Source organism: Lathyrus oleraceus, chromosome 2, assembly GCF_024323335.1.
Source record: "Lathyrus oleraceus cultivar Zhongwan6 chromosome 2, CAAS_Psat_ZW6_1.0, whole genome shotgun sequence".
NCBI lineage: Eukaryota > Viridiplantae > Streptophyta > Magnoliopsida > Fabales > Fabaceae > Lathyrus > Lathyrus oleraceus.
In genome coordinates this window covers 485612925-485685013 of record NC_066580.1, presented here as the reverse complement: position 1 = coordinate 485685013, position 72089 = coordinate 485612925, and the positions used below count along the sequence as shown (strand labels likewise).

Sequence of the window (72089 nt, the reverse complement as noted above, 5' to 3'; positions counted from 1 at the left end):
ACATCCATATTCTTAGTTTTGAATATTTAAAAGGTTTATCTTTTAGGTGGAAAAGGAAAGCAAAGCATAGATCTCTGTCAAACATTGAATGAAATAGCATACCATATCTTTCTTATTGTCATTGCCGCACTTCTTAATCTTGACTTCAGTTTTCCACCCAACTGGTATACCTTCCAGTGCAGACTTTTCAACCACATCCTAAAATAACATTCCATAACAACGAAAACTACATATTCTAAAACAATTTTATTAAGATGACTAGTTACTTCCATGTTTTAATCATTTTCAAAGTAGTATTTACAGATTCATTCTATAATCAATACTATGAATCATTTATGTCATGAACATTAGATCTAGTAGATAACAAGATCCAGAGGAAATTAGAGACATAGTTGATTCCGCAACTAGCTATAATACACCCAATTATCATTTAATAACCAAGTTTCAAAATACTAGGGACGATAATTGAAACTGATATGTTGGTTTCTTTAACAACACAAGTTATTCAAAAAGACCAATTTATTAAGGCAACAAAGAGATTTATACTACACCTTCAACTAAACTATTAAAAGTAAGCTTACCTTGTATTCCTTTCAATACTTTTCTGTTAGAAAATAAGAAAATATCTTCTAACATCCTTGATTGTGTCCCTTTCAATACTTTTCTGTTAGAAAATAAGAAAATATCTTATTACATCCTTTCAATACTTGTCATTTATTTTCATCAATTCTATACCCTCATAGATCACAAAACATATTCAATCATGCAAATAATCAATTCTGCACATCCGACAAACAGATCATAACATGAGAAGTAAAAGCTTGCAGGTTGATGAAAAGTAAAAGCTTTCACAACTTACAATTAGGATAGGATAGCTAGCCATTACAGCGGATTATGGAGGAAAAACCCGCAATATCAGCCGATATTTACCATTGCGGCGATCCCAAAAAACGTCATGAATATCCGCCATAGGGGCCATGGCGCCGCTATTTGATAACACTGACAATAGCATAGATATTTTGAGGAGAATGTGAAGAATTATAAAAGAGATATGTTGTTGCTCAATAGATTATCAAGTTTTAAGTAAAATTGGAGGACATTCAGGAAAGGAAAAGGATCATTCTTACAATTTAATTAGAAACCATACCAGTTTGCAAATAGAAAGAGAGTAAACCTTAAAAATAATCGATAAAGCAAAATTCATAAAACATAATCAAATGGCTTCTTAATTTTTCATATACTTGATAATAACTATGGAGTCTACAGTTGAGAAGCCACTTGGCATACATGCTGGAAATCCAAATGACCATAGTCATATGGCTCTCGGGAGAAAACAAGAAAACAACTAACTATTAAATCCTCCCGTTGAAAGAAGGTTTTCCTTATAAATTCCTATCTGACAACCATATATCACTCCCTTGACACCAATCTTTGTAGTTACCAAGGTGCTTAAATCAAGCCAGACTAGTTCATTGTTTTCTTGTTTGAAGCAAATGTCACCCTTCTTCCCTACTCCAATGGGGTACTCAATGGAAGGTATGGGCCCAACAATAAATAATTTGATCCATGATTCCTTCACACCGAGTTCAGCCAAAATTGAAATATGAAAAGTAGTAGCTTTTAAGCAATTTGAGATCAAAGCAATAGACTCATTTAACACCACTAGGTGTCTCTTTATAAATATCAAATCACAGCTTTCATCTATGTCTAGTATAGGTGTCATAAACAACACCTCGTTGCTCATGTCAAATGACACCAAGCAACCTTCAATCTGATATAAATCTCTAGTACCCAACCAATGACAAACTCCATCCAAGTAGACTCCGATCCGCGGTTGAGCATAAGTAAAATCACGAATATCAAGCATATCGATCTCGAGTATCCTCCAAGAGTTACTTCTAAGACTATATATCTCCAACAAGGGTTCATACGATTTATCTTCCAATGGCATATCTTCATCTTCGTCGGTTACAGGAAAAAATGATATATATCGAATCAATTTATAGTCATCTCTCATGTGATCATAACCAAATCCCTGAAAATCAAAATATGGACTCCGATATGGTGGTACATGCTCATCGGGACTAGAAGGAATAACCATAAAATCCGAGGTAGCCGGATTCCATAATACAGCTCGGAAGGTATTTACCAGTCCTCTACGAGTATCTTGCCCCATGCAGAAAAAACCATTAATACAAACCGAACTTAAAATATAAAGGAAAGTGTCATCCTCTTGACATGGAGGTGGCAAATCAAATTTGATTCTATTCTCAAACTTCTCATTGGAGAGCAAATAGAACGCAACATATGTAAGAGGCGAATCAGCCGCACTTAGGAAGAGAAATGTATCACCATAATCAGAACGCTTATTAGATGTAAAATGATTGCGTAGCATGTTCATAAAACGAGGGTTTTCAAACAAGAGCGACCATGATTTGCTTACACATTCAAAACGCTTCAAGGATTTAAGAGGTAATTTTGATAGAATGGAAAAGGCGAGATCATCAGGAATATGAACATTGCTTCTTACCTTTATCCCTTCAATCGCATCGCTCGCCGCTGGAGATTTCTCCATCTTCGACTCAAACGAACCGTGTTTTGGTTCCAATTGAGAGCTCAGACGCGATGGCCAAAAAGTTAGAGTTTTATTTTGGGTTTTATGTTTTTTCAATTTATTTAGTTTTGGAAATTCGGAAATGTCCCTTAGATTTTTTGAAATACTTTGGATACATCATGTATCACTTTATGACGCATTAAATAAATATTACTCCAGAGGAAAACAAAATTTTATTTTTGAGTATTTTGAATAAATATATGGATATTTGAGCGCAAAGTGGATATTCTAGAGATGCATTTAAGGAATTTTAAGGTGAAAATTTGTAATTTTTGTCAACTTTACATGTCAGATATTTTCGGAGATGTATTTACGGAATAAATTTATAAAATACTCACCTGCATAATCACATATTCATACTTGTTTTCTATTCCAAACCTTTTCAAAAACCCATCCATTCTTGATTAATATTTTCACTCCAAATCTTAATTTTTGTGTTTCATCACATCGATTGGAGCAAAAGAAGCTGAAATTTCATATAAAGATCATTTATATCAAGCCTCATTGCTCACATTAATCTTGTTTTTAGTCTAAAAAATCTTCGTTTAATCTGAAGATGCATCTTCGGATTTTGTGTGAACTCTTCCGGAGATGCATCTCTATAGGCTGTCTGTTCTCATTTTTTCAACTCTGTTTACAATAATAGTAGTTTTTGAGTTTTTTATTATAACTGTTTTCATTAGATATGATGCACCACGATATTTTTCTCAAACATGTTCTTTCTCTGGATGACAAATGTGTTGTTGTTAAGGAGGTAGATGTTGACAACCAATTTAAAAATGAGCAAGAGTTTGAATTTCGTGATCACATCCTTCCTTGAGTCGTACGGAGGCCTCAAAATTGTGATTTAGTGTGGGAATTGGAAGGTCCGATAATGGTTCAGATAGAAGAGGTGCATTTGTGACAATGACATGAGAAAGAAGTGAGAAATATAGACACCCTCTCTGAAATTTTAAACAAGATGATACTAGTTCAAGAAAATGTGAGTGTCTCATTAAGTTGCATAGTTATATATTGGCAAATAATAAATGGAAATTTAATATCATATGTGGTTTACATAACCATGATTTGTGTGAAAAGTTTGTCGGTAATGCATTTGTGTGTCACCTCATGTCAGAAGAGAAGAAATGTGTTTCAGACATGACATTCAATGTGGTTCAACCGAAAAACATACTTCCAACTTTGGAACGTAAAAGACACGAAAATATCTCAAATATTAAGCAAGTGTACAATATTCGGTACCAAAATAACAAGGTGTTAAGGGGGATAAAAGTTAAATGTAACAACTATTGAAACTTTTGGATGATAATATTTATGTTTCAAGGTACCGAACGTGCAAGGATGGATTAATAGTTAGAGATATATTTTAGACTCGTCCTCATTCCATCAAGTTGTTCAACATGTTTCCTATTATGTTCACCATTGATTCATTGTATAAGATCAACAAGTACAGACTTCCACTATTGGAGATGGTTGGTGTCACCTCTACTGAGAAGACCTATTATGTCGGGTTTGAATTTGTAGAGAGCGAAAAAGAGGAGAATGTTACTTGGATTTTAGAGGTGTGTCGAGCAATGTTGAAGGACCAAGAAGAGATGTTGAAAGTAATTGTTACCGATCACGATACAACTTTGATGAATTCGATTGCAAAGATACTTCCTACTTCTTATGCATTACTTTGTAGGCATCACATAACAAAGAATGTGATAAGTCGGATTAAACTCGTGGTAGAGACGAAACAGTTAAAGGTTGTAGATGGAAAAATGGTGAAGGCATGTGTGATAGTGGAAAAAAATAAATGATGCATGAAATATTCTAGTAAAATGTTCTAATAAAGAGTTATATTTAGAGTTTTTAGAGATAAAAAAGGGATCAATGGAACTTTTGAAGATGGAATACGTAGAGTTAGAGTTTTTAGAGATAAAAAGGGATTAGTGGAGCTTTTAAAGATGAAGTACATAAAGTTAGAGTTTTGGAGAAAAATATGTTAGGGTTTGAAGAGAGAAGAACACAAACCACCAACCTTTACCGTAAGGGAGAAACTACTTTTATATTGGTGTAATTGATGAAAGACAGTGAGGACTCCTTAACCCTCTTTAGGTTTTTCTCCAATTTTCTCCATTGAGGATGTTTATGCGTTCTTAATAGAAACTTGTGATAGTCATGTTATAATTGTTGTGGAATATATGAAGTTCGTGCATGATTTGATTACAAGATTTTGTGGTTGTAGAAATTACATAAATCACATGGACAAGTGGTGTAATTTCTTTAAGTGGTTAGGGGATGAATTTGTTGATGAAAGGGATTTGAAGCTTGAAAGACAAAATAAGAAAATTAACAAATTGAAGAATGAGGTTATCCACACAAAATGATGGTTGCAAATGTCCATAGTGGTTGGGATGTTGAGCTTAGGGTTGAACCTTGGGCCTGTTACAAAGTATTTCAATTAGGATTAGGGTAATTTAGTTTTTTGTTTTCACAATATGGATGTAATCTTCTGTTTATTTAATGAAGAATGTTAGTGTATGTTTTAACAAAGTGTTGTGTTTGTATAATATTCATCTGTTTTAACACTAATACATAACTGGTATAAAAGTTGAAACAAAATATAACCTGTTATAATGCATATCTACAATATTCCAAAAAATGATACAAAAAGGAATTATAAGCCATTGTCATTAAGACATTATAAAGAATATCAATAACATTACAAAAAGTCATTACAAGTCATTGTCAATAAGGCATTATAAGGTACTAAAATAACATCCATTATAAGCTATTGTCAATAAGTCATTATAAGATACTAAAATAAAATTAAAAAAAGAAAGAATTATAAACCATTGTCAATAAGGTATTATAAGGCATTGAAATAACATTACAAAAATCCATTATAAGGCATAACAAACATCACAACAAACATCAAGATTGACTTGAAACAAGCTTCACACCCTTTTAAAGCTTTTTTTTTCTTTTTAGGTGGTGGCTGAATTGAAAATGTTGGTTGTGGTGGCTAACTTGAAACTATTGGTTATGGTCACTGACTTGAAACTGTTGGTTATGGTGGCTGACTTGAAATTATTGCTTGTGGTTCCTGAGTTGAGGCTCCTTCTGCTACCTGTGTTAGAGGTACCACTGGTTGTGGCAGTTTACATATGGCCTTGTTGTGACCTTCCTTTTGGCAAGGACTACACTTGATTCCATGCTTTACACTTTTCAAGTGTGTCTCATCCCTCACCATTTCTTCAGCTTCTATATTCCTTTTTTTCTTGAGTCTTCCAGGTTATCTCTTTATTGGTGGTGGTTGGAGATCAACAACATTTGATTTACTTCACAAAGTTTCCCTATTAACTAGATAAATAACTGGTGAATAATAAGCTTCATAGAGATCCTTCTTATAACAGTCAGGTATAAAATTATCAATTTATAAATGTTGATCCTTCATGCATGATATTGGATGACAGCATGACAATCCTGTCAGGATCCACATTTTACATGAGCATTCTTTCTTGGAAAGATTGACAACATATATTTCTCCATTTAGTGATATATGCCTAACCTAGTAGTCATATTCGCCTACACGCCTGTAATATTCAACATCCAGTATAGGCATTTAACAGAATAAAATGACAACAAATTAATCATTACCTCACAATCCAATAGCTTGTTTTCTCTGATTTCCTTTCCATCATCTTTTTTATGTTTGGTAGTATTGTGTTTTCATATTTTCCAATATTTTGCCTATTTGATTCCCATCTTTGCATTATATACACTCTAATTTCTTCAAGCATTGTCACAATTGTCTTGGCTCTAGCAGCTACAAAAATAGAGTTGAATGCCTCAGATATATTATTCACCAAAGTATCACAGCCTGTACTTGTCCTGAACCTTGATTTTCTCTAGAATCTTGGTGGAATTTTGATGAGATGTTTGAATACCTCTTAATTGGCTCCCTTGATTTCAAGCACTATTTTCTCCCAAGCATTCACATGACTTGCAGTTGCAGCCCTCCACATCAATTCTTTCAGTTTTAGGCCAGAGAACTTCTTTCTGAAATTGCTATATAAATGCCTGACACAAAACCTCTAGTCAACATTACCAAGTAACTCCTCAATAACTGGTAACGAACTCTGCAATTAAAATTTTTTAAGGTGTTAAAAAATTTGGTGATATATATGAAATAAGTAATATTCAAAGTTAGAGGTATAAGTTTTGTTAACCTTTTGTTGATCACTTATGCAGTTATAGGTTTTGCACAACCAGACTCCTCCCAAATCAGCTGACAATAATTCTAAAAACCAACTCCATGAATCTTCAGTCTCACCCTCAACAACTGCATATACAATTGGAAGCATTTGGTAATTTGGATCTCTCCCAATGAAAACTAGTATTTGTCCACCATAGTATCCTTTTAAGAAGCACTCATCCAATCCTATAATAGGTCTGCATTTGAAAAAACTTTCCTTGTAAGCTTTGAGGCATATATGCATCCTTTGGAAGTGAGGATTCATTTGCCTCTCAGGGTGTTCATTATTTTCCTCTTCTCCTTGAAATGGTTGACTTGTAACTTTAACAGTTGATCCTAGATTTGTCCTTAACAGTTGATGGTCATAATCATGACTTTCTTCTATATTGCTCCCTACATGAACCATCCATAATATCAAGCTTTTTTACAGACCAAACAAAAGAAAACAAATATTATCAAAATATTTTATCTCATCACCAAGCTCATGCTAAAATCTGCAGTATTATCATTTTATAATTACTATTATTTAATAATAATAATATTATTAGTAATATTATTATTTATCAATCATATTATTACCATTAGTAATATTATTATTACTATTATTATTTATTAGTCATATTATTATTAGCATTATTATTATCATTATTATTATTTGTAGTAGTAGTATTGTTATTATTATTATTATTTAATAATATTATTATTGGTAAAATTATTATTTATTAATCATATTATTATTACTATTATTATTTATTAGTCATATTATTATTATTATTATTATTATTATTATTATTATTATTATTATTATTATTATTATTATTATTATGATAAGAATATTTATCAAGTGATCTCTTCACTTACCTTATACTACCTTGTTTTTTTTTTAATTTTGCAATCCGACCTTATGACCAACTAATTTAAGAGGACTAATCTCATTGTCCACTAGCAGGGTTCTATTTAAAGTCAGAGTAAAGCTTCGTATAGATTGACCCACACAAGGATTGATTGCACATATCAATATTTTACCATCTTAATTGCATTGGTTGTGTGTTCACCTTAATTACAAATATTAACCAAACACTTGAGCTCGGGTGGTAAACGAGCTCTTATTAAGGAACGAATATTCGAGAAATATCAAGTTTGATTCCTGGTGAGAAGGATGTTTGACCAGGCTTATGACCTCAATAGAACTATGGATTATTTGGGGCTCTTTTTCGAGGAACTAGAGGGTGAAAAAAAATTGTCAAAATAAAAAATTTAAATAAAGTAATTTGAAGATATATGAATTTAAAAAACAAATTTAAATTAAAAAAATACTCTTAAATTAAAGATAATGTGATTTTTAAAAACAAATTTACTTATATTTATTTATTAAAATATAAATAAATGTAACATGTTGGTTCAGGATTTATTTATATTTAATAAAAATAAAATATTTATAGAAACAATTGAAAGAAATTAAATTGAAGATAATATGATTTCAAAAAATTATTTTGAAAAAAAGAATGCACTTTTAAGGATAAGAACGGTTGAGAATAATTAAAATATTAACACAAAGAAATATCGTTTTAGCTGTGAAAAACCTCTAATACTAAATTGTGATCAATAGAGGCAAATTTTCACAATATGTAGAGAAAATGGATATATTGGAGAATGAGAAACTTCAAGAGTAAGGAATATTTAGTTTGCCAAATAAATAAAAAATTGTTTGTTTTTTCCGGCTCTTTCTATTTTAAATTGTATAAATGTCATTGTACACCTTCTTCTATATATTTCTCTTAATGACATATATCTCTCATTCTACTATTTTTCTCATATGATTTAATATTTTTTGGAGGTCTTATTTATTAACAAATTTATCTAAATTAAATTAAATTTTTGTAAGAGACGACACTCCAACCACATATAGAAACATAACATTTATAAGATAAATGTAATAAATGTAAATTTTGAAATGAAATAATATTACTTGTTAATATGCATTCTATTCTTCCTATTAACAACTCTTTTCATATTTTGAAATGGTAAAAAAATGTTTACATAAAATATATATATTTTAAAAATCCTACTCTATTTATAGAATATATCCCAATTAAGAACCTATAAAATAGTCATTTATCTTTTATTTGACAATAAAAAATCATTGATCATACATATCAGGCATAATTAGTCCTTAGGTCCCTTAACTTTAAGTGAAGTTTCGTGTTGGTCCCCAAACTAAAAAATATTACGTATTGGTGCCTTAACTTCTCTTCCGTTAAAGTATTTGATCCTTTTCGTTAGTTAGGGTGAGAAAATGTTAAGTATGGCTGAGGTGGCATGTCAGGTATGCAACCACTGAAGTTAAGACTCAACTAATGTGTTATAAACCATTTAGGGTTCACTTTTTCCCGAATATTCATCTTCCTCCTTCGTTTTTCATTGCTCATACATCCATCTTCCATCTTCCAATGTGCATTCGTATGTTCATAAATCCATCGTGCATTCATATGTTCATACATCCATCTTCCATTTTCCATCGTGCATTCGTATTCCTCCATCTTCCATCAGTGCTTCAATGTCTAAGAATGCAAGCAGTGCCTCAATCACATGTTTTGGTACATCTGGATCCGTGTTTCGTAGAAATAAGATGATTGAGTGTTTATGCCAAGATGATAGTGCTCTTCGTACTATTACTAATGTGAACAATGTTAACTATGGGAGAAAATTGTGTGGTTGTAGAAATTACATAAATCATATAGACAAGCAGTGTAATTTCTTAAAGTGGTTAAGGGATGAATTTGTTGATGAAAAGGATTTAAAGCTTGAAAGACAAAAGAAGAAAATTCACAAATTGAAGAATAAGGTTATCCACACTAAAGGATGGTTAAAAATATCCATTGTGGTTGGGATGTTGAGCTTCGGGTTGAACATTGTGTTTGTAACAAAGTGTTTCAATTAGGATTCGGGTAATTTAGTGTTTTGTTTTCACAATATGAATTCAATCTTCTGTTTATTTAATGAAGAGTGTTAATGTTTGTTTTAACAATGTGTTGTATTTTTACATTATTCATCTGTTTTAACACTGGTACATAACTGATATAAAAGCTGGAACAAAATATAACTTGTTATAGTGCATATGTATAACATTCCAAAAAGTGATACAAAAAGGCATTATAAGCCATTGTCATTAAACTATTATAATTAATATCAATAACATTACAAAAAGGAAATACAAGTCATTTTCATAAAGTCATTTTACGACACTAAAATAACATTTAAAAAAACCATTATAAGTCATTGTGAATAACCCATTATAAGGCATTAAAATAACATTAGAAAATGGCATTATAAGACATTGTCAATAAGCCATTATAATGCACTAAAATAATATTACAAAAAGCCATTATAAGGCATAACAAGCATCACAATAAACATCAAGGTTGACTTGAAACAGACTTCCCACCCTTTTAAAGTTTTTTTTTTCTTTTTGAGTGGTGGCTGACTTGAAACTGTTGGTTGTGGTGGCTGACTTGAAACTATTGCTTGTGGTTCCTGAGTTGGAGGTACTACTGGTTGTGGTAGTTTACATGTGGCGTTGATGTGACCTTCCTTTTGGAAACGACTATACTTGATTCCATGGTTTTCCCTTTTCAAGTGTGTCTCATCCATCACCATTTCTCCAGCTTCTCTATTCCTTTTTTTCTTGGGTCTTCCAGGTTGTCTCTTTATTGGTGGTGGCTGGAGGTCAATAGCATTTGATTTAGTCTACAATGCTTCCCCATTAACTGGATAAATAACTGGTGAATAACAAGCTTCATAGAGATCCTTCTTATAACAGTCAGGTACAAAATTATCAATTTATAAATGTTGATCCTTCATGCATGACAGTATGGTAGCTTTGTTAGCATCCACATTCTACATGAGCATTCTTTCTTGGAAAAATTGACAACATATTTTTCTCCATTTAGTGATATAGGTCTATCCTCATAGTCATATTCACATGTACGCATGTAATATTTAACATCCAGCATATGCATTTAACAGAGTAAAAGGACAACAAATTAATCATTACCTCACAATCCAATGGTTTGTTTTCTGTGATTTCCTTTCCATCCTTTTTTTTTTATGTTTGGTAGTATTGTGTCTTCATATTTGCCAATCTTTTTCCTATTTGATTTCCATCTTTGCACTATACACACTCTAATTTCTTCCAGCATTGTCACAATTGACTTGACTCTAGCAGTTACAAACATAAAGTTGAATGCCTCAAACATATTATTCACCAAAGTATCACAACCTGTACTTGTCCTATACCTTGATTTGCTCTATAATCTTGGTGGAATTTTTATGAGATGTTTGAATGCCTCTTCATTGACTCCCTTGATTTCAAACATTATTTTCTCCGAAGCATTCACATGACTTGCTGTTGCAGCCCTCAATATAAATTCCTTCAGTTTTAGGCCAAAGAACTTCTTCCTGAAGTTGTTATTTAAATGCATGACACAAAACCCCTGGTCAACATTACCAAGTAACTCCTCAATAGCTAGTAACAAACCCTGCAATCAGAAATTTTCAAGGTGTTAAAACATTTGGTGATATATATGAAATAAGTAATATTAAAAGTTAGAGGTATAGGTTTTGTTAACCTTTTGTTGATCACTTATGAAGGTATATGTTTTGTACAATCTGACTCCTCCCAAATCAACTGTCAATAACTATTAAAACCAACTCCATGAATCTTTAGTCTCACCCTCAACAACTGCATATGCAATTGGAAGCATTTGGTCATTTGGATCTCTTCCAATGGCAACTAGTATTTGTCCAATATAGTATTCCTTTAAGAAACATCCATCAAATCCTATAATAGGTCTGCATTTGAAAAAACATTCCTTGTAAGCTTTTTGAGGCATATATACATCCTTTGGAAGTGAAGATTCATTTGTGTCTCAGGGTGTTCACTATTTCCCTCTCCTCCTTGAAATGGTTGACTTATAATTTTAACAGTTGATCATGGATTTATCTTTAATAGTTGATCATGGATTTATCTTTAACAGTTGATGGTTATAATCATGAATTCTTCTATATTGCTCCCTACATGAACCATCCACAATATCAATTTTTTTTTTACAAAGCAAACAAAAGAAAACAAATATTATCAAAATGTTTATCTCATCACCAAGCTCATGCTAAAATCTGCAATATTATTACTTTATAATTACTATTATTTAATAATAATATTAGTAGTAGTAAAATTATTATTTATCAATCATATTATTATCATTAGTAATATTATTATTACTATTATTATTTATTAGTCATATTATTATTAGCATTATTGTTATTATTATTATTATTATTATTATTATTTGTAGTAGTATCATTATTATTATTATTTGTAGTAGTATCATTATTATTATTATTATTATTATTATTATTATTATTATTGGTAAAATTATTATTTATCAATCATATTATTACTATTAGTAATATTATTATTACTATTATTATTTATTAGTCATATCATATTATTATTATTATTATTATTATTATTATTATTATTATTATTATTATTATTATAATAAGAATATTTATTAAGTGATCTCTTCACTTACCTTATCCTACCTTGTTTTTTTTTTATATTTGGAATTCAACCTTGGGACCAACTAATTCAAGAAGACTAATCTCATTGTCCACTAAGGTTGAATTAATTCAACCTTGATTTCACGTATCAATATTCTACCATGTTAATTACATTGGTTGTGTGTTCACCTTAATGACAAATATTAGCCAAGCACATGAGCTCTTATTAAGAAACGAAGATTTGGGAAATATAGAGTTTGATTCCTAGTGGAAACGATGTTTGACCAGACTTATGACCTTTTAGACCGAACTATGGATTACTAAGGCCTCTTTCTCTATGAACTAGAGGGTGAAAACCAAAAAAAAAATTGTCAAAAAAAAAACTTAAAATAAAATAATTTGAAGATATATGAATTTAAAAAAAATGTTTAAATTAAAAAATACTCTTAAATTAAAGATAATATAATTTTTAAAAACAAAGTTACTTATATTTATTTATTAAAATATAAATAAATAAATAAATGTAACATGTTGGTTCATGATTTATTTATATTTAATATAAACAAAAAATTTAGGAAAAAAAGTTTTATTGTCAAAATAAAAGAAAATTGGAAGAAATTAAAGTGAAGATATTTGAAAAATGATTTGGAAAAACAAATTGCAGTTTTAAAAATAAGAATCATTGAAAATAATTAAAATATTAACACAAAGAAAAAAATCGTTTTAGATGTGAAAAATCTCTAATACTAAATTGTGATCAATAGAGACAAATTTTCACAATATGTAAAAAAAATAGATATAATGGAGAATGAGAACTTCAAGAGTAAGAAATATTTAGTTTGCCAAATAAAGAAAAAATGTTTTTGTTTATGGCTCTTTCTATTTAAAATTGTGTAAATGTGATTGTATACCTTCTTCTATATATTTCTCTTAATGACAAATATCTCCCATTCTACTATTTTTCTCACATGATTTAATAATTTTTGGAGGTCTTATTTAAAAATAAATTAGCCTAAATTAAACTAAATTAAATTTTTGTAAGAGACGACACTCCAACCACATATAGAAACATAACATTTATAAAATAAATGTAATATATATAAATTTTAAAATAAAATAAAATTACTTATTCATATGTATTATTCTACCTATTAACAACTCTTTTCATATTTTGAAATAATAAAAAAATATTTACCTAGAGTATATATATTTTAAAATACCCAAAAAAACCTAGAAAATAATCCTTGATCTTTTATTTGACAATAAAAAATCATTGATCATATAAATCACACATTAACATAATTTTTTTATTAAAATTTATTGAGTGAGATAATAATTTTTAATAATATTAGTATTTGATCTAAATTTAGTAAATAACAATAAATTTTGTAAAAAAAACCATATATATATATATATATATATATATATATATATATATATATATATATATATATATATATATATATATATATATATATATATATATATATATATATATATATATATATATATAAAACCATAGATGAACTTATCTTACTCAATATATGTCAATTTTATCTTACTCTAAAGAGTCCATTATGATAAATAGTAAGTCGTAAAAAAATTATCTTATTCAATATATGTCAATTTTATACATAATAAATATAAGTTTATTGAGAATTAGAATAGGATGTAACCAAAAAGAAAAAGATATGTTTAACTTATATTTTTTCAACCATACATATTTTAAGAAAAAATCAATATACTTATTAAAAAAATCAACTATACATATTTCAAAAAAAGTTCAACTATATATAGTATTATGGCAATCATCAAATTTATTATTCCAGCTCTCATCAACCTAGGGATGTCAATGGAGTAGGAAATATGCAGAATATTTTCCTGCATCCTCATCCCAACAGATCCCCGCGGAGAATCAGAAATCCACATATATTGAATCTTGACAAAATTTCTATATATTTCGATCAAAACTATGACACTGTATTTCGTTATTTTTTTCTTTCAAAAAAATATAAATTTTGCATTTTTTTTAAAAGACATCTTGCATCAATAACAAAAAAAAATGCAAAGATATTTGCAGTTACGAAAACATAACAACTAATTTACTAATTGAATGAAAAATAGGTTACTGATTGAAGTATAGTGAAGTTAAAGAGGAATTACCATAAACACAATGAACAAAGAAGAATGATTGTTGTGATGATGATGAGAATAGAGGAGATGAGGAATGTAAGAGACAAAGAGATGTGAGAAAAGAAGAAGAGGAGACGGTGTGTACATTGTATGTAATGGGTGCACTTTTGTAGGATTTAGTACTTGGATAGTAATACAATAAAACAAAATCATAAAATGATCCACCGACAACTCTTCATTTCCTAATATATTAATTTTTTTATTTAAAAACATATGAAAAATTATATAATTATTAAGAATCCTAAAACGGATAATATATGACATGAACATGTCTATATAAGTGGGGACAATCCTCACCCTGCAAGTCAGTTTTATAGGGTTTTGTAGGGGGCAATCCTCACTCTATAAGTTAGTTTTGTAGGGTTTTGTAGTGGGGGAAATCCTCCCCCTACAACTTTTTGATATACTTCAAAAAGATGTATTTCCCCGAATACCACTACTTCTCATAAGAGAACAGACTTTGAAAAGGCCATAGGTACTCACATTGGAACTAACCATGTGATTGAATTGGATTGTTCCCACACCTCCTCTGAACCATTGGAGATTAGGTTATGCAAAAATCTTGTTGGGAATGACTACACAAATCACTACAACAAACAAGACCTTAGACAGCGCTTTTTTTAGCCTTAGACAGCGCTTTAAAGCGCTGTCTAAACCTCCGCTGCTAAAGGTTTAGACAGCGCTTTTTTAAATCCTAAAAGCGCTGTCTAAGCCCCCCCCTTAGACAGCGCTTTGGCCTAAAGCGCTTTCTAAGACCCTCCTATTTTAATTTTTTTAGGTATACCTTAGACAGCGCTTTTCAAAAAGCGCTGTCTAAGCCCCCCCCCTTAGACAGCGCTTTTGCCTAAAGCGCTTTCTAATCCCCCCCTTAGACAGCGCTTTTTACAAAAGCGCTGTCTAAGGTATACGAAAATTTTTGAAGCTTTTGTTTTAAACCACATTTTTTCCAGGTTTAGGGTTTAAATTAAAAAATATTTTTAATTTAAAACACATCCCATTGAAATTTGATAAGGTTGGGTAATGGGTTCTGTAAACTGAGGTTCTATGTTGGATCACATAGACTTGTTTAAAATACTAAACAGTAATTTAGGGGGAATTTTCTGTCCAAAATTCAAAATATTTGAAACTAGTATTCAATAACCAAAATAAGATCATGCCCAGTAAAATAAACATAATTAAAATATCTTTTATCAAATCACAGTACAGAACTTCAAAAGCAAACAAAAATTACCAAAACTGATAAGAACTTCACCATACAGAAATCGGGAATTACTTTCAACATAGATGATAAAATCTCTATACTAAGAGTGCCAACCAAATCTCATATGCCAGAAAATGCCTTCTTTGCACCACTGGATGATCCAGCTGGGATGACTTTCAATACATTGAACCTCACTGTCTTGGAGAGTGGCTTATAGAAGTGGCACAAGTAAAGGCTTAGTCACACACATACATATACCAATATCTATATGATAATATACTAAAATAAAAGTATCTATGGGTTAATACAGAAATGATAGAATTCTGCTAGAGTTTCACCTGCATTGACCAATAATGACATGATCACCTTCCTTAACACGAAAGGCAGGTGACACATGAGCTGGAATGTTGGAATGCCTCTTCTCATACCTAAGTAGAGCACGTAAGGAAAAAGGTTTTACAAATTATGTTTATCCAAGCATGCAAATTAAAAATGAAGAGCATGCCATTAAACGAGAATACCTCTGATATTTCTTAATGAAGTGAAGATAATTCCTCCTGACAATAATAGTCCGATTCATTTTGGCACTGTGACAGGTTCCGGCTATGATACGACCACGGATGGAAACATTGCCAGTGAATGGACACTTCTTGTCAATAAAGGTTCCTGTATTTGAAATTCAAAGGTCATTTCTGTATTAGAAGCAGAAATAAAATAACCATAACCATATAATCATACAGAGATATATTAAGAATAGTCTGCCTCTATATATTGAGACCATTATTCTGTTTGCAATTAACACTTTCATGAAGCAAGATACAAGCATTTACATTTGCCCCACATATATACCAATTCTTTCAAAATAGATACCAAAACCATTCATTAAAAAGCAACACCTAATAACTTGAACAAGTATTGAGGATTTCTAAGCACATCATAGAGACCCGAGACCTCAATACTTCCAATAGGAATACAATACAAAACACACAACAAAAACAGAGTTGGCAACCTCACAAGTATGAAATCATAGAAAAATATAGAGATGTAATTAAGCATCCACTACACAAATCCAAAATGCTCTAGTAGTATTCTATTGCATTATTTCTATCTTTCTCTAATTTTGATTTGCATCAATTCGCTATCAAAGTGTGTTCATCACTCATCTCCTTCAAAAGGCTACATTTATACATTCAAAACCAAACATCAACACACTCTCGAAGACACTCCATATATATACAAACACTGAGATATATAAATACAGAGAGAAAGGAACCTTCGATGGCTTCTTTGGGGGTCTTGAATCCAAGACCAACAGATTTCCAGAAGCGATTTCCACCTTTACCGGGCCTCTTCCCCTTACCAGATTTCTTCGAGCTACGAAATTGAGCAAAAACAACAAACAAATATGGATCAACAATCATCACAGTTAAAAACAAAACACACATTGAGATATGAAGTGCTGAATATACCATAAAAACACTTTGGGTTGTTTGAGATAAGCCTTCTCAGTCTGTAACAGATTAAAAAATACACATCAATGGAAAATTGAAACATAGCAGAATGAAAAAACGAAAAACGAAGCAACAAGAAGTTACTTGTTCAGCCATGGTGGAATTGCGGAGGAGGGATTTGGTGAAGCCGCACGCACTGGAAACCTTCTCGCTCAGATTTTTGGTAGAGGATGAGAAACCCTAACCTGATTGTTATATGTCTACTCGGTCAAACCTTAAACCTAAACCTGATTGTTCTAATTTTTTTTTTAATTGAAAGACTTTAAACAGCGCTTTCTCAAAAGCGCTGACTAAGGTCTATATTTAAAAGCGCTTTCTAAAAGCGCTGTCTAAGACCCCCCCTTAGACAGCGCTTTCATTATTTTTTTAGAACATTTTCCGTGTTTTATTTTTATTTTAACCTTAGACAGCGCTTTCTTTTAAAAGCGCTGTCTAAGATGCGCTGTTAAAAAACCTTTTTGGCGTAGTGAATATTGCATGGCAAGTATGAAAGTTCATAAATATGGAAGTCATGATATGGTATTTGTAATCCATGTATGTAATATCAATTGATAAAAAAAAAGAAAACGAGTTTCATGTTTAGTATATATATTTATTGTGTGTCTAAACCAAATAGATTCAACATTCATGGAATGTGGCCCACAAACAAAACAGGTTCTCAGCCTCGTTAGTGCTCCAAAGTTAAATCAGAGACAACATAACCAGAAACATGATGCGTGTATTTAATTATAAAGATAAAGCTTTTTTAGTTCTTAATATATAGAATCCTAATAACTACATTTTAGTCATTCATATGCCACTATTTCTAAGACTTAAGAAACTTAACATAATATATGTAAACAAAACCATAGATGAACTTATCTTACTCAATATATGTCAATTTTATCTTACTCTAAAGAGTCCATTATGATAAATAGTAAGTCGTAAAAAAATTATCTTATTCAATATATGTCAATTTTATACATAATAAATATAAGTTTATTGAGAATTAGAATAGGATGTAACCAAAAAGAAAAAGATATGTTTAACTTATATTTTTTCAACCATACATATTTTAAGAAAAAATCAATATACTTATTAAAAAAATCAACTATACATATTTAAAAAAAAGTTCAACTATATATAGTATTATGGCAATCATCAAATTTATTATTCCAGCTCTCATCAACCTAGGGATGTCAATGGAGTAGGAAATATGCAGAATATTTTCCTGCATCCTCATCCCAACAGATCCCCGCGGAGAATCAGAAATCCACATATATTGAATCTTGACAAAATTTCTATATATTTCGATCAAAACTATGACACTGTATTTCGTTATTTTTTTCTTTCAAAAAAATATAAATTTTGCATTTTTTTTAAAAGACATCTTGCATCAATAACAAAAAAAAATGCAAAGATATTTGCAGTTACGAAAACATAACAACTAATTTACTAATTGAATGAAAAATAAGTTACTGATTGAAGTATAGTGAAGTTAAAGAGGAATTACCATAAACACAATGAACAAAGAAGAATGATTGTTGTGATGATGATGAGAATAGAGGAGATGAGGAATGTAAGAGACAAAGAGATGTGAGAAAAGAAGAAGAGGAGACGGTGTGTACATTGTATGTAATGGGTGCACTTTTGTAGGATTTAGTACTTGGATAGTAATACAATAAAACAAAACCATAAAATGATCCACCGACAACTCTTCATTTCCTAATATATTAATTTTTTTATTTAAAAACAAATGAAAAATTATATAATTATTAAGAATCCTAAAACGGATAATATATGACATGAACATGTCTATATAAGTGGGGACAATCCTCACCCTGCAAGTCAGTTTTATAGGGTTTTGTAGGGGGCAATCCTCACTCTATAAGTTAGTTTTGTAGGGTTTTGTAGTGGGGGAAATCCACCCCCTACAACTTTTTGATATACTTCAAAAAGATGTATTTCCCCGAATACCACTACTTCTCATAAGAGAACAGACTTTGAAAAGGCCATAGGTACTCACATTGGAACTAACCATGTGATTGAATTGGATTGTTCCCACACCTCCTCTGAACCATTGGAGATTAGGTTATGCAAAAATCTTGTTGGGAATGACTACACAAATATTGCATGGCAACTATGAAAGTTCATAAATATGGAAGTCATGATATGGTATTTGTAATCCATGTATGTAATATCAATTGATAAAAAAGAAAAGAAAACGAGTTTCATGTTTAGTATATATATTTATTGTGTGTCTAAACCAAATAGATTCAACATTCATGGAATGTGGCCCACAAACAAAACAGGTTCTCAGCCTCGTTAGTGCTCCAAAGTTAAATCAGAGACAACATAACCAGAAACATGATGCGTGTATTTAATTATAAAGATAAAGCTTTTTTAGTTCTTAATATATAGAATCCTAATAACTACATTTTAGTCATTCATATGCCACTATTTCTAAGACTTAAGAAACTTAACATAATAATAATTAATATATCAAAATGTTAATGAAAATATTTAATTAATAATTACTAAATAAATCATAAAATCTAAATTTATCATTAAGATTAATTAGACCATAAATTATTTTCTCTTAATTATTAAGATTAATTCCTAATGTTTTAACACTACAAATCAATTTAAGTAATGCTAAAAATTGATTTCTATAGATTAATCAACTTAATAACTTATTTTAAGAGCACTTACACATTTTTATAAGTTCTTAACACCTTAAATCAAAATTTGCTTAGCCAAACCCTAAACATTAAATGTTGATTAGCCAAACCCTAAACATTAAATGCTGATTAGCCATCCTAAACATTACATGTTGATTAGCCAAACCCTAAACATTACATGTTGATTAGCCAAACCCTAAACATTAAATGTTGATTAGCCAAAAATTGATTATTCTAGTTAATTTTAAATTTAACATTTACTAAATGAATGGTAAATTGATTTTTCAACAATTTGCACATGGATTTCTATCAACTATCAAAAAAAAAATTACAGAAAACAAATATTATCAAAATATTTATCTCATCACCAAGCTCATTTTAAAATCTAAATATAATAATTTTATTATTATTGTTAGTAGTAAAATTATTATTTATCAATCTTATTATTCTCCTTAGTAATATTATTATTACTAATACTATTTATTAGTCATATTATTATTATTATTATTATTATTATTATTATTATTTGTAATAGTAATATTGTTATTATTATTATTATTTTTTAATAATATTATTATTGGTAATATTATTATTTATTAATCATATTACTATTACTATTAATTATTCATATTATTATTATTATTATTATTATTATTATTATTATTATTATTATTATTATTATTATTATTATTATAAGAATGTTTATCAAGTGATCTCTTTATTTACTTTATTCTATGATGTATTTTTTTTATTAAAATTTTGGAATCCGACCTTACGAACTAATTCTACTGTCCACTAGTGGAGTTCTATTTAAAGTCATAGTAAAGTTCGGTATCGACCTAAACAATGATTGATTCCACCTATTAAGATTCTATCATGTTAATGGCATTGATTGTGTTCACCTTAATGACAAATAATAACCAAACACTAAAGTTCAGGTCGCAAATGAGTTCTTATTAAGGGATGAAAATTCGGAAAGTATCAAGTTCGATTTTTAATGAGAACGATGTTTGACCAGATTTATGACCTCTGACGTCGAACTGTGGATTACCAGGACTCTTCTCTCTAAGAACTAGAGGGTGAAAACCAAAAAAAAATTGTCAAAATAAAAACTTAAAATATAAAATAATTTGAAGATACATGAAATAAAAAAATAAATTTAAGTTAAAAAGATTCTTAAAATTAAAGATAATATGATTTTTAAAAACAAATTTACTTATATTTAATAATTAAATATAAATAAATAAATGTAACATGTTGGTTTAGGATTTATTTATATTTAATATAAACAAAATATTTATAAAAACATTTTTTTAGGAAAAAACAAATTTCATTGTCAAAATAAAAATTTGAAAGAAACTAAATTGAAAATAATATAAATTTCAAAAAAAAATTGTACTTTTAAAAATAAGAGTAGTTGAGAATAATTAAAATATTAACACACAAAATTTGTATTAGTTGTGAAAAAATTCTAATACTAAATTGTGATCGATAAAGACAAATCTTTACAATAGATAGAAAAATGGATATATTGAAGAACGAGAAACTTCAAGAGTAAGAAATATTTAATTTGTCAAATAAAGAAAAAATATTTTTGTTTACAACTCTTTATATTTTAAATCGTGTAAATATCATTGTATACCTTATATATTTTTCTTAATGACAAATATCTCCCCTTCTACTATTTTCTCATATATAGAAACCTGTCTATATTTTTAGAGGTATTAATTAAAAGAAATTTATTTAAATTAAATTAAAATTTTAGAAGACACAACACTCCAACCAAATATAGAAACATTTATGAGATAAATATCAATTACTTATCGTATGTATTCTATTTTGACTATAACAACTCTGTTCATATTTTAAAATAAGTAATATTTTAAAGAGATTGTGATAAAGATAATAAAAAATTGAAAAATATGTACCTAAAGAAAAAGAAAAATAATGAAAGGAAGAAGAAAAATATGTACACTAATTACCTTTTTTAAACTCTGAATTATTAGGGCTCCTTTCCCTAAGAACTAGAGGTGAAAACAAAAAGAAAGTTAAAATAAAAACTTAAAATATAAAATTATTTGAAGATATATGAATTTAAAAAATAAATTTAAATTAAAAAGATTCTTAAAAATAAAGATAATATGATTTTTTTAAAATATTTATAACATGTTGGTTTAGGATTTATTTATATTTAATATAAACAAAATATTTATAAATCTAATTTTTTAGGAAAAAACAAATTTTATTGTCAAAATAAAAATTTGAAAGAAATTAAATTGAAGATAATATAAATTTGAAAAAAAAATGCACTTTTAAAAATAAGAATTGTTGAGAATAATTAAAATATGAAGAGAAAATTGATATATTGGAGAATGACGAACTTCAAAATAATAAGAAATATTTAGTTTGTCAAATAAAAGAAAAATATTTTTGTTTACTGCTCTTTCTATTTTAAATTGTATAAATACCATTGTATACCTTATATTTCTCTTAATGACAAATATCTCACATTCTACTATTTTCTCTCTCTATATATATATATATATATATATATATATATATATATATATATATATATATATATATATATATATATATATATATATAATTTGTATTCAGGAATTATTTATTGGGAGCTTCTTTCTTTTCTTTGTAATTATTCAACATTTTTATATATGAAACAAAACGATGACAAATTTGGAGATAACTATTCAAAATATATATATATATATATATATATATATATATATATATATATATATATATATGAAACAAAACCATAGATGAACTTACTAAAAGTATATGATAGGTTGCAATTCTAAATAGAGTCCATTGTGATAAATAGTAAGTCGTAAAGAATTTATCTTACTCAATATATCAACTTTATACATAATAAGAATAAGTTTATTAAGAATTAGAATAGGCCTTAACCAAAAAGAAAAAAAATAAGTTTAACTTATATTTTTTCAACTATACATATTAAAAAAAAAAATTCAATATACTTATTCAAAAAAAAAGTTCAACTATACATAGGTGCTCCAACGATCCAGCATAGACAACATTAACCATGGACATTAGCTGAACTCAATTATACCTTTTTCGGTTCTTTCTTTTACTCAATTATACTTGACTTGATTTATTTGTTTTTTTATCAGATTTCTGCAACAACATTAACTGAACTCACTACTTCATGACCAAATTTAGAAGGAGACAATTTTAAATTTTGGGAAAGGGAGTGGTTAGAACATGGAACCCGCTCATACTCGACATTTAATCAAACCCAATATTTTGATCAAGCAAATACTATTTGGAAGGGGTTACAACTTTTTGATATACTTCAAAAAGATGGTATTTCCCCGAGTACCACTTCTCAGAAGAAAACAGACTTTAAAAAGGCCATAGGTAAGCACGTTGGATCTAATTATACGATTGAGTTTCATTGTTCCTACAAAAACTCTGAGCTATTAGAGATTAGGTTGTATAGAAATCATGCTGGGAATGACTACCAGGATTGTCATCTGTATGGCAATTGCGGAAATTCATTTAAATGGAAGCCATGATATGATATTAGTAATCCAAATGTAATATGTAATATCAATTGATAAATAAAGGAAATGAATTTCATGTTTTATATTTATTGTTATGATTATAGTCATCTCTCACATGATCATATCCAAATCCATGAAAATAAAAATATGGACTCCTATATGGTGGTACATGGTCATCACGACGGGAAGGAATACCATGAAATCCGAGGTAGCTGGATTCCATAATACTGTTTGGGAGGAATTTATCACTCCTCTACGAGTATCTTGCCCGATGCAGAGAATACAAACTGAACTTAAAATATAAAGTAAACTGCCATCCTCTTGAAATGGAGGTGGCAAATCAAATTTGATTCTATTCTCAAACTTCTCACTGGAGCACAAATAGAATGCTCCATATGTGAGAGGCGGACCAGCTGCACCATAATCATAATATTTATTAAATATAAAATGGTTGTGAAGCATGTTCATAAAATGAGGGTTTTCGAATAAGAGTGACCATGATTTCCATACACATTCAACGGCAAGATCATCATGAATATGAAGATTGTTTCTTACCTTTATCTCTTCAATCGCCTTAGTCGCTGGTGGAGATTTCTGCATTCCCAACTCAAACAAAACAAGTTTTGCTTTTAATCGAGGGCTCGAGATATGGCTTCAGATTTAGGAAGCAATTGTTGCTTGGAGTTATAGTGAACTTCTTCATTAATATTCTTTTATTCCATTCTCGCAAGAAATTCCTTCTTTGGTGGGCAATTAACATTAGGAGTCATAGCAGGAAAAAAATCAGCAACATCATCAACTTGCAAATCACCGGTGAGAGTCTTGATTGTGAATTCTAGGGGCAAGAACCTAACCAAGCATCTCCAAACAGTGAGGGAAAATGAACCTAACCAAGCATCTCCAAACAGTGAGGGAAAATGTGGCTTTGATCTCTCATCAATATTTTCAGCTTCAATGCTGCGAAATTGTTCATTGGGATTAGTTTGCGCATCTTGTGATTTCTCACTTGTGTCCGGTGTTTCACCACGTAATGTTGTTTCCAAACTGTCAGATGCATGAACAATTGCATATCCAAGAGCTCTGTCAGTAGGCAGTACTTCAGGTTCATTGCCATCAAGTTGCTTTGACAAACACCTAGGCATTTCAAGTTCTTTCTTGCACTTGAATTTCTTTGAATCTATTTACGGCGTTCTGTTGCTTAATTTTGTGACCAATATCAGAAGCCTTAGTTGGTATTCTAGGTATGAGTCAGAAAAAGAATAATGGAAAGCAAAGGATTGTTGAGCTTCTAATTTGCCATTTCTTCAGTTGAATATGGTTCTACCCGAGTAAGTCTCGGCAAGAAAAAGTTGTTACGTAAACATCCATATTCTTAGTTTTGAATATTTAAAAGGTTTATCTTTTAGGTGGAAAAGGAAAGCAAAGCATAGATCTCTGTCAAACATTGAATGAAATAGCATACCATATCTTTCTTAATCTTGACTTCAGTTTTCCAACCAAGTGCAGACTTTTCAACCACATCCTAAAATAACATTCCATAACAACGAAAACTACATATTCTAAAACAATTTTATTAAGATGACTAGTTACTTCCATGTTTTAATCATTTTCAAAGTAGTATTTACAGATTCATTCTATAATCAATACTATGAATCATTTATGTCATGAACATTAGATCTAGTAGATAACAAGATCCAGAGGAAATTAGGAAATTAGAGACATAGTTGATTCCGCAACTAGCTATAATACACCCAATTATCATTTAATAACCAAGTTTCAAAATACTAGGGACGATAATTGAAACTGATATGTTGGTTTCTTTAACAACACAAGTTATTCAAAAAGACCAATTTATTAAGGCAACAAAGAGATTTATACTACACCTTCAACTAAACTATTAAAAGTAAGCTTACCTTGTATTCCTTTCAATACTTTTCTGTTAGAAAATAAGAAAATATCTTCTAACATCCTTGATTGTGTTCCTTTCAATACTTTTCTGTTAGAAAATAAGAAAATATCTTATTACATCCTTTCAATACTTGTCATTTATTGTCATTTACTTCTCATGTTATGATCCGACAAACAGATCATAACATGAGAAGTAAAAGCTTGCACGTTGATGAAAAGTAAAAGCTTTCACAACTTACAATTAGGATAGGATAGCTAGTCATTACAGCGGATTATGGAGGAAAAACCCGCAATATCAGCCGATATTTACCATTGCGGCGATCCCAAAAAACGTCATGAATATCCGCCATAGGGGCCATGGCGCCGCTATTTGATAACACTGACAATAGCATAGATATTTTGAGGAGAATGTGAAGAATTATAAAAGAGATATGTTGTTGCTCAATAGATTATCAAGTTTTAAGTAAAATTGGAGGACATTCAGGAAAGGAAAAGGATCATTCTTACAATTTAATTAGAAACCATACCAGTTTGCAAATAGAAAGAGAGTAAACCTTAAAAATAATCGATAAAGCAAAATTCATAAAACATAATCAAATGGCTTCTTAATTTTTCATATACTTGATAATAACTATGGAGTCTACAGTTGAGAAGCCACTTGGCATACATGCTGGAAATCCAAATGACCATAGTCATATGGCTCTCGGGAGAAAACAAGAAAACAACTAACTATTAAATCCTCCCGTTGAAAGAAGGTTTTCCTTATAAATTCCTATCTGACAACCATATATCACTCCCTTGACACCAATCTTTGTAGTTACCAAGGTGCTTAAATCAAGCCAGACTAGTTCATTGTTTTCTTGTTTGAAGCAAATGTCACCCTTCTTCCCTACTCCAATGGGGTACTCAATGGAAGGTATGGGCCCAACAATAAATAATTTGATCCATGATTCCTTCACACCGAGTTCAGCCAAAATTGAAATATGAAAAGTAGTAGCTTTTAAGCAATTTGAGATCAAAGCAATAGACTCATTTAACTGTTGGTGCAAATGTAGAATGAATGATGAATGGAAATATTCTATTAGAGAATGACGGCTACAAAACAGGATTAAAAGTTACAATGATTGACACCCTATTTATAAGCTAAAACTAGGGTTACTATAATAGGATAAAATACTAAAATACCCTCTAACAAACTTAGGGGCTAAGAAAATATTACAATTAAATATGAATTAATTCTAATACCATCCCTTAATTCATATTCCATCAAAACTTGTAACACCAATTCCATCCCTTAATCTAAGAAATTGATCAGTCTTGATAGCTTTCGTCAGAACATCTGCCAACTGTTTCTGAGTGCTGCAGTGTACAACTTCTAACACTCCCCTCTGAACTTGATGTCTCAGAAAATGATACTTGGTCTCAATGTGCTTGCTTCTCCCATGCAACACTGGGTTTCTGGCAAGATTGATTGCAGACTTGTTGTCAATCATCAGCTTCAGAGGTTTGTTTACTTTAATCTTCAGATCCTGCAATAGATTCAGAATCCACACAGCTTGGCATGCAGTAACAGCACCTGCAATGTATTCAGCTTCACAAGTTGACAACGCCACAACAGGTTGCTTCTTGGAACACCAAGAAATGGGACCTCCCAGAAATTTGAATAAGTACCCAGACGTACTTCTTCTGTCAACTCTGTCTCCACACCAGTCAGAGTCTGAATAACTCAGAAGTTCTGACTCATCCTTTCTTCCAGAGGGAAATAATACTCCATACTTCAGAGTTCCCTTGATATACCTCAGAATCCTGACTGCAGCTTGGTAATGGGACCACTTAGGTTTACTCATGAACCTACTAACCATCCCAACTGAATAGCAAATATCAGGTCTGGTATTGCACAAATACCTCAGAGAACCAACCAACTGTTTGAAGGTTGTAGCGTCCACATCCTTTCCATCAGAGTCAGAATCCAGTTTCTGATTTGTATCAGAAGGTGTGACAGCAATCTTACAATTCTTCAGATCAAATCTCTTCAGAAGTTCTAATTCATACTTGAGCTGATGCAAAATAATACCTTTCTCAGAGTATCTGAATTCCATCCCTAGAAAGTATGTCATTTTGCCTAGATCAGTCATTTCGAATTCATTCATCAGAACTTTCTTGAACTTGGCTATCTCATGTTCAGAACTTCCGGTCAGCAGTATATCATCAACATATAAACATACCAGAGTCATATTTCCTTCAGAAGTATGCTGAACATAGACACCGTACTCCATCTCACATTTCTGAAAACCTTGCTTCTTGAAAAATGAATCAATCTTCTGATTCCAAGCTCTGGGCGCTTGTTTCAATCCATATAGAGCTTTGTATAATCTGTACACCATCCCTTCCTGATTCTTTTTCACAAATCCAGGAGGTTGTGACACGTAAACTTCTTCTTCTAATGGACCGTTCAGAAATGCAGATTTTACATCTAAATGCATCAGAGGCCAATTCCTGTTAGCAGCTATTGCAATCACCATTCTGATTGTTTCATGTCTTGCTACAGGTGCAAACACTTCAGAGTAATCCAGCCCAGGTTTCTGTAGAAATCCTCTGGCTACCAACCTTGCTTTATGTTTGCCAATTGAACCATCTGGCTTTAACTTCTGCTTGAAAACCCATCTGACGCTGATGGCTTTCTTGTCTTTTGGAAGTTCTGTCAGCTTCCAAGTCTTGTTTCTCTCTATAGCATCAAGTTCTTCTTTCATGGCCTTCAGCCAGAGCTTCTGCTTAAGAGCCTCTTCTGTACTTATTGGTTCAGAGTCTACTAACATGGCACACTGAATAACTTCTCCTTCAGAGTCTACTTCAGTGTCTTTCAGCATGTCAAATTCTGCATATCTTCTGGGGATGTTTCTGATTCTTTGTGGTCTCTGAACTTGTTCAGAGTCTTGAGCTTCAGATGGTTGACTTCCTCCAGAGCTTTGACCATCTTCAGGGTCTGGCATATTTCCAGAGTCTGAATTGCCACCAGAATCTGGATTATCATCAGAGTCTGGGTCATCAGAGTCTGGATCATCAGAGTCACCTTCATCTTCTGAGTCTTCTCCAGAGTCAGAATCACTATCAGAATCAGAATCAACGTCAGAGTTTACTCCAACTTCAGAAATTCTTAACTCTGACCTTTCTTCAGAAGTTCTAACATCAGAATCAGATTGAGACTTATCCCAATTCCAAACTTCTGATTCCTTCACAATCACATCTCTGCTGAATTCAATTTTATTGGTTTCTGGACAATAGAGCTTGTATGCACCTGTACTGTGGTACCCTATCAGAATCATCACTTTGCTTCTATCATCCAGCTTCTGTCTTCTGGCTTCTGGAATATGTTTATAGCAAACAGAACCAAACACCTTCAGATGACTAACACTTTGCTTATCTCCAGTCCACTTCTGTATTTGAACTATTTCCTTCAACTTCTTCGTAGGACATCGGTTGAGTACATACGTTGCGGTGGCAACAGCTTCTCCCCAGAGCTTCTGAGGAAGCTTCTTCTCCTTTAACATGCTTCTCACCATATCAAGCAAAGTGCGGTTTCTTCTTTCAGCAAGACCATTGTGTTGAGGGGTATAAGGAGCAGTAACCTCATGCTCAATTCCATTCTCCTCACAGAACTTCTGGAACTCTTTGGAGTTATACTCACCTCCACCGTCAGTTCTAAGAATCTTCAACTTCTGACCACTCTGATTCTCAGCCTTCATTCTGAACTTCTTGAATTCATCAAACACCTCGTGTTTAAACTTAATAAGGGATACCCATGTCATTCTTGTGAATTCATCAACAAATAACACAAAGTATTTATTCCCTCCAATTGATGCTACTGGAAATGGACCACACACATCAGAATGTACAACTCCCAAGGCATGTTTTGCTCTTGGAGCAGTTTCTGACGCAAATGGCAATCGTGGTTGTTTTCCTTCCATGCAAACTTTGCATGACTTTTCAGGCTTCTTAATTGCAGGAATTCCATGTACCAACTTCTTTGAATTCAGATGTTTTAAGCTTCTGAAATTCAAATGACCAAATCTTCTGTGCCACAGCTCACTCTCCTTCTCAACACTTGTTGCACTAAGACATTCTGAGTCTGCAGTTCTGACATTCACCTTGAATGTTCTATTCCTTCCCTGTTCTGACTCCATAATCAACTTCTGATTGCAGTCATACAGCTTCAGAAGATTGTCCTTCATGGTAACTGAAAAACCTTTCTCAATTAATTGTCCCACACTCATCAGATTGCTTCTGATGCCAGGTACATACCACACGTTCTGAATCAATGCTGTTTTCCCATTGTTCAGAGTCACTCTGACATTTCCCATACCTTCTGCATTAAGATATTTGTCATCAGCACATCTGATCTTTGTCCTCTTTTCAGAGTCAAAGTCAACCAGCCATTTCTTGTTTCCAGTAAGATGATTTGAACAGCCAGTGTCCATATACCACCAGTCTATCAGATCCATATCATCAGATTCAGAGGCCATCAATAGCACAGATTCGTCATCAGAACTTCTGGCTATATTTGCTTCTTCTGATTTTCTCTCCTTATTTGACCAACAGTCTCTAGCAAAGTGACCAAACTTCTTACAGCAGTAACATTGGATTTTCTTCTTATCATACTTCTCTTTTCCCTTCTGAGCATTCTTTTGTTTATCAGAGGTTGAGCTTTCTGACTTCTGACCACCATCAGATCTTCTCCTGGCTTCTGACTGCTTCTGATACCTCCTATCAGAAGTTGCTTTCAGAGCCTGCTGCTCTACTTCCCTTTCAGAAGTTCTCTCAGTCAAACGCAACTCTTGCGCTTCTAGACTACTCTGCAGCTCTTCAATTCTCATGGTGCTCAGATCTTTAGAATGTTCTATTGCTACCATAATGTAATCAAATTGAGAGGTAAGGGATCTCAATACCTTCTCCATGATTGTTTCTTCAGAAAGAGTTTCTCCACACGCTTTCATCTCATTAGTGATCAGAATCACTCTGGAGATGTATTCAGAAACTTTCTCATTATTCTTCATGTTGAGATTCTCATATTGCTTTCTCAAGGACTGAAGCTTCACCTTCTTCACTGATGCGTCACCACCATAACATCTAACTAGTGTGTCCCACGCAGCCTTCGCTGTCGTTGAATCTGCAATCTTCTCAAACACATTAACATCAACACATTGATGAATGAAGAACAATGCTCTCTGATCCTTCTTCCTTACTTCCTTTTGTGCGTTTTTCTGTTCATCCGTCGCATCTGCTGCTACCGGAACATAACCATCAGTGACAAGATCTAGAACATCTTGAGCACCGAACAGTACACGCATTTGGATCATCCAACGATTCCAGTTTTTACCGTCAAATACTGGAAGTTTGGTGTTCATGTTGCCGTTTCCGTTCATCTTTCTACCTTGCACAGTACACTCAGATTTCTCACACAGTGTTTCCCAACCCACAGAATTAAAATTCTGATCAGATTTTGTTCAAGATTCAACACGAATCTAAGAATCAAAATCAAACACACAAGACCTCACGTTCACTCGTGTTTCCCGTGTTTCCCAATGAATCCGAACCGGAGCTCTAGATACCAATTGTTGGTGCAAATGTAGAATGAATGATGAATGGAAATATTCTATTAGAGAATGACGGCTACAAAACAGGATTAAAAGTTACAATGATTGACACCCTATTTATAAGCTAAAACTAGGGTTACTATAATAGGATAAAATACTAAAATACCCTCTAACAAACTTAGGGGCTAAGAAAGTATTACAATTAAATAAGAATTAATTCTAATATTAACACCACTAGGTGTCTCTTTATAAATATCAAATCACAGCTTTCATCTATGTCTAGTATAGGTGTCATAAACAACACCTCGTTGCTCATGTCAAATGACACCAAGCAACCTTCAATCTGATATAAATCTCTAGTACCCAACCAATGACAAACTCCATCCAAGTAGACTCCGATCCGCGGTTGAGCATAAGTAAAATCACGAATATCAAGCATATCGATCTCGAGTATCCTCCAAGAGTTACTTCTAAGACTATATATCTCCAACAAGGGTTCATACGATTTATCTTCCAATGGCATATCTTCATCTTCGTCGGTTACCGGAAAAAATGATATATATCGAATCAATTTATAGTCATCTCTCATGTGATCATAACCAAATCCCTGAAAATCAAAATATGGACTCCGATATGGTGGTACATGCTCATCGGGACTAGAAGGAATAACCATAAAATCCGAGGTAGCCGGATTCCATAATACAGCTCGGAAGGTATTTACCAGTCCTCTACGAGTATCTTGCCCCATGCAGAAAAAACCATTAATACAAACCGAACTTAAAATATAAAGGAAAGTGTCATCCTCTTGACATGGAGGTGGCAAATCAAATTTGATTCTATTCTCAAACTTCTCATTGGAGAGCAAATAGAACGCAACATATGTAAGAGGCGAATCAGCCGCACTTAGGAAGAGAAATGTATCACCATAATCAGAACGCTTATTAGATGTAAAATGATTGCGTAGCATGTTCATAAAACGAGGGTTTTCAAACAAGAGCGACCATGATTTGCTTACACATTCAAAACGCTTCAAGGATTTAAGAGGTAATTTTGATAGAATGGAAAAGGCGAGATCATCAGGAATATGAACATTGCTTCTTACCTTTATCCCTTCAATCGCATCGCTCGCCGCTGGAGATTTCTCCATCTTCGACTCAAACGAACCGTGTTTTGGTTCCAATTGAGAGCTCAGACGCGATGGCCAAAAAGTTAGAGTTTTATTTTGGGTTTTATGTTTTTTCAATTTATTTAGTTTTGGAAATTCGAAAATGTCCCTTAGAATTTTTGAAATACATCTTTGGACACATCATGCATCACTTTATGATGCATTAAATGAATATTACTCCAGAGTAAAATAAAATTTTATTTTTGAGTATTTTGAATAAATATATGGATATTTGAGCGCAAAGTGGATATTTTAGAGATGCATCTAAGGAATTTTTGAGGTGGAAATTTGTAATTTTTGTCAACTTTACATGTTAGATATTTTCAGAGATGTATTTACGGAATAAACTTATAAAATACTCACCTGCATAATCACATATTCATACTTGTTTTCTATTCCAAACCTTTTCAAAAACCCATCCATTCTTAATCAATATTTTCACTTCAAATCTTAATTTTTGTGTTTCATCACATCAATTGGAGCAAAAGAAGCTGAAATTTCATATAAAGATCATTTATATCAAGCCTCATTGCTCACATTAATCTTGTTTTTAGTCTAAAAAATCTTCGTTTAATCTGAAGATGCATCTTCGGATTTTGTGTGAACTCTTCCGAAGATGCATCTCTGTATGCTGTCTGTTCTCATTTTTTCAACTTTGTTTACAATAATAGTAGTTTTTGAGTTTTTTATTATAACTGTTTTCATTAGATATGATGCACCACGATATTTTTCTCAAACATGTTCTTTCTCCGGATGACAAATGTGTTGTTGTTAAGGAGGTAGATGTTGACAACCAATTTAAAAATGAGCAAGAGTTTGAATTTCGTGATCACATGCTTCCTTGAGTCGTACGGAGGCCTCAAAATTGTGATTTAGTGTGGGAATTGGAAGGTCCGATAATGGTTCAGATAGAAGAGGTGCATTTGTGACAATGACATGAGAAAGAAGTGAGAAATATAGACACCCTCTCTGAAATTTTAAACAAGATGATGCTAGTTCAAGAAAATGTGAGTGTCTCATTCAGTTGCATAGTTATATATTGGCAAATAATAAATGGAAATTTAATATCATATGTGGTTTACATAACCATGATTTGTGTGAAAAGTTTGTCGGTAATGCATTTGCGTGTCACCTCATGTCAGAAGAGAAGAAATGCGTTTCAGACATGACATTCAATGTGGTTCAACCGAAAAACATACTTCCAACTTTGGAACATAAAAGACACGAAAATATCTCAAATATTAAGCAAGTGTACAATATTCGGTACCAAAATAACAAGGTGTTAAGGGGGATAAAAGTTAAATGTAACAACTATTGAAACTTTTGGATGATAATATTTATGTTTTCAGGTACCGAACGTGCAAGGATGGATTAATAGTTAGAGATATATTTTAGACTCGTCCTCATTCCATCAAGTTGTTCAACATGTTTTCTATTATGTTCACCATTGATTCATTGTATAAGATCAACAAGTACAGACTTCCACTATTGGAGATGGTTGGTGTCACCTCTACTGAGAAGACCTATTATGTCGGGTTTGAATTTGTAGAGAGCGAAAAAGAGGAGAATGTTACTTGGACTTTAAAGGTGTGTCGAGCAATGTTGAAGGACCAAGAAGAGATGTTGAAAGTAATTGTTACCGATCACGATACAACTTTGATGAATTTGGTTGCAAAGATACTTCCTACTTCTTATGCATTACTTTGTAGGCATCACATAACAAAGAATGTGATAAGTTGGATTAAACTCGTGGTAGAGACGAAACAGTTAAAGGTTGTAGATAGAAAAATGGTGAAGGCGTGTGTGATAGTGGAAAAAAATAAAGGATGCATGAAATATTCTAGTAAAATGTTCTAATAAAGAGTTATATTTAGAGTTTTTAGAGATAAAAAAGGGATTAATGGAACTTTTGAAGATGGAATACGTAGAGTTAGAGTTTTTAGAGATAAAAAGGGATTAGTGGAGCTTTTAAAGATGATGTACGTAAAGTTAGAGTTTTGGAGAAAAATATGTTAGGGTTTGAAGAGAGAAGAACACAAACCACCAACCTTTACCGTAAGGGAGAAACTACTTTTATATTGGTGTAATTGATGAAAGACGGCGAGGACTCCTTAATCCTCTTTAGGTTTTTCTCCAATTTTCTCCATTGAGGATGTTTATGCGTTCTTAATAGAAACTTGTGATAGTCATGTTATAATTGTTGTGGAATATATGAAATTTGTGCATGATTTGATTACAAGATTTTGTGGTTGTAGAAATTACATAAATCACATGGACAAGTGGTGTAATTTCTTCAAGTGGTTAGGGGATGAATTTGTTGATGAAAGGGATTTGAAGCTTGAAAGACAAAATAAGAAAATTAACAAATTGAAGAATGAGGTTATCCACACAAAATGATGGTTGCAAATGTCCATAGTGGTTGGGATGTTGAGCTTAGGGTTGAACCTTGGACCTGTTACAAAGTATTTCAATTAGGATTAGGGTAATTTAGTTTTTTGTTTTCATAATATGGATGTAATCTTCTGTTTATTTAATGAAGAATGTTAGTGTATGTTTTAACAAAGTGTTGTGTTTGTACAATATTCATCTGTTTTAACACTAATACATAACTAGTATAAAAGCTGAAACAAAATATAACCTGTTATAATGCATATCTACAATATTCCAAAAAATTATACAAAAAGGAATTATAAGCCATTGTCATTAAGACATTATAAAGAATATCAATAACATTACAAAAAGTCATTACAAGTCATTGTCAATAAGGCATTATAAGGTACTAAAATAACATCCATTATAAGCTATTGTCAATAAGTCATTATAAGATACTAAAATAAAATAAAATAAAAAGGAATTATAAACCATTGTCAATAAGGCTTTATAAGGCACTGAAATAACATTACAAAAATCCATTATAAGGCATAACAAACATCACAACAAACATCAAGATTGACTTGAAACAAACTTCACACCCTTTTAAAGCTTTTTCTTTTTCTTTTTAGGTGGTGGCTGAATTGAAAATGTTGGTTGTGGTGGATGACTTGAAACTATTGGTTATGGTAGATGACTTGAAACTTTTGGTTGTGGTGCCTGACTTGAAATTATTGTTTGTTGTTCCTGAGTCAAGGCTCCTTCTACTACCTGAGTTGGAGGTACCACTGGTTGTGACAGTTTACAGGTGGCCTTGTTGCGACCTTCCTTGTGGCAATGACTACACTTGATTCCATGGTTTTCCCTTTTCAAGTGTGTCTCCTCCCTCACCATTTCTTCAGCTTCTCCATTCCTCTTTTTCTCGGGCCTTCCAGGTTGTCTCTTTAATGGTGGTGGCTAGAGATCAACAACATTAGATTTAGTCCAGAAAGCTTCCCCATTAACTGGATAAATAACTTGTGAATAGCAAGCTTCATAGAGATCCTTCTTATAACAGTCAGGTAGAAAAACACCAATTTGTAAATGTCGATCCTTCATGCATGACAGTATGGCAGCCCTGTCAGCATCCATATTCTACATGAGCATTCTTTCTTGGAAAGATTGACAACATATTTTTCTCCATTTAGTGATATATGCCTAACCTAGTAGTCATATTCACCTGACACCTGTAATATTCAACAATCAGTATAGGCATTTAACAGAGTAAAAGGACAACAAATTAATCATTACCTCGCAATCCAATAGTTTGTGTTATGTGATTTCCTTTCCATCATCTTTTTTATGTTTGATAGTATTGTGTGTTCATATTTGCCAATATTTTGCCTATTTGATTCCCATCTTTTCATTATATACACTCTAATTTCTACAAGAATTGTCAAAATTGGCTTGGCTCTAGCAGCTACAAAAATAGAGTTGAATGCCTCAAACATATTATTCACCAAAGTATCACAACCTATACTTGTCTTGATCCTTGATTTGCTCCAGAATCTTGGTGTTATTTTGATGAGATATTTGAATTCCTCTTCATTGAATCCCTTGATTTCAAGCATTATTTTCTACCAAGCATTCACATGACTTGCAGTTGAAGCTCTCCACATCAATTCCTTCAGTTTTAGGCCAGGGAACTTCTTCCTGAAGTTGCTATTGATCACACTAAATCACACCGTGTATTTGAATCGGATTTCACATGTTTATTAGGTCTTTATTATCATTTTGCTTGTGTTATGCTTTCTTTTGTGTTGTTTTCAGGTATTTAGCTCTTTCAGGACCTTTGTAGAAGAAACGAAGCAAAAAGACCATAAAATCAGGGTTTTCGGTAAATATTGTACTCGTGGCATTCTGCATGGCGTCCGCTATAGGAGAAGCCATGACACATCAACCCTCAACCAGGTGGAAACTGCCACAATCCAACGAACTTCCCCATTTACTCACATGGAGGGCGCCATGGAGGGGTGGCGGGTGCCACCTTTGAATTCAATGTTCCCACTAAAGAGAAGTTGAAGGGCATCCTGGTCTTTGCATGCTGTTGAGTTCCTCTATAAATAGGTCGTTCTAGTTCACATACAAGACATCCAACTTAGTTTACAACACTAAGACTATATTATCATCTCTAAAAGCGGTAATTCATCACATCGAGGGGTTATCGCACCTTAGTGAAATTGAGTTGGAGCACTTTGATTTTGCTGTCGTCTTTATTTTTAAAAGTCAAAGGTTTATTTACTTCCTTGTACCAGATTTAAAGCCTCCGTTTGGAGCAGGTTCTAATTTAATCGCCTTTTTATTTTACTTTCCATGCTTTACTTTATTTAAATTCCTTGGTATGCTTTACTTTATTTAATTTTCTCGCCATTATCTTTATTGCTCGTTTTAATTGTTTTACACGCTTTACTTGTTCTTCACGCCTTACATTCTAAACTTCTTTTCAACATGTTCAATATCATTGTATTTGTTTGCATCACCATGTTTGGCTAAATCTTTCAAAGGTTAGAATGTAAGGATCGCGGTTAAAGAGATGTTTCACATATTGCATCTGTAGAAATGATTTAGGGGCTCTTTTGATTTTTAATTCGAGTTTTTCTGAAACAAACTTGGTTAGTTTTAACTACTCAAGGAGTGCAAAAGCACCCTGGCTTAGTTAACTAGGAATTTTTTATCACTTTAAGGAAAAATGATTTCTGAAACTGTTTTCGGACGCGTTGATAGATTTAAAATCAGGAAACTCCTTGGGTAAACTTTCCGAATCAAAATCACTTTTCAACTAAGCTTACGAGTCTTATTTCTTAAAAATAAGTTTACTACTTTAGCGTTCTACGCACCTTTTATAAGTGACAATAAAAGACCTTAATTTAAGGGTAAACTCGGTTCTGAATATGCGAAAGCGACAGTTCCTGTTAAATGGATTCTTTTCAAGAGTAGAAAATATTGCCCCATAAGTAGTTCTATTTAGACAATCGAAGCATCGTTTAACTGACATGAAATACATTCAAGCATATCTTTATCTGCACTGTATTTATCATTTTCTTTATTTACTGTTATTTTGCGACATCAATATCTTATTTGTACAGCCTTAGATAAACATCGTAACAGTAGTAACCGATAGATTGACGATTTGGTCTCTGTGGGATCAACATTCTTTTATATTACTCTGATGCGATTCGTGCACTTGCGAATTTAGCGATCAACTATATAAATGCCTGACACAACACCTTTGGTCAACACTACCAAGTAACTCCTCAATAGCTGGTAAAAAACCATGTAATCATAAATTTTCAAGGTGTTAAAATAATATATATGAAATAAGTAAAATTCAAATTTAGAGGTATAGGTTTTATTAACCTTTTCTTGATCATTTATGAATGTATAAGTTTTGCACAATCTGGCTCCTCTCAAATCAACTATCAATAATTCTAAAAACCAACTCCATGAATCTTTAGTCTCATCCTCAACAATTGCATATGCAATTAGAAGCATTTGGTAATTTGGATCCCTCCCAATGACAACTAGTATTAGTCCATCATAGTATCCCTTTTAGAAATACTCATCCAATCATATAATAGGTCTGCATTTGAAAAAACTTTCCTTGAAAGCTTTAAGACATATATACATCCTTTGGAAGTGAGGATTCATTTGCCTCTCATGGTGTTCACTATTTTCCTTTTCACCTTGAAATGACTGACTTGTAATTTTAACAATTGATCCTGGATTTGTCCTTAACAGTTCATGGCCATAATCATGGATTCTTCTATATTGCTCCCTAAATAAGTCATCCACAATGTCAATTTTTTTTTTACAGAGCAAACAAAAGAAAACAAATATTATCAAAATGTGTATCTCATCATTAAGCTCATGCTAAAATCTGCAATATTATTATTTTATTATTACTATTATTTAATAATAATATTATTATTAGTAAAATTATTATTTATCAATCATATTATTATTATTAGTAATATTATTATTACTATTATTATTATTATTATTAGTCATATTATTATTATTATTATTATTATTATTATTATTATTATTATTTGTAGTAGTAGTATTGTTATTATTATCATTATTTAATAATAATATTATTGGTAAAATTATCATTTATTAATCATATTATTATTAGTAGTAATATTATTATTACTATTATTATTTATTACTCATATTATTATTATTATTATTATTATTATTATTATTATTATTATTATTATTATGATAAGAATATTTATCGAGTGATCTCTTCACTTACCTAATCGTACCTTTTATTTAATTAATTTTGGAATCCGACCTTGCGACTAACTAATCCAAGAGGACTAATCCCCCTACCCACTAGCGGGGTTCTATTTAAAGCCAGAGCAAAGCTTCGTATAGATTGACCCGCACAAGGATTGATTTCACTTATCAATATTCTATCATCTTAATTGCATTGGTTGTGTCTTCACCTTAATGACAAATATTAACCAAACACTTGAGCTCGGGTGGTAAACGAGCTCTTATTAAGAAACAAAGATTTGGGAAATATCGAGTTTGATTCCTGGTGAGAATGATACTTGACCAGGCTTATGACCTCTCAAATCGAACTATGGATTATTGGGGGCCCTTTTGCTAGGAACTAGAGGGTGAAAACAAAAAAAAAATTGTCAAAATAAAAACTTTAAATAAAATAGTTTGAAGATATATAAATTTAAAAAATAATTTTAAATTAAAAAATACTCTTAAATTAAAGATAATATGATTTTTAAAAACAAATTTACTTATATTAATTTATTAAAATATAAACAAATAAATGTAACATGTTGGCTCAGGATTTATTTATAAAAAAATGTATTGTCAAAATAAAAAAAAATTGAAAGAAATTAAATAGAAGATAATATTAATTCAAAAAATATATGTTGTCATTGTATACCTTCTTCTATATATTTTTCTTAATGACAAATATCTCTCATTCTACTATTTTTCTCATATGATTTAATATTTTTTGGAGGTATTATTTATTAACAAATTTATCTAAATTTAATTAAATTTTTGTAAGAGACAACACTCCAACCACATATAGAAACATAACATTTATAAGATAAACATAATAAATATAAATTTTGAAATAAAATAAAATTTACTTGTTAATATGCATTCTATTCAGCCTATTAACAACTCTTTTCATATTTTGAAATAGTAAAAAAAATATTTACATAGAATATATATATTTTAAAAAGCATACTCTACTTATAGAATATACCCCAAATAAAGAACCTATAAAATAGTCCTTGATCTTTTATTTGACAGTAAAAAATCATTCGTCATATATATCAGACATAATTAGTCTTTAGGTCCCTTAACTTTAAGCGAAGTTTCGTGTTGGTCCCCTAATTAAAAATCGTCACGTATTGGTACCTTAACCTCTCTTCCGTTAAAGTATCTAGTCTTTTTTGTTAGTTAGGGTAAGAAAACGTTAAGTATGGTTGATGTGGCATGTCAGGTATGCAACCATTCAAGTTAAAACTCAATTATTGTGTTATAAACCGTTTAAGATTCGTTTTTCCCAATCTTCATCTTCCTCCTTCGTTTTTCACTGTTCATACATCCATATTCCATCTTCCATTATACTTTCATAAGTTAATACATCTATCTTCCATCTTCCATCATGCATTTGTATTCCTCCATCATCCATCAGTGCTTCAATGTCTAAGAATGCAAGTAGTTCCTCAATCACAAGTTTTGGTACATCTGGATCCGTGTTCGCATAAACAAGATAATTGAGTGTTTATGCCAAGATAATAATGCTCTTCATAATGTTACTGATGTGAACAATATCAACTATGGAAGAAAGTTTTGTGGTTGTAGAAATTACAGAAATCACATGGACAATGGGTGTAATTTTTTCAAGTGGTTAGGGGATGAATTTGTTGATGAAAGGGATTTGAAGCTTGAAAGACAAAATAAGAAAATTAACAAATTGAAGAATAAGGTTATCCACACTAAAGGATGGTTAAAAATGTCCATTGTGGTTGGGATGTTGAGCTTCGGGTTGAACATTGTGTTTGTAAAAAATTAATTCAATTTGGATTAGGGTAATTTAGTGTTTTATTTTCACAATATTAATATAATCTTCTATTTATTTAATGAAGAATGTTAATGTCTGTTTTAACAAAGTGTTGTGCTTGTACATTATTCATCCGTTTTGACACTGATACATAACTGGTATAAAAGCTGGAACAAAATATAACCTGTTATAATGCATATCTATAACATTCTAAAAAGCGATACAAAAAGGCATTATAAGCAATTGTCATTAAGCCACTATAAGTAATATCAATAACATTACAAAAATGAAATACAAGCCATTGTCAACGAGTCATTATAAGGCACTAAAATAACATTACAAAAAACCATTATAAGCCATTGTGAATAAGCCATTATAAGGAACTAAAATAACATTACAAAAAACCATTATAATGCATAAAAAATATCACAACAAACATCAAGGTTGACTTGAAACAAACTTCCCTCCCTTTTGAAGTTTTTTTTTTCTTTTTTGGTGGTGGCTAACTTGAAACTATTGGTTATGGTGACTGACTTGAAACTGTTGGTTGTGGTGGCTGACTTGAAATTATTGCTTGTGGTTCCTGAGTTGAGGCTCCTTCTGCTACCTGTGTTGGAGGTACCACTGGTTATGGCAGTGTACAGGTGGCCTTATTGTGACCTTCCTTGTTGCAAGGACTACACTTGATTCCATGGTTTACCCTTTTCAAGTGTGTCTCATCCCTCACCATTTCTTCAGCTTCTCTATTCCTCTTTTTCTTGGGTCTTCCAGATTGTCTCTTTATTGGTGGTGGTTGGAGATCAACAACATTAGATTTAGTCCACAAAGCTTCCCTATTAACAAGATAAATAACTGGTGAATAGCAAGCTTCATAGAGATCCTTCTTATAATAGTCAGGTACAAAATTATCAATTTGTAAATGTTGATCCTTCATGCATGATATTGCATGAAAGCATGACAACCCTGTTAGCATCCACATTTTACATGAGCATTCTTTCTTGGAAAGATTGACAATATATTTTGCTCCATTTAGTGACATATGCATAACCTAGTAGTCATATTCACCTACACGCATGTAATATTCAACATCCAGTATAGGCATTTAACAGAGTAAAAGGATAATAAATTAATCATTACCTCACAATCCAATAATTTGTTTTCTGTGATTTCCTTTCCATCATCTTTTTGATGTTTGGTAGTATTGTGTCTTCATACTTGCCAATATTTTGCCTATTTGATTCCCATCTTTGCATTATATACACTCTAATTTCTTCAAGCATTGTCACAATTCGCTTGGCTCTAGCAGCTACAAAAACAGAGTTAAATGCCTCATACATATTTTTCACCAAAGTATCACAGTCTGTACTTGTCCTGAACCTTGATTTTCTCTAGAATCTTGGTGGAATTTTGATGAGATGTTTGAATGCCTCTTCATTGACTCCCTTTATTTCAAGCACTATTTTCTCCCAAGCATTCATATGACTTGTAGTTGTAGCCCTCCACACCAATTCTTTCAGTTTTAGGCCAGAGAACTTCTTCCTGAAGTTGCTATATAAATGCCTGACACAAAACCTCCAGTCAACATTACCAAGTAACTCCTCAATAGTTGGTAACAAACTTTGCAATTAAAAAATTTCAAGATGTTAAGACATTTGGTGATATATATGAAATAAGTAATATTCAAAGTTAGAGGTATAAGTTTTGTTAACCTTTTGTTGATCACTTATGAAGGTATAGGTTTTGCACAATCTGACTCCTTCCAAATCAGCTGACAATAACTCCAAAAATCCAACTCCATGAATCTTCTGTCTCACCCTCAACAATTGCATATGCAATTGGAAGCATTTGGTAATTTGGATCCCTTCTAATGGCAGCTAGTATTTGTCCACCATAGTATCCTTTTGAGAAACACTCATCCAATCCTATAATAGGTTTGCATTTGAAAAAACTTTCCTTGTAAGCTTTGAGGCATATGTACATCCTTTGGAAGTGAGGATTCACTTGCCTCTCAGGATGTTCATTATTTTCCTCTTCCCCTTGAAATGGTTGACTTGTAATTTTAACAATTGATCCTAGATGTGTCCTTAACAGTTGATGGTCATAATCATGATTTGTTTCTATATTGCTCCCTACATGAACCATCAACAGTATCAAGTTTTTTTTACAGAGCAAACAAAAGAAAACAAATATTATCAAAATGTTTTATCTCATCACCAAGCTCATGCTAAAATCTGCAATATTATTATTTTATAATTACTATCATTTAATAATAATAATAATAATAATAATATTAGTAATATTATTGTTTATCAATCATATTATTATCATTAGTAATATTATTATTACTATTATTATTTATTAGTCATATTATTATTAGCATTATTATTATTATTTGTAGTAGTAGTATTGTTATTTTATTATTATTATTATTATTATTTGTTATTTAATAATATTATTACTGGTAAAATTATTATTTATTAATCATATTATTATTAGTAATATTATTATTACTATTATTATTTATTAGTCATATTATTATTATTATGAGATTAATTACTATACACTGTCAGTGTAAAAAGTTTTACACCGTCGGTTCATCACCATCACCCGTTTGTATTACTTTATAGATTTTTAAAATAAAAGTCAAACTTCTTTTAATATCCAACGTCTATAATTAAGCGATGGTGTAAAATCTTTTTACACTAACAGTGTATTTCAATTAATGTTTATTATTATTATTATTATTATTATTATTGTTATTATGATAAGAATATTTATCTAGTGATCTCTTCACTTACCTTATACTATCTTTTTTTTTTTGAAATCCGACCTTATGACCAACTAATCTAAGAGGACTAATCTCATTGTCCACTAGCGAGTTCTAAAAATAAGAACTGTTGAGAATAATTAAGAACTGTTGAAAAAAATGCACTTTTAAAAATAAGAACTGTTGAGAATAATTAAAATATTAACCAAAAAAAAATCGTTTTAGCAGTGAAAAACCTCTAATACTAAATTGTGATCAATAGAGGCAAATTTTCACAATATATAGAGAAAATGGATATTTGGAGAATGAGAAACTTCAAGAGTAAGGAATATTTAGTATGCCAAATAAATAAAAAATTGTTTTTTTCCTGCTCTTTCTATTTTAAATTGTATAAATGTCATTGTATACCTTCTTCTATATATTTCTCTTAACATATATCTCTCATTCTACTATTTTTCTCATATGATTCAATATTTTTTTGGACGTCTTATTTATTAACAAATTTATCTAAATTAAATTAATTTTTTTTAAGAGACGACACTCCAATCACATACAGAAACATAACATTTATAAGATAAATGTAATAAATGTAAATTTTGAAATGAAATAAAATTACTTGTTAATATGCATTCTATTTTGCCTATTAATAACTCTTTTCATATTTTGAAATGGTAAAAAAATGTTTACATAGAATATATATATTTTAAAAAGCCTACTCTACTTATAGAATATATTCCAAATAAAGAACCTATAAAATAGTCATTTATCTTTTATTTGACAATAAAAAATCATTGATCATATATATCAGGCATAATTAGTCCTTAGGTCCCTTAACTTTAAGTTAAGTTTCGTGTTGGTCCCCAAACTAAAAAATATTACGTATTGGTACCTTAGCTTCTGTTCCATTAAAGTATTTGATCCTTTTCGTTAGTTAGGGTGAGAAAACCTTAAGTGCGGTTGGGGTGGCATGCCAGGTACGCAACCATTCAAGTTAAGACTCAACTAATGTGTTATAAACTATTAGGGTTCATTTTTTCCCAATCTTCATCTTCCTCCTCCGTTTTTCATTGCTCATACATCCATCTTCCATTTTCCAATGTGCATTTGTATGTTCATACATCTATCTTTCATCGTGCATTCGTATGTTCATACATCCATCTTCCATCTTCTGTCATGCATCCGTATTCCTCCATCTTCCATTCGTGCTTCATTGTCTAAGTATGCAAGCAGTGCCTCAATCACATGTTTTGGTACATATGGATCCGTGCTCCGTAGAAATAAGATAATTGAGTGTTTATGCCAAGATGATAGTGCTCTTCGTACTGTTACTGATGTGAACAATGTCAACTATGGGAGAAAATTGTGTGGTTGTAGAAATTACATAAATCACATGGGCAAGCGGTGTAATTTCTTAAAGTGGTTAGGGGATGAGTTTGTTGATGAAAAGGATTTGAAGCTTGAAAGGCAAAAGAAGAAAATTCAAATATTGAAGAATAAGGCTATCTACACTAAAGGATGGTTAAAAATATCCACTGTGGTTGGGATGTTGAGCTTCGGGTTGAACATTGTGTTTGTAACAAAGTGTTTCAATTAGGATTAGGGTAATTTAGTGTTTTATTTTCACAATATGAATTCAATCTTATGTTTATTTAATGAAGAGTGTTAATGTTTGTTTTAACAATGTGTTGTGTTTGTACATTATTCATCTATTTTAACACTGGTACATAACTGATATAAAAGCTGGAACAAAATATAACTTGTTATAGTGCATATCTATAACATTCCAAAAAGTGATACAGAAAGGCATTATAAGCCATTGTCATTAAACTATTATAAGTAATATCAATAACATTACAAAAAGGAAATACAAGCCATTTTCATAAAGTCATTTTACGACACTAAAATAACATTACCAAAAACCATTATAAGTCATTGTGAATAAGCCATTATAAGGCACTAAAATAACATTAGAAAATGGCATTATAAGACATTGTCAATAACCCATTATAATGCACTAAAATAATATTACAAAAAGTCATTATAAGGCATAACAAACATCCCAATAAACATCAAGGTTGACTTGAAACAGACTTCCCACCCTTTTAAAGTTTTTTTTTCTTTTTGAGTGGTGGCTGACTTGAAACTGTTGGTTGTGGTGGCTGACTTGAAACTATTGCTTGTGGTTCCTGAGTTGGAGGTACTACTGGTTGTGGTAGTTTACATGTGGCGTTGATGTGACCTTCCTTTTGGAAACGACTATACTTGATTCCATGGTTTTCCCTTTTCAAGTGTGTCTCATCCATCACCATTTCTCCAGCTTCTCTATTCCTCTTTTTCTTGGGTCTTCCAGGTTGTCTCTTTATTGGTGGTGGCTGGAGATCAATAACATTTGATTTAGTCTACAATGCTTCCCCATTAACTGGATAAATAATTGGTGAATAACAAGCTTCATAGAGATCCTTCTTATAACAGTCAGGTACAAAATTATCAATTTATAAATGTTGATCCTTCATGCATGACAGCATGGTAGCTCTGTTAGCATCCACATTCTACATGAGCATTCTTTCTTGGAAAAATTGACAACATATTTTTCTCCATTTAGTGATATAGGTTTACCCTCATAGTCATATTCACATGTACGCATGTAATATTTAACATCCAGCTTAGGCATTTAACAGAGTAAAAGGACAACAAATTAATCATTACCTCACAATCCAATGGTTTGTTTTCTGTGATTTCCTTTCCATCCTTTTTTTTTATGTTTGGTAGTATTGTGTCTTCATATTTGCCAATCTTTTTCCTATTTGATTTCCATCTTTGCACTATACACACTCTAATTTCTTCCAGCATTATCACAATTGACTTGACTCTAGTAGTTACAAAAATAAAGTTGAATGCCTCAGACATATTATTCACCAAAGTATCACAACCTATATTTGTCATAAACCTTGATTTGCTCTATAATCTTGGTGGAATTTTTATGAGATGTTTGAATGCCTCTTCATTGACTCCCTTGATTTCAAACATTATTTTCTCCGAAGCATTCACATGACTTGCTGTTGCAACCCTCAATCTCAATTCCTTCAGTTTTAGGCCAAAGAACTTCTTCCTGAAGTTGTTATATAAATGCATGACACAAAACCCCTGGTCAACATTACCAAGTAACTTCTCAATAGCTAGTAACAAACCCTGCAATCAGAAATTTTCAAGATGTTAAAATATTTGGTGATATATATGAAATAAGTAATATTCAAAGTTAGAGGTATAGGTTTTGTTAACCTTTTGTTGATCACTTATGAAGGTATAGGTTTTGTACAATCTGACTCCTCCCCAATCAACTGTCAATAACTATTAAAACCAACTCCATGAATCTTCAGTCTCACCCTCAACAACTGCATATGCAATTGGAAGCATTTGGTCCTTTGGATCTCTCCCATTGGCAACTAGTATTTGTCCAATATAGTATTCCTTTAAGAAACATCCATCAAATCCTATAATAGGTCTACATTTGAAAAAACATCCCTTGTAAGCTTTTTGAGGCATATATACATCCTTTGGAAGTGAAGATTCATTTGCGTCTCAGGGTGTTCACTATTTCCCTCTCCTCCTTGAAATGGTTGACTTATAATTTTAACAGTTGATCATGGATTTGTCTTTAACAGTTGATGGTTATAATCATGAATTCTTCTATATTGCTCCCTATATGAACCATCCACAATATCAAGTTTTTTTTTACAAAGCAAACAAAAGAAAACAAATATTATCAAAATGTTTATCTAATCATCAAGCTCATGCTAAAATCTGCAATATTATTATTTTATAATTACTATTATTTAATAATAGTATTATTAGTAGTAAAATTATTATTTATCAATCATATTATTATCATTAGTAATATTATTATTACTATTATTATTTATTAGTCATATTATTTTTAGCATTATTATTATTATTATTATTATTATTATTATTATTATTATTTGTAGTAGTATCGTTATTATTATTATTATTATTATTATTATTATTGGTAAAATTATTATTTATCAATCATATTATTACTATTAGTAATATTATTATTACTATTATTATTTATTAGTCATATCATATTATTATTTATTAGTCATATCATATTATTATTATTATTATTATTATTATTATTATTATTATTATTATTATTATAAGAATATTTATTAAGTGATCTCTTCACTTACCTTATCCTACCTTGTTTTTTTTTTATATATTTGGAATTCAACCTTGCGACCAACTAATTCAAGAAGACTAATCTCATTGTCCACTAGGGAAGTTTTAATTTTGGATTTCATCCTTACGACCAACTAATTCAAGAGAATTAATTCAACATTGACCCACACGAGCATTGATTTCACGTATCAATATTCTACCATGTTAATTACATTGGTTGTGTGTTCACCTTAATGACAAATATTAGCCAAGCACATGAGCTCTTATTAAGAAACGAAGATTTGAGAAATATAGAGTTTGATTCCTAGTGGAAACGATGTTTGACCAGACTTATGACCTTTTAGACCGAACTATGGATTACTAAGGCCCCTTTCTCTATGAACTAGAGGGTGAAAACCAAAAAAAAATATAGTCAAAATAAAAACTTAAAATAAAATAATTTGAAGATATATAAATTTAAAAAATAAGTTTAAATTAAAAAATACTCTTAAATTAAAGATAATATGATTTTTAAAAACAAAGTTACTTATATTTATTTATTAAAATATAAATAAATAAATAAATGTAACATGTTGGTTCATGATTTAATTATATTTAATATAAACAAAAAATTTAGGAAAAAAAGTTTTATTGTCAAAATAAAAGAAAATTGGAAGAAATTAAAGTGAAGATAATACAAATTTGAAAAGTGATTTGGAAAAAAAAATTGCAGTTTTAAAAATAAGAATCATTGAAAATAATTAAAATATTAACACAAAGAAAAAAATCATTTTAGATGTGAAAAATCTCTAATATTAAATTGTGATCAATAGAGACAAATTTTCACAATATGTAAAAAAATATATATATAATGGAGAATGAGAACTTCAAGAGTAAGAAATATTTAGTTTGTCAAGTAAAGAAAAATTGTTTTTGTTTACTGCTCTTTCTATTTAAAATAGTGTAAATGTGATTGTATATCTTCTTCTATATATTTCTCTTAATGACAAATATCTCTCATTCCACTATTTTTCTCACATGATTTAATAATTTTTGGAGGTCTTATTTAAAAACAAATTAGTCTAAATTAAACTAAATTAAGTTTTTGTAAGAGACGACACTCCAACGACATATAGAAACATAACATTTAATATATATAAATTTTAAAATAAAATAAAATTACTTATTCATATGCATTATTCTACCTATTAACAACTCTTTTCATATTTTGAAATAATAAAAAAATATTTACCTAGAGTATATATATTTTAAAATACCCAAAAAAACCTAGAAAATAATCCTTGATCTTTTATTTGACAATAAAAAATCATTGATCATATAAATCACACATTAACGTAATTTTATTAAAATTTATTGAATGAGATAATAAATTTTAATAATATCAGTATTTGATCTAAATTTAATAAATAACAATAAATTTTGTAAAAAAAAAACCGTTATATATATATATATATATATATATATATATAATATATATATATATATATATATATAAATATATATATATATATATATATATATATATATATATATATATATATATATATATATATATATATATATAGAGAGAGAGAGAGAGAGAGAGATGAACTTATCTCACTTAATATATGTCAATTTTATCTTACTCTAAAGAGTCCATTATGATAAATAGTAAGTCGTAAAAAAATTATCTTACTCAATATATGTCAATTTTATAGATAATAAGTATAAGTTTATTGAGAACTAGAACGTCGCGCAAGTGCAATAATTTATTTTAAAAAAATTAAAATATAATATATTTATTATTTATATATATATATATATATATATATATATATATATATATATATATATATATATATATATATATATATATATATATATATATATAGTTGGATCAACGTACACAAATTTATTGCATAAGAGTTTTTTTAATGTAATGGATGTTAAATGATCAATAAATGGGTTCAAAAAATTTCCACAAATAACTTTTTCCAGTTTGGGAGATGAACTTATCTCATCATATATGTCAATTTTATCTTACTCTAAAGAGTCATTATGATAAATAGTAAGTCGTAAAAAAATCTTACTCAATATATGTCAATTTTATACATAATAAGTATAAGTATTGAGAACTAGAACGTCGCGCAAGTGCAATAATTTATTTTAAAAAAATTAAAATAATAATATTTATTTATTTATATATATATATATATATATATATATATATATATATATATATATATATATATATATATATATATATATATATATATATATATATATATATATATATATATATAGTTGGATCAAAGTACACAATTTATTGCATAAGATTTTTTTAATGTAATGGATGTTAATGATCAATAAATGGGTTCAATAAATGGATGTATACTATATTAAAGAAATAATCAAAAATATAATACAAAAATTTTTACAATTTATTGATATATTGATATATAAACATTCCATTGTTAATGTTATGAATAAACATTCCATTTATGATTGAGATTTTGGACATAAGAAATAAAAATATATTTATTTAGTAATGGATGAAATTTTCCAATCTGTTACTAATTTGAGGTATAAAAGCGCAAATATTAACCATCTTAATAAATGATTATTTAACCAAAATACATAAACCATGTAAAAGAAATACCAGAACCTCATTTGTTTTAAAATATAGTAATGAATACTACCAAATGTTGAAATTAATTGCAATTGATACAGTAAGGTTTAAATGCAACAAAAGATATTGAAACAAAAGGTTCACAATTTTAGTTTAAATTGTGAGAAATAAGTCCAGCAACAAAAATGATTTAACTTCGTACAATTCTTTGGTCCTTAAAAAACTGGGTTTATACAAAACCTGCCCGCAACCTTTTAGGAAGTGATAATTCAAAACATGCCCGCAACCTTAAAAAACTACAATAATAACTGATTTGATTTCAGGATATTGATTTCATTTTGGAATGATAAGATTGCAACAACAATAAAATAACGGTAATATTTTTTAGTAGTATAAATAGGTAATTTATTTTATCACATTTTTCACTCACATCTAGTCTAAATTTGACCAATTTATTTTATTTAATTTTAATTTTTTTGTGTACACATTTCATTTGAAAATGAACCTCAATCAACATAACACATGCTCCAATTTTATGCAAAATGATGGAAGTCCTCTTTGTATCCCAAATCAACAAAACACCCTATATTTTGGAAATCCACCTCTTATTCCAAATCCACACCATAATTCAAGATTTCAAAATTCTCTTTTTATCTCAAATCCATAAAATAATTCACCCATTGGAAATTACTCATATCATACATCACCTTACCCAATGAAAAACTCTCTTTTAATGTATTTTGATATATTTGAATCATTTTTTATTATATTTTATATAATATATAGTGGGATTTAGTGGGGCCCATTTTCTTAGCCCACTTTAATTATTTACAATCATTTTCTTGTACAACTAAATGTATAAAGAATTGATATTCTTATTGATTTATTACAAATCATGCATAACATTAATTATCTTACGGCTGAATTATTTTAATACTCCACTGACCTAGCCAATAGAAAGGAGGCAGTGAACATAATTATTCATTTCAACCCCCAACTATATTTTGGCAAATAAATAATTTAAATATGTTGAGTTATAATACTATATATGATGACGTGAGATTGGTAAAAAGTATAGTTGCATGCTTAACTTAATCATTTCAAACAAACAATGTAGATTTTCCATTACCAATCAAAAGACAACTCATTGTATATGATAATTATACCTTGTTTTTTTTATAAATCCTTAATTCAGTTGAATGCAAGATTCAAACATTGCTCCAACATTTCTGAACTACCTGCAATTTTAACATATGTATTAGACTTTGAAAAAAATTGTAAAAAAATGTGTTTCTATGTGTTTTCTATAATTAGTTTTGAAGGATTTCATAATAAATTTTTATGTAATTGTTTTTTTAATTTCTAACACCATTAGGCATGCTGAAACCAAACATAACATGCAATAATCTATTTATAATTTAGTCGTATACACATATTTCATAAGATGACAACGTATTTTGTTATCAATCTAAAATACTTATTAACATTTGAAGATATGATACTCATATAAATTTTGTAGTTGAAAGAGCACACAAAACACAATGTTCAACATAACAACATAGGATTTTGAATAATTTCACACACATGAATTAAATACTCATTATCATCCTTTAAACCATACATGAAATATAAATGTCAATTGTAATCCCACAAAATAAACACTTCAAAAAAGTAAGAACACATCTTACAACCAAAACATATCATGTTCTTAACAACTTCATACTTAAACTCATTCTGGTGCTAAAAAGTTCCTAAAATATATTTCAATATCAAATTTCCGAAAATTCTAATTAAGAAGATGATTCTATCTTTAATTTCTTGGATGGTTTGGTGCCTGATAATTGCGTAGCGCCAGACGCTTCAAAATCAACTTCTTCACCCTTGTCAGCAATTACAACATCCTTAGCCGGAGTCATTAGAATGATTGATTCTGGATCATTTTCACCAGATGCAGATAATGTTTGCTTGCAATATAAAAAATTAATTGTCAGATATAAAATGAATTATAATAATATAATATTTATCATAGAAAATTATTATGTTAACAAATGAAGATACTTACTGCGGAAGTTTCCAAATTTTCTTTGTTAGGGACCAACTTTGCATATTCAGTTTTAGACTGATTCTGCACATTGAAACATCGAATATTTATTATACTTGTTAAATGTTTAAATAGTACATGAATTAAGTGAATATTATACGTCTTCTACTGTGTAGTCATTTTCAATCTCTTTAACAAAGGCTTCATCATCACAAAGCTTCCAAACAGACGCTTGGGAAAACGTTGGCTGCACCTTAACTCTAAAAGCCATTTTCTTATTCAACAGCATTTCAAGCTCATCAGGATAAACAATTGGATCATCTTCTCCATTCTAATGGAAAAATAAAATATCAACCATGAGTGATAATCTGAACTTTACAACTCGATAAACTATTAACATTTTAACTTATGTATAACAATGTACCTCCACCATAGAGTTATGCATAAATTCAGCAGTCATTCCAAGTATAGCAGCACATTCGGAATCCCAGAATACAAATCGATATTTTGATTCACCATTGCTAACATATATCTCAATCTTGTACCTATAGTATTTTAAACGAAGAAAATAATATGATTAATAACAAATCCATTACCAAATTTATTTGCAATTCATCTAGATTATATGTACCTTGGTATAGGTTGTTCGACTTTTTGCCCACATGAACATTCATAAGCTTTTTCAGGATTAGGTGCCTTCGAAGAACACCTTGTGCAGCCATAATAAAACCATCCATACTTTGAGACAACAAATTTCAATGTGGTTGCTACAGTAACACATAAAGTTTCCTAAAAGCAAATCAAAAATGATATTAATTTCAAAAAGCAAACAATATAATTGTAATAGTAAAGATAAATTCGGCTCTATAGTATTCAACTTACATGTTTGATTTTGCAGAACTGACTTAAGGACATACATTTCGCATTATGAACAAACCTTTCTACTGGCGAATACTGAGAACCACCAGACCAATTAGAAAGAGATTTTGCAGATTGAGTAGACTTCTCCTTCTGTTCATTAGTAGGCAACCTATAGAAATAAGATTGATTTTGAAATTAAAAATTATGTATAATAATCTGAATATAAATAAATAAATAAAATCCATACTTAGACATAAAATCTTGAATTTCAGGGATGTCTTCATTTATCAACAATTTGGAACCACTCCATGCATTTGACACTGTAAATTGTATAATTAATATAAAAATTATTGAACGTATAATGAAAAATACAAATCAGCTATGTATTTATAAAGTCTGATAGTGTAATACCTTGGTCATCTTTTACCATTGCATGAGTGAGCAGAATTACAATAGCTCCATTGTTTTTAGGATCATTGTAGTAAGCCAAAAATTTTGATCCATAGATTTCTCATAAATTGCAATTTATGCAATTACCCCTATTTTGCAATATAAATAAACAATATTATATGATGGGATTCAGTGATGCAAAATATATAAATTTATCAAACACATAAGTTATGAAAACAATGTGCATTACTTCAAATCTTTCAGCACAACAGAAACAACAACTTTCTTCCCCGGAGTGTTGGATTGGATATGGTTTATCTCACTAACAGCACCAATAATATCTACATTAAAGTAAGGTTCATTATTGAATGTGTTTGCAAATATATAAGTTATATAAGTTATAATAGAATTTAAATTACCTTCCAGACTATCGGTTTTGCATTTGCCTTGAAGTATCTCACCAAAATCTTTAAAGAAATATCCTTTAGGTGGAATATTTTGAAGTTCGATTGCCTTCATTGTGGTACCACCAAGAAACACAAATTTTTTTGAATGATCACATACCTTCCACTGAAAATCATTGTTATAGACACTGCCATTGTTTATAATGCAGGTCATATTCTCCTTAATGACCTCTTTCCATTTCAGTAAATGGTCATGACGAATAAGGACCTGAATCCGATCACCCTAACAAAATGAAAATAATCTTCTTTTTATATGTTATACAAAAAAGCATTTTGTTGTAATTACTAACTATCATACAAAAATCTATACTTAAAAAAAGAAAAACAATTTACCAAGGAATCCATAACAATCATCTCCAAATGTTCAATACCCTTATTATTCACAACACTCCAAACATCCATTATTCGAACAGCAAGATGCCAAGTTTCTTTTGAGTCATTGATGTCTTTCACAGAATCAACATTTCTACTCATTTTCATTGAAAAAAATTCAAAAATTAATGTAACTGCAAATTTAGATGACTGTAAAATTACAAACCTAATAACCTGGAAAAAAAAAGAGTATATAAATTTGATAGAGGTGTGTGGCAAAATGCTGAAAAGGATCCAACCTTTGATGTTACACATATATAACATCGTTTTGATTGTATAATTATATGTTATTAAATTATAACTTTAAATTAAAAATAACTATTTAATATAGTTGATTAATATTAATTGAGTAATTTAATATTATTGTTAAATTACCTACCAATTATTTATTATTATTGTTATTATTATTATTGATATTTACCCGCCATATATGATAAGATATTTTTAAAATTTAAATAGTATATTTATTATTTGATTTGATTTGATTTAATTGAGATTCAAACTCTATAAATAGTAAATAAATTTTATGTCAATTTAAATAGTATATATATAACAAAACAATAGATGAACTTATCTCACTCAATATATGTCAATTTTATCTTACTCTAAAGAGTCCATTATGATAAATAGTAAGTCGTAAAAAAATTATCTTACTCAATATACGTCAATTTTATACATAATAAGTATAAGTTTATTGAGAATTAGAATAGGCTGTAACCAAAAAGAAAAAGAAATGTTTAACTTATATTTTTTCAACCATACATATTTTAAGAAAAAAACAATATACTTATTAAAAAAAATCAACTATACATATTTCAAAAAAAAGTTCAAATATATATATATATATATATTATTATGGCAGTCATCAAATTTATTATTCCAGCTCTCATCAACCTAGGGATGTCAATGGAGTAGGAAATATGCAGAATATTTTCCTACATCCTCATCCCAACGGAGACACTCCCAACGGAGACACTGTATTTCGTTGTTTTTTTCTTTCAAAAAAACATAAATTTTGTATTTTTTTTAAAAACATCTTGCATCAATAACAAAAAAAAAATGCAAAGATATTTGCAGTTACGAAAATATAACAATTAATTTACTGATTGAATGAAAAATAGATTACTGATTGAAGTATAGTGAAGTTAAAGAGGAATTACCATAAATACAATGAACAAAGAAGAGTGATTATTGTGATGATGATGAGAATAGAGGAGATGAGGAATGTAAGAGACAAAGAGATGTGAGAAAAGAAGAAGAGGAGACGGTGTGTACATTGTATGTAATGGGTGCACTTTTGTAGGATTTGGTACTTGGATAGTAATACAATAAAACAAAACCCTAAAATGATCCACCGGTAACTCTTCATTTCCTAATATATTAATTTTTTTATTTAAAAACATATGAAAAAAATATATAATTATTAAGAAAGTTCATAAATATGGAAAGTCATGGTATGGTATTTGTAATCCATGTATGTAATATCAATTGATAAAAAAAGGAAACGAGTTTCATGTTTAGTATATATATTTATTGTGTGTCTATAAACCAAATAGGTTCAGCATTCATGGAATGTGGCCTGCAAACAAAACAGGTTCTCAACCTCGTCAGTGCTCCAAAGTTAAATCATAAACAACATAATCAGAAACATGATGTGTGTATTTAATTATAAAGATAAAGCTTTTTTAGTTCTTAATATATAGAATCCTAAATACTACATTTTAGTCATTCATATGCCACTATTTCTAAGACTTAAGAAACTTAACATAATAATAATAATAATTAATATATCAAAATGTTAATTAAAATATTTAATTAATAATTACTAAATAAATCATAAAATCTAAATTTATCATTAAGATTAATTAGGCCACAAATTATTTTCTCTTAATTATTAAGATTAATTCCTAATGTTTTAACACTACAAATCAATTTAAGTAATGCTAAAAATTGATTTCTATAGATTAATCAACTTAATAAGTTATTTTAAGAGCACTTACACATTTTTATAAGTTCTTAACACCTTAAATCAAAATTTGCTTAGCCAAACCCTAAACATTAAATGTTGATTAGCTAAACCCTAAACATTACCTAAACATTAAATGCTGATTAGCCAAATCCTAAACATTACATGTTGATTAGCCAAACCCTAAACATTACCTAAACATTAAATGCTGATTAGCCAAATCCTAAACATTACATTTTGATTAGCCAAACCCTAAACATTAAATGTTGATTAGCCAAAAATTGATTATTCTAGTTAACTTTAAATTTAACATTTACTAAATGAATGGTAAATTGCCTTACACGTGCAATTACATTAAAAAGTTAAATGACTTTTTTAAAATTACTTTTTTTAAGAGGGAGTAAATTTAATTTTTTCAACAATTTGCACATGGATTTCTATCAATTATAAAAAAAAATTACAGAAAACAAATATTATCAAAATATTTATCTCATCACCAAGCTCATTTTAAAATCTAAATATTATAATTTTATTATTATTATTAGTAGTAGTAAAGTTATTATTTATCAATCTTATTATTCTCATTAGTAATATTATTATTACTAATACTATTTATTAGTCATATTATTATTACTACTATTATTATTATTATTATTATTTGTAATAGTAATATTATTATTATTATTATTTAATAATATTATTATTGGTAATATTATTATTTATTAATCATATTACTATTATTATTAATTATTCATATTATTATTATTATTATTCATATTATTATTATAAGAATATTTATCAAGTGATCTCTTTATTTACTTTATCCTATGTATAAACTTGCACTTTTAAAATAAGAATTGTTGAGAATAATTAAAATATTAACACACAAATTCGTTTTAATTGTGAAAAAACTCTCATACTACATTGTGATCAATAAAGTTAAATTTTTACAATACGTAGAAAGAAGGGATATATTGGAGAATGAGAAACTTCAAAAAGTAAGAAATATTTAGTTTGCCAAATATATAAAAAAAAATTGTTTTTGTTTAATGCTCTTTCTATTTTAAATTGTGTAAATATCATTAACCTAATTTTATTAAAATTGTTTTTGTTTACTGCTCTTTCTATTTTGTATTCAGGAATTATTCATTGGCAGCTTGTTTCTTTTCTCTGTAATTATTCAACATTTTTATATATGAAACAAAACCATAGATGAACTTATTAAAAGTATATGATAGGTTGCAACTCTAAATAGAGTCCATTGTGATATGATAAATAGTAAGTCGTAAAGAATTTATCTTACTCAATATAACAACTTTATACATAATAAGAATAAGTTTATTAAGAATTAGAATAGGCTGTAACAAAAAAGAAAAGAAAAAGTTTAACTTATATTTTTTCAACTATACATATTCAAAAAAAAATTCAATATACTTATTCAAAAAAAAGTTCAACTATACATATTTAAAATAAATAAAAAAGTTCAACTATATATAGCACCATAGCAAAGTAAGCTATGTCTCAAACTCATTATTCCAACTCTCATCAACCAAATATATCATGAATAAGCTTTTTCTTAGTTTTATTGTTTTTTTATCATTGCTATTGAACTCTGCTGCTCAATATGAATTTTTCATAATATCAATGCAGTGGCCACCTGCTCACTGTAGAGTCAAGAGTTGTGTCCAGAAACCAAGCAGGTTCAGCATTCACGGAATGTGGCCGGCAAACCAAACAGGTTCTCAGCCACGTAAGTGTTCCAATGATCCAGCAAAGACAACATTAACCATGGACATGGTGAGTTTATTTATTAAAAAGATAAATCTTTTTCGATTCTTTCTTTTACTCAATTATACTTGACTTGATTTATTTGTTTTTTTATCAGATTTCTGCAACAACATTAGCTGAACTCACTACTTCATGGCCAAATTTAGAAGGAGACAATTTTAAATTTTGGGAAAAGCAGTGGTTAGAACATGGAACCTGTTCATATTCGACATTTAACCAAACTCAGTATTTTGATCAAGCAAATACTATTTGGAAGGGGTTACAACTTTTTGATATACTTCAAAAAGATGGTATTTCCCCAAAAACCACTTCTCAGAAGAAAACAGACTTTGAAAAGGCCATAGGTAAGCACATTGGACCTAATTATATGATTGGGTTTCATTGTTCCTACTATGAGTTATTAGAGATTAGGTTGTGTAGAAATCATGCTGGGAATGACTACCAGGGTTGTTATCGATCTGGCAATTGCGGAAGTTCATTTAAATGGAAGCCATGATATGATATTAGTAATCCAAATGTAATATGTAATATCAATTGATAAATAAAGGAAATGAATTTCATGTTTTATATTTATTGTTATGATTATAGTCACCTCTCACATGATCATAACCAAATCCATGAAAATAAAAATATGGACTCCTATATGGTGGTACATGGTCATCACGACGGGAAGGAATACCATGAAATCCGAGGTAGCTGGATTCCATAATACTGTTTGGGAGGAATTTATCACTCCTCTACGAGTATCTTGCCCGATGCAGAGAATACAAACTGAACTTAAAATATAAAGTAAACTGCCATCCTCTTGAAATGGAGGTGGCAAATCAAATTTGATTCTATTCTCAAACTTCTCACTGGAGCACAAATAGAATGCTCCATATGTGAGAGGCAGACCAGCTGCACCATAATCATAATATTTATTAAATATAAAATGGTTGTGAAGCATGTTCATAAAATGAGGGATCATGATTTCCATACACATTCAACAATAAGGAAAAGACAAGATCATCATGAATATGAAGATCGTTTCTTACCTTTATCTCTTCAATCACCTTAGTCACCGGTGGAGATTTCTTCATTCCCAACGAGAGTCTTGATTGCGAATTCTAGGGGCATGGATCTAACCAAGCATCTCCAAACAGTGAGGGAAAATGTAGCTCTAATCTCTCATCAATATTTTCAGCTTCAATGCTGGGAAATTGTTCATTGGGATTAGTTTGTGCATCTTGTGACTTCTCACCACGTAATGTTGTTTCCAAACTGTCAGATGCATGAACAATTGCATATCCAAGAGCTCTGTCAGTAGGCAGTACTTCAGGTTCATTGCCATCAAGTTGCTTTGACAAACACCTAGGCATTTCAAGTTCTTTCTTGCACTTGAATTTCTTTGAATCTATTTACGGCGTTCTGTTGCTTAATTTTGTGACCAATATCAGAAGCCTTAGTTGGTATTCTAGGTATGAGTCAGAAAAAGAATAATGGAAAGCAAAGGATTGTTGAGCTTCTAATTTGCCATTTCTGCAGTTGAATATGGTTCTACCCGAGTAAGTCTCGGCAAGAAAAAGTTGTTACGTAAACATCCATATTCTTAGTTTTGAATATTTAAAAGGTTTATCTTTTAGGTGGAAAAGGAAAGCAAAGCATAGATCTCTGTCAAACATTGAATGAAATAGCATACCATATCTTTCTTAATCTTGACTTCAGTTTTCCAACCAAGTGCAGACTTTTCAACCACATCCTAAAATAACATTCCATAACAACGAAAACTAATTTATTAAGATGACTAGTTACTTCCAAGTTTTAATTACGGATTCATTCTATAATTAATATCATGAACAATATTTTAAAAAGATGCAATACACCGAGCACGCAGCTGCCTTGCTATATAGTTTTAGAATAAAATCTTGGTTTTGATAATGGCAACAGATTCATATAATTTGGCATTTTAAATGCTTAACTTTAATGTCATATTAAAGCCCGATTTACTGACTGTTATGGAGAATCACTTGGATATCTCCCAATATTCTTTACAAAGTAGACATTAACCCAAAACTGGGTCTTTCCTAACTTTCCCCTACAGGAGCTCTAACCACATCTCCTACTCTCCTCATTTTCAATCCAACTTTTGATACCAGTATATTCGTCTAGTGTTGTATAACAAGAGCTCTAACCACGCCTCCCGCTCTACTTATTTAAAGTCTTTTTGGATAGTGTAGTAATCATCCTTTTGATCCCAATACATCTGCATTGCAGTCGGTACATAAAAATGGCAATATAGTAATGAATAAAACAGTGACAAATGAAGGAAATGAGGTATTTTATATATGGTGTAATATGATAAAGGAGCAGATTTGCTCTTACAATATGAATATACCAGAGCTAGAGCTCCTGTACCAGAGAATATCAATTCTCCCAACCCACAAACAGAATAATCATTACATGCTCACCACTTCACCAGCCTCCCCTTTTCTCTCTCCTGCCCCACCTTTCTTTCTTCTAGAATATACCTTCCAAGTAATAGGCCTCTTAGTAACAAGGCCCGCATCAGGAACTGCACCTTCAAACCAAAGTTCTGCTATTGGGCCTAAAGAGGTTGGAGGCCCAGTGTTGAGAAAGAGTCAAAGGGCTAGAAAGCAACCCATTTGGATGCAAGACTTTGCCTAAGGGAAATTTTACTGTGCTGAACACTTTCAGCTTTCCCAGGCGGCGCTATTAGGTCCACCTTCTCCAAAAACTCTGCGTGTGAATGGTCACATTAAGGAGTTAGAGGTTACAATTCTAATTGATTCAGGAAGCTCTCACAACATTATGCAACCCAGGATTGCTGAGTTTCTGGGCATTCCAGTTGTGGCACACACTCCCTTTTCGGTGATTGTGGGTAATGGAGATTCCATTCAATGTAATGGGTGTTGTCAAGACGTGCAGGTGAGAATTGCTGAACAAGATTTCCACATCTCATTCTTTATATTGCCTATTCATGGAGCAGACCTTGTCTTAGGAGTTCAATGGTTACAAACTTTGGGTTCTTTTCTGTCTGACTATTCGATTCCGTCCATCCAATTTACCTATAACAACAAACCGATCACCCTCACCGGCTCTACTTCCATGACCCCTACTGCGGCATCTTATGCTCAGTTTTGTAGGTTTATGTTCACCCAAGCCATTGACTCTATCCATTCACTTCACCTTACTTCCTTTGATAAACCTGATTCCAACACCACAACCAAAACAGAGCACCTAGTCAACAGTAACATTGACCCTGCCATTAAAGACTTACTTCACCGGTATGCCACCATCTTTGACACCCCTCAAGGCCTTCCCCCAGATAGACACCAAAACCATCATATACATCTAAACCCAAACACTCACCCTGTCAATATAAAACCGTATCGTTACCCGCAATTCCAAAAAGAAATTATGACAAATATGATCCATGACATGCTCCATGAGGGAATTATTAAACCAAGTACCAGCCCCTTTTCTTCTCCGGTTTTATTAGTCAAAAAGAAAGATGGCACGTGGCGATTTTGTGTAGATTATCGTGCATTAAATGCTGTTACGGTTAAGGACCGTTTTCCTATTCCCACGGTTGATGAACTTCTTGATGAACTCCATGGCTCCTTGGTTTTTTCTAAGTTGGACTTGCGTTCGGGGTATCACCAAATACTCCTTGCACCGGAAGACACTTTTAAAACAGCTTTTCGGACCGTGGACGGACACTTCGAGTTCTTAGTGATGCCGTTTGGACTCACCAATGCTCCCTCAACTTTTCAGGCTACAATGAACGAGGTGTTTCGACCATTTCTACGCAAGAGTGTGCTTGTTTTTTTTGACGACATAAAGGTTTATAGCAAGGATTGGAAGTCCCATTTGCAGCATCTCCATCAGGTGTTAGAAATTTTGGTCGAACACAAACTGTTTGCTAAATTCTCCAAATGTGAGTTCGGAGTTAATCAGATTGGTTATCTTGGGCATATTATTTCAGCCGATGGAGTGGCAGCTGACCCAGAGAAACTACAGGCTATAGCAGCATGGCCCGTGCCTACTTCAGTTACAGCCCTTCGCGGTTTTCTTGGATTGACAGGTTATTACCGCCGTTTTGTTCGAGGTTATGCAGCCCTTACTAGTTCCTTAACAGACCTTTTGAAGTCCAAAGGTTTCATTTGGAATGAGCAAGCTTTAGAGGCATTCCAAGCACTTAAGGATGCTATGATCCAGTTGCCTACCTTGGCTTTACCCAGTTTCGAACTTCCGTTTGATGTCACCACAGATGCTTCGGGTATCGCCATTGGAGCAGTGTTGTCTCAAGCTACTTACCCTCTTGCATTCTTTAGTAAGAAGTTGTGCACACGAATGAAATCAGCATCTGCTTACGAGCGTGAGATGTTTGCGATCACGTCGGCTGTGAAGAAATGGCGCCATTACTTACTTGGTCGTCATTTCCGCATCTATACGGATCAAAAGAGTTTACGGGGCATGTTCTTACAAACAATCCAAACGCCGGCGCAACAGAAATGGCTCACCAAATTATTGGGTTTTGATTATGAAATACTTTATACTCCAGGGCGCAGTAATGTAGTAGCAGATGCACTGTCCCGAATTCCAGAACCTACAGTGTCAGTATACACTAGTCTGTCAGCAAGTCAGCCACTGTTGTTGACACAATTGGTTGATTTTTATGCAAATACCCAGATTGGGCTGGAATTATTGTCTAAATTGAGTAGCTGCAGTAGCACACCCATTCACTTTACAATGCAACATGGTCTTCTCTATTTCAAGGGACGTTTATTCATTCCTTTCGAAGCCAAATTGCGCTATCAATTGCTACATGAGGCACATGCTTCTGCTGTAGGAGGTCATTCCGGGGTCAAAGCGACGATGGCACGTTTGGCAGCCACTTATTATTGGCCCCAAATGATTAAGGATGTCAAGTGTTATGTGCAGAACTGTGCAACCTGTCAACAGTACAAGACATCGACGCAGAAACCAGGCGGACTGTTGAACCCCTTACCCATTCCGGGTCAGATTTGGGAAGACATTAGCATGGATTTCATAACTCATTTACCTCCGGTGCAAGGAAAAACGACTGTGTGGGTTGTGGTAGATCGGTTATCCAAGTACGCGCACTTCATAGCACTACCTGCTGCTTTCTCCGCATCTATGCTTGCTGCTGTATTTTTAGCTGAAGTTTACAAGCTTCATGGTATGCCAAAGACTATTGTGAGTGACCGAGACAAGGTTTTTGTAAGCAAATTTTGGCGTGAATTATTTCGTTTACAAGGTACCACCTTAGCTTTTAGCAGTTCCTACCATCCCCAAACAGATGGCCAAACAGAAGTAACCAACCGCACCTTGGAGACTTATTTGCGTTGCTTGACTGGGGATACACCAAAACAGTGGTTGTTTTACCTGCCGTTGGCAGAGTATTGGTACAACACCACTCACCACACTGCCATTAAAATGACCCCGTTTGAAGCCGTTTATGGTCGCTCTCCCCCCTCCATCCGTTCCTACATCACAGGGTCCACGGTGGTTGCATCTCTTGATGAAACCTTGGCAAGACGACACCAGATGCTACGGCTCATTAAGGAGAACTTGACGTTGGCACAGATGCGTATGCGCAATCAGGCCAATGCTCATCGACAAGATCGTTCTTTTGAAATTGGTACTTGGGTTTGGCTTCGTCTCCAACCATACCGACAAATCTCAGTTCGGGGAAGAGCCTCACCTAAACTTTCAAAGCGTTATTTTGGTCCATTTCAAATTCTACAGCGCCTTGGCTCGGTTGCGTATGAGTTGGCATTACCAGACACGGCTCGCATTCACCCAGTTTTTCATGTTTCCAAGCTCAAAAAATATTACGGAAACCCGCCTTTGGTCACTCCTTCTCTGGACCCATCTGTCATAGGCACCCGGGTTGCCCTCCAACCTGCCCAGGTTCTTGGAGCTCGCGAGCTGCAAACACCTACGGGAATGTGCAAACAGTTATTGATTCATTGGGTAGGATTACCTGCCGTTGAAGCCACTTGGGAAGAGATCAATATGCTCAAGGAAACTTATCCGAATTTCAACCTTGAGGACAAGGTTGTCGTGGAAGAACGGAGTAATGATACGGGTTCAGAGCCCCCTTCAAACCAAAGTTCTGCTATTGGGCCTAAAGAGGTTGGAGGCCCAGTGTTGAGAAAGAGTCAAAGGGCTAGAAAGCAACCCATTTGGATGCAAGACTTTGCCTAAGGGAAATTTTACTGTGCTGCCGTCACTTTCTGTTTTCCTTTTTACGTTTCCTTTTAATTATGTACTAGAAGCTTCCACTTGTATTGGTCATGTAGCAGCTGTCCTGTGATCCGGGAATCTAGGGAATTTGTTAGAATGATTTCCTATTCTTTATAACCATCTTTTACATGAATGAAAGAGAGCCAAAAATTTTATCCCAATTTCACATTGGATTCTAATCTCTTTCTTCTTTTCTGGAGTTGCTCTAACTCGAATAGAGCCGATAGGTTAATACCCTATCAACCAGGCCCATTATCCAACTCTCCATCATTGCCCACTCCTGCAACAATAGCCTTGTCCTCAAGGTTAACATGGGGAAATTGACTTTTCAACATAGATTCATCCACCCAAGTTGTATCCTCCACTGCCCGTCCCTTCCATTTGACTAACCACTGTTTCACCAATCGGTCTCCCTCACGAATCTCACGCGTAGCCATCAAGGATTCGGGTTCCTCCAAGTCATCATCGTCGACCTCCAAACCTGCAGGTAATTCAGGTTCAACAGTGTAATTTCCAACTGCCTTTTTCAACTGTGAGACATGGAAAACAGAGTGAATCCTTGCGGACTCCGGCAACTTCAACTTGTAAGATACTGCTCCAACCCTTGCCAGTATCGGATAAGGCCCAAAATACCGTGGTGCTAACTTTTGATTAATCCTCCGAGCTACTGTTTGCTGCCTATGAGGCCTGAGTTTGAGAAACACCCACTCTCCCGCTTCAAAAGACACGTCCCTTCGTTTCTTATCCGCATTTTTCAATACTTTTCTGTTAGTAAGAAGGCATCTCACAACAACTCAACTTGCTAAAATTAGGATTTTCAATCAGTAGAATGTAATATTTAATAAGAAGCTTGTCAGCATTCGATTAAAAAGGAGTTCTTTATAGGCTGAACTACAACCATAAGTAACTCCCTTACTATGAATCATTTATGGGTTAATAAGTAAAAATGTGATGTTTCAATTATGTCATGAACATTAGATCTAGTAGATAACAAGATCCAGAGGAAATTAGAGACATAGTTGATTCCGCAACTAGCTATAATACACCCAATTATCATTTAATAACCAAGTTTCAAAATACTAGGGCCGATAATTGAAACTGATATGTTGGTTTCTTTAACAACACAAGTTATTCAAAAAGACAAATTTATTAAGGCAACAAAGAGATTTATACTACACCTTCAACTAAACTATTAAAAGTAAGCTTACCTTGTATTCCTTTCAATACTTCTGTTAGAAAATAAGAAAATATCTTCTAACATCCTTGATTGTGTTCCTTTCAATACTTTTCTGTTAGAAAATAAGAAAATATCTTATTACATCCTTTCAATACTTGTCATTTATTGTCATTTACTTCTCATGTTATGATCCGACAAACAGATCATAACATGAGAAGTAAAAGCTTGCACGTTGATGAAAAGTAAAAGCTTTCACAACTTACAATTAGGATAGGATAGCTAGCCATTACAGCGGATTATGGAGGAAAAACCCGCAATATCAGCCGATATTTACCATTGCGGCGATCCCAAAAAACGTCATGAATATCCGCCATAGGGGCCATGGCGCCGCTATTTGATAACACTGACAATAGCATAGATATTTTGAGGAGAATGTGAAGAATTATAAAAGAGATATGTTGTTGCTCAATAGATTATCAAGTTTTAAGTAAAATTGGAGGACATTCAGGAAAGGAAAAGGATCATTCTTACAATTTAATTAGAAACCATACCAGTTTGCAAATAGAAAGAGAGTAAACCTTAAAAATAATCGATAAAGCAAAATTCATAAAACATAATCAAATGGCTTCTTAATTTTTCATATACTTGATAATAACTATGGAGTCTACAGTTGAGAAGCCACTTGGCATACATGCTGGAAATCCAAATGACCATAGTCATATGGCTCTCGGGAGAAAACAAGAAAACAACTAACTATTAAATCCTCCCGTTGAAAGAAGGTTTTCCTTATAAATTCCTATCTGACAACCATATATCACTCCCTTGACACCAATCTTTGTAGTTACCAAGGTGCTTAAATCAAGCCAGACTAGTTCATTGTTTTCTTGTTTGAAGCAAATGTCACCCTTCTTCCCTACTCCAATGGGGTACTCAATGGAAGGTATGGGCCCAACAATAAATAATTTGATCCATGATTCCTTCACACCGAGTTCAGCCAAAATTGAAATATGAAAAGTAGTAGCTTTTAAGCAATTTGAGATCAAAGCAATAGACTCATTTAACACCACTAGGTGTCTCTTTATAAATATCAAATCACAGCTTTCATCTATGTCTAGTATAGGTGTCATAAACAACACCTCGTTGCTCATGTCAAATGACACCAAGCAACCTTCAATCTGATATAAATCTCTAGTACCCAACCAATGACAAACTCCATCCAAGTAGACTCCGATCCGCGGTTGAGCATAAGTAAAATCACGAATATCAAGCATATCGATCTCGAGTATCCTCCAAGAGTTACTTCTAAGACTATATATCTCCAACAAGGGTTCATACGATTTATCTTCCAATGGCATATCTTCATCTTCGTCGGTTACAGGAAAAAATGATATATATCGAATCAATTTATAGTCATCTCTCATGTGATCATAACCAAATCCCTGAAAATCAAAATATGGACTCCGATATGGTGGTACATGCTCATCGGGACTAGAAGGAATAACCATAAAATCCGAGGTAGCCGGATTCCATAATACAGCTCGGAAGGTATTTACCAGTCCTCTACGAGTATCTTGCCCCATGCAGAAAAAACCATTAATACAAACCGAACTTAAAATATAAAGGAAAGTGTCATCCTCTTGACATGGAGGTGGCAAATCAAATTTGATTCTATTCTCAAACTTCTCATTGGAGAGCAAATAGAACGCAACATATGTAAGAGGCGAATCAGCCGCACTTAGGAAGAGAAATGTATCACCATAATCAGAACGCTTATTAGATGTAAAATGATTGCGTAGCATGTTCATAAAACGAGGGTTTTCAAACAAGAGCGACCATGATTTGCTTACACATTCAAAACGCTTCAAGGATTTAAGAGGTAATTTTGATAGAATGGAAAAGGCGAGATCATCAGGAATATGAACATTGCTTCTTACCTTTATCCCTTCAATCGCATCGCTCGCCGCTGGAGATTTCTCCATCTTCGACTCAAACGAACCGTGTTTTGGTTCCAATTGAGGTGTGAAAACTCACTTCAAACAACATTTCCATAAATTATGTGTATACCAAAACAACTCTAAGATAATGTAAAACTACTCAACAGAATATCAATAAAATTAGCTAAGTGATAGAAACCTTCTATAGCTTGTGCCTTTTTCTCTTCTATGAAACCCTTATGCATTTCTCTGGAACTTATTTGTTGTGTTACTTTGGGGATTAAAAAATCTCTTTAATTAAATGTCTAATGGGTTTGACCAAATAAAATAAATCTTGTAAAATCTTTTTTTTCTTTTATTCTTTTTCTCTTCTTTTTTTCTAAATAAATGGTGGATCCCACTTTAGGAGTGAGTCCACCCTACAAATATCCCCTCAGAACTCAAGTGGGAATGAGTTGTTCCACCATGCCCGTCTTCTTTATGCAGTTGATCATCTTTATTGCAGGCGAAGTTTTTGTCATCATTCTCGTACGTATGGATCTTTTCAAGTGAAAACAACTTCGTCTCCAATGCATCTCGTATCCAATGATATTGCACCTCAATATGCTTTGACCTAGAGTGAAACATCGTATTCTTACCAAGATGAATTGATGTCTGATTGTCACAACAACATGAACTTCTCTTGTTTTACGCCTAATTCTTTAAGGAATTTCTTCTTCCACAAAAGTTATTTAGATGCTCAAGTTGCTGCAATATACTCAGTCTCAGTAGTAGATAAAATAATACACTTTTGTAACCTTGATTACCAAGACACTACACCCCTACAAAAGTCATCATGTATCTAGAAGTACATTTTCTAGAATCAATATCACCACCCATATTTGCATTTGTATAACCTTCTAACACATGATCACCTCTCCCAAAGCATAAAGACACTTTGGAAGTACCTCTAAGATATCTAAAAATCCACTTCATTACTTGCCAATGATCTTTACCAGGATTAGAGAGAAATCGACCAATAAAACCAACAACATGAGCAATATTCGATCTTGTGCATACCATGGCATACATAAAATTACCAACTGCAATTGCATAAGAAACATTCTTCATATCTTATTTGTCTTATTAACTTGTAGGAATTTGATTGTGTGTGAACCGTAAGTGAACGGTTGTGTCAAGTAATAAAAATATCAAACCCATAGAGAAATGTATGATTATTGAATTTTACTTTAACTGTGTTGATCTAAAGTGATCGCAAAAGAGTTTATCTGATGCAGTTTAAAAATAGAAATTAGCAAATGATAAAAATAGGACATGGGATTATGATTTCAACTATATAATAAGAAGACAGTCAAAATGTTTCTCATAATATATAGCGAATAAATTCATTGGGGTTGTCATGAGATAAGCTCTCATAATCCTTTGTCCTTAAGGAATTACTCACACATGGTGAGGTAAATAACAACAATAACAATATTTATAAACAATGCAAGAAAATAAATTAAAGAAAGTACAAGCAATAATAACTAGAAAGATGAAAATGAAAGTAAGATTGTGATACCAAAAGTTCAAAAATTACAATAGAGTAACAAGAACTTAAGCTAAGAACTAAAGAAAATAACAATGTATAGAATGATAGTAATAAAATATGTCAGAGATACCTAAGTATCACCTTTAGGTCCCTCGTTTTAATGTTAAGCTCTAAGCCTTTATTTATAGTAAACCAAACCATAACTAACTCACAACTGGCACTAATTTTGAGCTTTACTACAACTAATCACTGGTTATCGATGTTATGGATGATGAAAGGTCACAAAAACTACCCAAAAATCAAAAGTTTATAGTTGTCTGAGGACTGGCACGGATCGTGTCGGGGAACACTAGTTAGTAGGGTCAGCCTCTGGTTGCTTGTATGGAGGTGGCTCAAAGGGGCCAACACGGACCGTGTCATGGGACACGTCTAAGTTGTGTTGGTATGGGAAATTTGTATGGAAAACACTCCTTTTTGTGCGATCTCTAGCCTTTTTCATTCTGATGCGCTCCATTGACCTCTTATTACATGAAAACAAACAAATTCCATCATATTTTGGCTTCTTTGTTTTATCAAAATCTTCAATAGTTTGGTCTTCAAGAAATATCACATCACGACTTCTAATAATTTTCTTGTCAACTGGATCCCACAATTAATACCCAAACTCTTCATGACCATAACCTACAACCATATATTATTTAGATCTTTTATCAAGCTTGGATCTCTCATCTCTTGGTATGTGAATAAAAGCCTTGCAACCAAACACTCTCAAGTAACCATAAGATACATTTTTTCATGTCCATACTCTGTTTGGAACATCGCCATCAAGTGGAACAGAAGGAGAAAGATTGATCAAATCTACTAAAGTTGTTAATGCTTCACCCCAAAAGGCTCTTGATACCTTTGCATGAGAGAGTTTACACATGATTCTATCATTAATCGTATGATTCGCTCTCTCTATAACTCCATTATGTTGAGGTATCTTTGGAACAATATTCTCAAGCTTAATTTCATGCTTTTTACAATACTCTCCAAATGTACCTCTATATTCACCATTATTATCAACTCCGACATATTTCAGTTTCCTTCCTTTTTCTCTTTCAACACTTGCATGAAAGTGTTTGAAGACACCGAGTACATGGTCTTTAGATTTCAAAATAAAAGCCCACACTTTTCTAGAATGATCGTCAATTAAAGTAACAAAATAGGATGCACCGCCTAAAGATTTACCATCCATCAGGCAAACATTAGTGTGAACTAAAACTATAACATTTAGCCTTTGATGATGACCATTATTATTAAAGGAAATTTTATGTTGCTTACCAGAAAAACAAAGAGCACGTGTTTTTAGAGGAATACCTTTCATCTGAAGAAAAAATTTATTTGCTAAAATATTATGACCTTTCTCACTCAAGTGACCAAGATGTGTATGCCAAAATACATGATCTCTCTCTCTCTCTCTCTCTCTCTCTCTCTCTCTCTCTCTCTCTCTCTCTCTCTCTCTCTCTCTCTCTCTAGCATCTATCACTAACATCGAACAACCAGTATATTTCGTTAGTAAAGTGTTCAAGGCCACAGATCTAATACAAAAATTTATGTGAGTTAGGCTCTAGAAACTTAACGGGTTAGACAAGTCTTAAGGTCGAAAGATCGCTCATAGAGGTATTTGCAGATTATCCACTAAGGTTTTGTTTGGGAGTTTGGAATAGGGGATGAGAGGGATGAAAAGAAGGCTCCGAAAAATTATTTTTAAAAAAATAAGAAATCTTTAACTTTTTTTTTGTATAGAATGATAAAATAGTCTTTATCATTAACATATTTTTAATTTTTAGAATACTATAATAATAAAATTATATCTGATCAATTTGTCTAAACACTCCAAAACCCTTGTCCAATTCAATTTTTTAATTCCCTAAATTAAAGAGATATTGGTTTTTGAATAAAAATAAATCCCCTAAAACACTCCCCACCTAAATCCTTATAATATTTTTACTCAATCACTCCCTTTTTTCAAAGTCATCCCCTATATCCCCCTCCATACTCTCAAACAAAGCCTAAATATGTTCTCACATTGACAATGAGAGTCAATCCCATAACTCCTCATTGTGAGATCCAACTCCTTACCAACTTGAACCATATTTGTGTTATTAATCATAACAAGATAAAAGACATAAGTATGAAAAATATAATTTCTAAGATACTCATTTAGTATATCGAGATTGTCATGGGGATGAACATTCATAATCAACCTTTGTATAAACAAATTATGAATACAAAAAGAGAATTGCTTATCCGACCCTAAGTGGTGGAAAATTACCCTATGGAAAAAAATGCCCCTCAGATTCCAGAAGTGCATTTTCGGACGCACCTCAAACACGTCCTAAAGTGAGTCTCACCTCATTTCCCCCCAAAATTTAGTCTGAAGATGCATCTCCGGATTTACCATATACTCACCTCATGTATTCCTAACTGAGACATACCCATTTTGAGATAAATTGATCCTAAGATACATCTCCGTATACACCCCAAACAGAATACGGAGATGCATTTCCGAATTAAGACCAGACAATAAATTTTGACTTTGTTTTAGAGATGCACTGATGTAATTGACGATGCATTATAACTATATTTTCATATTCAATTTTATATTAAATAAACCATACATTAATCAAATAATATGAAAATAACATATATAAATGAATAAATTCGTAATACATAATGAAGTCAAAATAAAATACAGTCGATAATAGTTCCCCTAATACTAATACTATATACTACTGCATATGTCAGACCTGAGTCCCATGTTCCTATGTTGCCTTATGTACTGCAGTTCCGACCATGTCTCCTCCATAATGGCATCTATGATGTCCCTCGCTTAAGATCCTTCTGAAAAGACTCCTCTGTCTATACCCGCACGCACAATATCCATGATATGACGACATATAGGAAACACATAAAAACAACATGTTTGACCTACCTTGCTCCCCCGTTAGTGTCTCTTGATGAGTCGACCTAGGTGGATCTCCCGGAGCATCCAGTGTCATATAAGGATGTGATATCCTG

General features: G+C 31.5%; 5 protein-coding genes across 5 annotated transcripts; 1 reads left to right on the top strand and 4 right to left on the bottom strand.

Moving 5' to 3' along the window:
- Positions 1-1210: 1210 nt before the first annotated feature.
- On the bottom strand, positions 1211-2640 carry LOC127120763 (F-box/kelch-repeat protein At3g06240). Its single transcript, XM_051051303.1, has one exon. The coding sequence runs from the start codon at positions 2573-2575 to the stop codon at positions 1346-1348; it is 1230 nt and encodes a 409-aa protein (XP_050907260.1). The 5' UTR covers positions 2576-2640; the 3' UTR covers positions 1211-1345.
- A 13293-nt stretch (positions 2641-15933) lies between these two features.
- Positions 15934-17420, bottom strand: LOC127120766 (40S ribosomal protein S11). Its single transcript, XM_051051306.1, has 6 exons — positions 17409-17420; positions 17283-17323; positions 17087-17187; positions 16335-16479; positions 16152-16241; positions 15934-16024 (listed from the first exon to the last, which is right to left on the bottom strand). Exons 1-6 carry the CDS (start codon positions 17418-17420, stop codon positions 15934-15936), a joined length of 480 nt encoding a protein of 159 aa, XP_050907263.1.
- An 8610-nt stretch (positions 17421-26030) lies between these two features.
- On the bottom strand, positions 26031-32246 carry LOC127120767 (F-box/kelch-repeat protein At3g06240). Its single transcript, XM_051051307.1, has 2 exons — positions 31264-32246; positions 26031-26477 (listed from the first exon to the last, which is right to left on the bottom strand). Exons 1-2 carry the CDS (start codon positions 32176-32178, stop codon positions 26166-26168), a joined length of 1227 nt encoding a protein of 408 aa, XP_050907264.1. The 5' UTR covers positions 32179-32246; the 3' UTR covers positions 26031-26165.
- A 25598-nt stretch (positions 32247-57844) lies between these two features.
- On the top strand, positions 57845-58678 carry LOC127120764 (extracellular ribonuclease LE). The gene is made up of 2 exons (XM_051051304.1): positions 57845-58120; positions 58209-58678. The coding sequence occupies exons 1-2, from the start codon at positions 57884-57886 to the stop codon at positions 58605-58607; spliced, it is 636 nt and encodes a 211-aa protein (XP_050907261.1). The 5' UTR covers positions 57845-57883; the 3' UTR covers positions 58608-58678.
- Positions 58679-66175: 7497 nt separating this feature from the next.
- On the bottom strand, positions 66176-67759 carry LOC127120762 (F-box/kelch-repeat protein At3g06240-like). Its single transcript, XM_051051301.1, has 2 exons — positions 67695-67759; positions 66176-67591 (listed from the first exon to the last, which is right to left on the bottom strand). The coding sequence occupies exon 2, from the start codon at positions 67538-67540 to the stop codon at positions 66311-66313; it is 1230 nt and encodes a 409-aa protein (XP_050907258.1). The 5' UTR covers positions 67541-67591; positions 67695-67759; the 3' UTR covers positions 66176-66310.
- Positions 67760-72089: the final 4330 nt, after the last annotated feature.

Bases quoted from the DNA above. Each gene is read 5' to 3' on its own strand.
- LOC127120763 (XM_051051303.1), bottom strand. From the start codon at position 2,575: ATGGAGAAATCTCCAGCGGCGAGCGATGCGATTGAAGGGATAAAGGTA.
- LOC127120766 (XM_051051306.1), bottom strand. The intron at 17,188-17,282 runs GTATATTCAGCA...TCAATTTCGTAG, and splicing joins CAACCCAAAGTGTTTTTATG to CTCGAAGAAATCTGGTAAGG. The intron at 16,480-17,086 runs GTTCCTTTCTCT...TTTCAAATACAG, and splicing joins CCCCAAAGAAGCCATCGAAG to GAACCTTTATTGACAAGAAG.
- LOC127120767 (XM_051051307.1), bottom strand. From the start codon at position 32,178: ATGGAGAAATCTCCAGCGGCGAGCGATGCGATTGAAGGGATAAAGGTA. The intron at 26,478-31,263 runs GTGTTAATATTA...TTGCACCAACAG, and splicing joins TTATAAAGAGACACCTAGTG to TTAAATGAGTCTATTGCTTT.
- LOC127120764 (XM_051051304.1), top strand. From the start codon at position 57,884: ATGAATAAGCTTTTTCTTAGTTTTATTGTTTTTTTATCATTGCTATTG. The intron at 58,121-58,208 runs GTGAGTTTATTT...TTTTTTTATCAG, and splicing joins CAACATTAACCATGGACATG to ATTTCTGCAACAACATTAGC.
- LOC127120762 (XM_051051301.1), bottom strand. From the start codon at position 67,540: ATGGAGAAATCTCCAGCGGCGAGCGATGCGATTGAAGGGATAAAGGTA.